The sequence below is a fragment of the Nelumbo nucifera genome, chromosome 6 (genome assembly GCF_055504915.1).
Source record: "Nelumbo nucifera cultivar China Antique chromosome 6, China Antique-T2T, whole genome shotgun sequence".
Taxonomy (NCBI): domain Eukaryota; kingdom Viridiplantae; phylum Streptophyta; class Magnoliopsida; order Proteales; family Nelumbonaceae; genus Nelumbo; species Nelumbo nucifera.
In genome coordinates, this window is record NC_142654.1 from 32,565,844 (window position 1) to 32,619,942 (window position 54,099).

The 54,099-nt window shown below is 36.7% G+C and overlaps 3 protein-coding genes and 1 non-coding gene across 4 annotated transcripts; 3 read left to right on the forward strand and 1 right to left on the reverse strand.

The window, feature by feature from the left end:
- The first annotated feature begins 8,529 nt into the window (after positions 1-8,529).
- Positions 8,530-17,730, forward strand: LOC104606391 (uncharacterized). Its single transcript, XM_010271551.3, has 3 exons — positions 8,530-9,926; positions 14,933-15,191; positions 17,028-17,730. Exons 1-3 carry the CDS (start codon positions 8,725-8,727, stop codon positions 17,205-17,207), a joined length of 1,641 nt encoding a protein of 546 aa, XP_010269853.1. The 5' UTR covers positions 8,530-8,724; the 3' UTR covers positions 17,208-17,730.
- Positions 10,805-10,927, forward strand: LOC148790738 (U6atac minor spliceosomal RNA). The gene has a single exon (XR_016078193.1). It is a non-coding gene; the product is annotated as a U6atac minor spliceosomal RNA (small nuclear RNA).
- Positions 17,731-18,697: 967 nt separating the features above from the next.
- Positions 18,698-21,235, reverse strand: LOC104606392 (large ribosomal subunit protein eL43z). Its single transcript, XM_010271552.2, has 5 exons — positions 21,118-21,235; positions 19,820-19,859; positions 19,346-19,434; positions 19,170-19,252; positions 18,698-18,886 (listed from the first exon to the last, which is right to left on the reverse strand). The coding sequence occupies exons 1-5, from the start codon at positions 21,118-21,120 to the stop codon at positions 18,823-18,825; spliced, it is 279 nt and encodes a 92-aa protein (XP_010269854.1). The 5' UTR covers positions 21,121-21,235; the 3' UTR covers positions 18,698-18,822.
- Positions 21,236-45,784: 24,549 nt separating this feature from the next.
- On the forward strand, positions 45,785-51,878 carry LOC104606393 (metacaspase-1-like). Its single transcript, XM_010271553.3, has 5 exons — positions 45,785-46,453; positions 49,392-49,722; positions 49,897-50,017; positions 50,144-50,350; positions 51,604-51,878. Exons 1-5 carry the CDS (start codon positions 46,078-46,080, stop codon positions 51,661-51,663), a joined length of 1,095 nt encoding a protein of 364 aa, XP_010269855.1. The 5' UTR covers positions 45,785-46,077; the 3' UTR covers positions 51,664-51,878.
- The last annotated feature ends 2,221 nt before the right edge of the window (positions 51,879-54,099 follow it).

Below are 54,099 nucleotides of genomic sequence, written 5' to 3' on the forward strand. Positions count from 1 at the left end.
TGAATTTTTCAAATATAGAGAAAAATTTTTTACTATATTTATGATTGTCAGAAACTTCAGGAAGATTTTTGTATTTACCCTATAAAAAATTATCAAACCCAAATGAAAAGAAATAACAAGTTAGAGTAGCGGCCAAGTCCCCGTATTTCCATGGTTGCCACGTGTAAAATAAATTTCATTTCACGTGTAAGACATTCAGTGGTTGGTTCATCTGAGGCTTTTATTTTTGAACGGGTCTTCTGTTTTTCCCGCAAGCGAAGAGGCGAAGTGGGAAGAGCCGAAGAGGCGACGGGTCGAACGACATTGAACGAGGCCGACTGGGCGAGGCGCCCCAGGCCTTCTTAAATACCCTTGCTTTCTTATCCGAATTACGAGGTGTACCCTTAAGTTCATTTAAGATTCTCTTTTTACATTTTGAGGTATCTGATTTGTGCTTAATTACAACTATAAACCCACAACTGCTTGGCGTCACGTCCAAACCACCATCAAAAACTTTTACTTCGTTTACTTTTTGGGATGTTAATTGTTAATTTCCCCATTTCTCCAATTTTCGTGAGGTCCGTCGTAAATGGGGCTGGGGATTTGGATTTATGCTTAATTATTTGTATTTTTTTCATAAATTAATTAATACATTTGTGTTTATATTTTTTAAAGTATGTTTAAATATAATTAAATATGTATGAATATATTTTGATTTATTTTATTTTTAAATTTTTGGAATGAATTGAAAATAAAAATAAAATGAATTTAACAACTAATGTCATAAAAAATGATGGGGAGTGAAGATCCTCGTGGGAATAGGGATGGGAAATCCCTATCCCTATTGGCAACCCATCCCACCCTGCCATGTTGACATTCTTAGGGTTAGTTTGGTTCGCAGTCGAAATTGGAATTGGAATCGGAATCAAAATTCTCTAAAATTGGAATCGGAATGGTCCATTCCCATAATCTGTTTGCTTCAGACAGGAATGCGAATGGGAATTAAAACTTGTAGGAATGGGATTTCATTCCCAAGGGAGGGGCAGTGAATGGCTAGTCCCTCAAATGGGGGAATGGCGTTCTAGTAGGAATGGGAATGGGATTCCGATTCTGCCCAACCAAACAGTTGAAATCGGAATAGCCCATTCCGATTCCGATTCCAAACCCCTATTCCCGTGAACCAAATGGGGCCTTATTTATTTTCTCCTCTCTCCTTTTACATGTGCATTTCCAAATTACAAATTTGCATGTGCCACTCACTTAAGACTCTACCAATATCATATGAATTGCTAAAAAAATCCGAAGCAAGGTTTCTAAAACCGGATTGGACATAGAACCATTTTGAGGATCGGTTTCTAGATCAAATGGTTTGATCGTCCGGTTTTGAATGAATGGCCTGTTCTGACTTGCAAAAATAAAAAATAAAAACAACCAAAAACTGTTATTTGGGTCAACGATTTGATCATCCAAATCAATAAATCACTAATCAAATCAACGATTTTTTACTAAAAAGCAATTTTAAAGTGAAACAAAAGCAGATATTTGATCAATCCGACCATCCAATCTAATCCGGTTTTAAAAACCATTATCTGAAGTGTAGAGAACACTGATGTGGACCCCACTGTGTTCGTATGGCAGCATAGCATATGTTTTTTGTTAGTTATGTCAGTGTTAGTTGGTAGTTATTTCAGTTTGTTGTTACAGCTTGTTATTTCAACTTTTTTATTAGTTTATTTGTCATGTAAGCAATAAGGGCAATTCAGCCCTTTTACAATTAGTCAACATATATAAATATTAGAGTGGGTCGGAAAATCATTATGATTGACCCTCTCTCTCTTTTCTAAAACCCTTCGTGTGCTTCTTCTTTTCTCCTTCTCTTCTTATTTTCTTCTGAAATCTTTCTTTTTGCTTTCAAATTCAAGACTGATTGTAGTCTTGATCGACTACTTGGTATCAGAGCCAGGTTTAGGGTTTCTCATGTGCATCCGATCCATCCAACCACACGAGAGTTGCCTAGGGCTGAAAGATTAAGAGGATCCCTTTTTCAGATGATTCTTGGAGGTTATCAGAGACTATAGAAGTTGTCCAAAGGGTGGATTGTGTTCTTGATAATCAAGAAGAATCAGAGGAAGATAAAGAGTCCAAGATCAATTTCTTTATCAAGACTGAAGGTGGCGATCAGAATTTTTGTTCAAAACCTAAAACTGGTTGTAGAGAAGGAAGTCTTATGTTAGTCTAATTAGATTGACTACATGAGAATTTCCTAGGTTTAGAAGCTTTTCAACAAAGAAGGAGGATCGGTTGATTCTTGGAGGTTACTGGTAGTGCGCGGCTACTACTAAGAAGATTGTAGAAGGCTGGGAGAGTTCCAGTAGTCAGGAAGAATTAGAAAAGGCTTTGGATCCCCAAGATTAGGGTTCTGCATCAAACAGAAGGTGGCGGCCAGAGATTTTCTTTCATAAAGTAAGTTTTTTTTGCTTGAGAATAACCTTGAAAGAATCATCTTGGTCTATTCTGAGAGGTGCAGCTGGAAAACCTTTTTTTCTTTCTAGGGTTTTGAGAGAAAACCCTAAAATTCAGAACTATCGTTGGTTTCAGATCAGATTTGAAATGGTTTCATACAGAATTATGTTTTTCCTTTTTTTTGGAAGACCCAGACCGGCTGTTATCAGTTGTTTAGGTGTTCTTTTTCTATTATAGTAGCTTCAAAAGTTTTTTATTGCTAATTCTTAACCAATAATGGAGTTCAAGAATTAGGGGGAAGGTGTTTTTAGGACTAGTAATTCTGGTAACATGTTTGAGAATGCCTTTCAGATTACAACTGTGAAGTTTGATGGATCCAACTACTTAGAATGGGCCCAATCAGCCATGATGGCCATTGGGGGTAGAGGAAAACTTAGCTACCTGTTGGGAGATGTGAAAAAACCATCTAAGGAGGACCAAATGTATACCAAATGGGTTCAGGAGAACTATTTGGTTATGACATGGCTGTGCAACTCTATGCAGCCACATATCAGCCGGAACTATTTGTGGGAAAAAACAACCAAGGAAATCCGGGATGTAATGAAAGAGACTTACTCCCAACCCCTTAATATTGCTAGGGCCTATGAATTGAAGTGTGAGGTTAATAACCTTAAGCAAGGAGAGAAACCAGTCTTCGTTTACTTCTCTACTTTGAAATCTTTGTGGCATAAAATTGACCACCTAGAAACACTTGAGTGGGAAAGTTAGAAGGATGCGCAGACTCATAGAAAGCAAGTTGAAACTAATAGGGTTTTTGAATTCCTAGCTGGTCTGAATCCTGACTATGATATTGTGAGACATCAAATACTAATAAGGGATAGTGTGACCTTATCTCAAGCCTACTCCTTGGTGCATAGTGAAGAGACTAGGAGAAAGGTTATGATGCAGCATCAGCCCTTTCCACCAGCCTTGGCAGTAGTTAAACCTAAGTCTGGGGGTGATACAGAAAGGGATATAAAGAAGGAATATAAGTGAGATCTAGTGTGTGAACATTGCAAGAAACCTAAGCATACTAAAGACACATGTTGGAAGCGACACCCTCATCTAGTCCTAGCAAAACTGAGGAACAAAAGGGATAATGCCCATATGGTTGTTAATACCGATTCTGCATCCTCATCGGGCACAAAAGGCACACCTTTAGACACCTTAGCAGCTATTCAGGCTGCCCTAACTTAGTTGGAAAAGGAAGTTGGGAATTCAGCTCAATCATCTCAGTCATCATCAGCTCCTCCACATCAGCCTTTGCTCATTCAGGTACTCGGGCCTCAGCTTACCATGCTTCAGCTCCAGGTAACACTGAACATTGTTGGGTAATAGACTCAGGTGCATCTAACCATATGACTAGCTTGCCATTACTGTTCACTACCTATCACTTATCTTCTGGTAGAGATAAAGTGTTCATTGCTGATGGTTCCCTTGTTCCCATTTCTGGCAAGGGAGACATCAAGTTGTCTAATACCATTTCCTTATCTTCAGTTCTGCATGTTCTTAAGTTTGATACTAACTTGCTTTCAGTCAGTAGTATTACAAAACATCAGAATTATTCAGTAACTTTTTTTCCTGACCGATGTATTTTTCAGGACTTGGAGACAAGGAAGGTGATTGGGACTGGCCGTGAGATGAATGGGATCTATCTGCTTGGAGAGAGTTCTCATTGGAAAGATCATGAAGATAGGAAGTCTTTTGTTTCTCAGTCTGTTAGTCCGGTTATGTTTTGACATAATCGGTTAGGTCATTTATCCTTTCGGTCTTTGAAGAGTTTGTTTCCAAATTTGTTTGAGTCTGTTCAGATGTCAAATTTGAGATGTGAGAGTTGTGAGCTTGCAAAGCATTGTAGAACATCTTCTTCCTTGAGTAATAAAAGAAGTAGTAATTCTTTTAATGTTGTGCATACCGATGTTTGGGGGCCGTATCACATCCCTTCTATGGGGGAGTACAGATATTTCTTGTTGTTTGTTGATGACTATACCCATTTTTCTTGGGTTTACCTTATGCGTTCTCGAGATGAGGTTCCTGCTCTGACCCAGATCTTTCATCAGATGATTTTAACCTAGTTTGGGGTCAAAATCAAAATTTTCAGATCCGATAATGCGAAAGAATACTTTACCAAGCCACTGGCCTCTTATCTACTTGATCATGGATTATTCACCAGAATACTTGTCCTTATACACCACAGCAGAATGGGGTTGCTGAGAGAAAGAATAGGAATATATTGGAGGTGGCTAGAAGCATTATGTTTAACTCCAATGTGGTTATCCGTTTCTGGGATGATGCTATTCTTACAGCAGTGTATCTCATTAATCGAGTTCCTTCACGGGTTCTTGACATGAAGCCTCCCTTTACCCTTCTATACACCGATAAAGAATTATTTATTGTTACCCTTAAAACCTTTGGTTGCATTTGCATTGTTCAGATTCTTGGACCTCATCGTTCCAAATTTGATCATAAGGCCTCCAAATGCATTTTTCTCGGTTATACACAAACTTAAAAGGGTTATTGCTGCTATGAACCTACTTCTGGGAGGAGATTTGTCTCGATGGATGTTACTTTCTTTGAGGAGGTACCCTATTACCTTAGGGTTTCTCCTCATGGGGAGAGTAGTGAGAGTGGGGTTAACTCATCAAAAGTTCCTTTACCTGTTCCATTGAGTGATGAGGGATGTAATGGGGAGGGTTGTTAGAGGTGACAGGATTTGAGAGTCTATCACAGGCGGTGAAGACAAGTTAATTTCGGTCATCAGTAGTCCAGGCCAGCCCCAGTTCCTTTTGCGGATCCAGATCTAGGTACCACAGTCCCTTTATTAGATCCAAGTCCCCCTGAGATACCCTCCACTGTTGCTACTTTACTTTCTTTGGATGACCTTGACCTCCACATTGCAGTCCGTAAAGGCAAACGGCGTTGCACCACATCCACAACTCACTGCATTTCCCAGTTTCTGTCATATGATCGCCTGTCCCCCTCTTACAAGTCCTTTCTCACATCCATTGCTGATATTCCTATTCCCAAAACAGTGCGGGAAGCCTTGTCAGTTCCTGAGTGGAAAGATGCAATGAATGTTGAAATTGATGCCCTTCTGAGGAATAATACTTGAGAGCTAGTTGACCAGCCTAAAGAAAAGAAACCGGTTGGATGTAGATGGGCATTTACTGTGAAACATAATGTTGATGGTTTCATTGAAAGGTATAAGGCACAGTTAGTTGCAAAGGGATTTACTTAGACTTATGGTATAGACTACTTGGAGACTTTTGCTCCAGTAGCAAAGATGACCACTATTCGAGTTCTGCTATCCCTTGCAGCCAGTTATTCTTGGCCCTTATTCCAGATGGATGTTAAAAATGCCTTCCTCAATGGAGACTTATAGGAAGAAGTCTACATGCAATTACCTCCTGGATTTTATGATGCAGAGACAGGTAAGAAGGTTTGTTGGTTGAATAAAGCCTTGTATGGACTAAAGCAGTCCCCTAGAGCTTGGTTTGATAGATTTAGACAAGCCCTTGAAAAATTCATCTATGTACAGGCCCAGTCAGACCATACATTGTTCATTAAAAGAGTGGACTCTTCCTTGACTTTGCTTGTTGTATATGTGGATGATATTATAGTGACAAGGAATGATAATAATGAGATTGAGTCTCTTAAACAACTCCTTCATCAAGAGTTTGAGGTGAAAGATCTAGGAGAGCTATGATACTTCTTGGGTATTGAGGTTGCTAAATCTAAACATGGGATTTTTATTTCTCAAAGGAAGTATGTTCTAGATCTATTAGCATAAACTGGAAAGTTGGGTGTTAAGCCTGCAGATACACCTATTGAACATAATCATAATATCAGTGCAAAGGGTGGAGAACCTCTTGAAGACAAAGCTATGTTCCAACGGTTAGTTGGAAAACTCCTCTATCTTTGTCTCACATGACCGGACATCAATTATGCAGTCAGCGTTGTCAGTCAATATATGCACTCTCCTAGAACTACTCACCTCCTTGCAGTTGAGAGAATATTAGCATACTTGAAGAGATGTCCAGGTAGAGGTATATTATTCAAGAATAATGATCACATGAAGATAAAGGTCTATACAGATGCTGATTGAGCTGGGAGTGTTGATGACAGAAGGTCTACCTCTGTATATTGTGTCTTTGTAGGAGGTAACATTGTCTCTTGGAGGAGTAAGAAACAAAGTGTTGTTTCCCGTTCTAGTGCTGAAGCTGAATATAAATCTATGGCTAATGGTGTGGCTGAAATCCTATGGCTGAAGTCATTATTTGAGGAATTGGGTATTGCTTATGAGAAGCCACTAATGTTGTATTGTGATAATCATGCTGTTATTAATATAGCTCATAATCTGGTACAACATGATAGAACTAAGCATATCGAAGTCGATCGACATTTTGTCAAAGAAAGGGTTTCGTCTCAAGAAGTGTATCTCTCGTATATCACCTCCAGCATGCAGCTCGTAGATCTTCTCACCAAGGTTGTTCCAAGGAAGAAATTAGAGGCAGACCTATACAAGTTGAGAATGACAAATATCTATTCCCAACTTGAGGGGGAGTGTAGAGAACTCTTATGTGGACCCCATTGTTGTGGTCTCCACTATGTTCGTATGGCAGCATAGCATATGTTTTTTGTTAGTTATTTCAGTTTGTTGTTATAGCTTGTTATTTCAGCTTTTTTATTAGTTTATTTGTCATGTAAGCAATAAGGGCAATTCAGCCCTTTTACAATTAGCCAACATATATAAATATTAAGAGTGGGTCGGCAGATCATTATGATTGACCCTCTCTCTCTTTTCTAAAACCCTTCGTGTGCTTCTTCTTTTCTCCCTCTCTTCTTCTTCTTTTCTTCTGAAATATTTCTTTTTATTTTCGAATTCAAGATTGATTGTAGTCTTCATCGACTACTCGAAGTAAACAAAAACTCTATTTGTATCACTATAAAAGGAGCAAAAGTTTTTTTCAAAATAAAATATATAAGCTATTATTTACTCCATTTATTTCAAGAGGCCTAAATGCCTAGTTGAGTGGGGTTGATTGTGGGTTGGGATGTGCTTCCAAGAAAACTCATTCAAACACAATCTAACACCACACATCTTACCATTAAATTGGGAACCATCATGTATGATATATGTCGTGTCAAATAATGTTGGAAGCATGTTGGAGTATTTTATTGGGAGCAATTTCAGACTCTGGATGTGGTTGATAACCTAAGTCAAGTAGGGGTGCAAGTTGTGCGGGTTGGACCGGGTTTATGGTCAACCCAAGCTCAGCCCTAAAATTTGGTTTTAAGGCCCAAGCCCGATTTTCCCAATCTTAATCCAGGCCACCCTATAATTTGATGCACTTGGGTTGGGATCGGGTTGATCAATGAATCCACTCTAAAATTATACATATATAAATGTATTTATGCAAATATATATACATATATTTATGTATGTATGTAAATATGTATGCAAAATATCTATATAAATGTTATATATACAAATATGTATGTATATATATATGTAAATATATATATGCAATATATATATATATATACATATATGTCTAAATGTATATAATTGGGCCAAGCTCGAATCAGATTCGAGCTACATAAGGACTAGGCCCAAGCCCAACCCAAAAAATAAAAAAGCCCAACTTCTTGAGGCCAAACCCAACTCATATAAAATTTTGGGTTGGGCTGATTTGGGCTCGGGCTGGGCCCGCCCAAGTTGCACCCCTAGAGTCAATATATTTGGGCATTCTCTTCTGTTTCTGCACTTGTTTCACTTTCCTTATTTCATATTTAACTTCTATTAGAAAGATGAACATGAAATTAAAATATTAGAAAGATAAAGGGTACATTCATGATTTTCCAGAAATCCGGCAATGGAGTGTCATTTTAGTAATTTAAAACGAAATTAAGGATATTTTCCAAGGCTAGTTTGGCCATTTCCCATCCCAAAAGCCAAAATCTGAAAATCAATTCTTCCGCACACCTATTTCCCTCTGCGAAAAACGTCGTCACACCAAAACCAGAAACGAACAAAGGAAACAAAACAGAAAATTATAGGCAGACACTGAAAGGTAAAAAAATCAACCCAAACTCTCAGAGGTGAGGAGAAGAGAACAAGGGAGAGGTGAGAGAATACGACAATCCCAACTCATTCAACAGTGGCTCCACAGAGATATAAGGAAGAAGAAGAAGAAGAACGAAAAGAAGCAGAAGAAGAAAAGGGGATTATTTTTTTATGTAATGCGTCATAAGAAATCCGAAGTTCAGATCGGAAAAGAAAGCAGCGGGGTCTCTTCCGATTTCAACCCAACACCGCCTTTCCCTTCTATTTACCAGAAGAACCTCCTTCAATCTCAAAACCACTCAATCTCTCAAACCCAGGACGCCATCCAAATCCAAATCCAAATCCCTCCTCCATCTTTTCCTGGCTACCCATCATCTGTATCGACATCAGCATCCCTTCCAGGACCACCACCACCAACATCGCTAACAGTAACGACACATCAAAATCAAACCCAAACACAGTTTGAAGATGAACCCACCTCCAATTCATCAACCAAAACTGTTCTCTCGGCCCCCCACAAGAGACCCATAATGAACCACACGCCTTCAACCCTCTCAAGTTCTCCCACCTTATCTTCTCTCCACCAATACCAGCACCACCATACTACTTCCTCGCCGTATCCTTCCAACTTGTCATCTTCATCGCCGGCTTCGTCTTTTCTATCTCCTTTTCACGTTTCGTCGAAAACCAAGGCCGCAGCCTTCCGGCTCCTTCGCCACGTCCGCCGCCTGCGCGTCCATCTTCGCCTCCTCCTCCTCTTCTCTTTCCCATCATTCTACTTCTTCCTATCCAACCCCCGCAGGTCCTTCCTCCTTGACTTCCTCTCTTTTCTTGCTTTCTGCGCTGTACTCCTCCTTTCCCTTAATCTAGCCCTCCCTCGGCTGCCATCAATCCGACTCCTCCTATCTCGCTCATTCCCTCTCAAGCTATCCTCCCCGGCCTCCCGCCGGTCCTCACCGGTCCTTTGGTCAATTGGGTCGAAGCCAAAATCTGAGAAACGGATCAATTCCGGATATTTCGTTCAGGTTTACAGTAACGGCGATGTCTATGAGGGTGAATTTCATAAGGGAAAGTGTTCAGGGAGTGGAGTTTACTACTATTACATGAGCGGGAGGTATGAGGGCGATTGGGTCGACGAGAAGTACGACGGGTATGGGGTGGAGACATGGGCAAGGGGGAGTCGATATCGTGGGCAGTACAGACAGGGTCTGAGGCATGGTCTTGGGGTATATAGGTTTTACACTGGAGACGTTTACGCTGGAGAGTGGTCAAACGGGCAGAGCCATGGATGCGGCGTTCATACCTGCGAGGATGGAAGTCGATATGTGGGGGAATTCAAGTGGGGTGTCAAGCATGGCCTTGGTCACTATCATTTTAGGTATTTTTGATACTGGACCTTGGGTCTCTCCACTAGTATTTAGTTTTTATCTTTGATTGACTGAATTTTTCTGGTTTTCAAACTGGTATGATGGAATAGTGAATAATTGCAATTTGATATTTTAGATATCTGATGCCGCATTGCTGTGTCTGCACATTCTTCTAGGCTATTAGGCGTGGATGGTTGAATTTGCAGTCATGGATTTATTAAATGTTTGGATTTCTGGCCCAAGCTTTCAAGTCTGTTAGGTTTATGAATTTAAAACTCAGTCCCATGTATTTGGAGTATGTTTGAGTTAGTTTGGATGACAAATTCTTTGATGTTATGGTTACAATTAAATGACCATTTAATTAATTCCTTGATGTTATCTTTAATGTCATCTCTAGTGGCTTATGAAAAAAAGGTTACAATTATTTTACTTAATAATGAGCATCTATGTTATAGGAAAAAAAGGCTACCCCCCTATTTCTGCATTTTCATTCTCTATTTGTCCCAACTTAAGCAATGAGAATAGGGGGATGCATACTAGTTTGAGTCACCAGGAGAGGGTAGCTTGCTACTTCTGGCTGGGGTCTCCATCTAAAAACTATGGCATAAATTTGGATTGAATAAGTCTATTGAATTGGAGCTCCATCTGTGTAAAAACATCCAAATAAGCAAGGGGTGGGGGTTTCAACCCTATGCTTATACAAACTATTTATTCTCTCTTAACTTAGTAGGTGCCAATACATCTAGTAGTTTTTCATTTCCCAGTCTGGATCAGAAAGGGGTAAATTCTTCTGGTTCTTGCTCCAGCAGTGGCTTTGTGGTCCCTCTGATTTATAATTTGAAGTTTTTAAAGTTGTGACTATATGCTAGGTTTCATATATAGACATATTGTGTTCATTGAAATGAGAGATGGTTGTTACTTTGACAAGGACAGGAATGACCTTCAGTCTTACCTTTTACCATGCATATGGTTGGGGATGCACACTTATGTGGATCTTTACCCAACAGGTTGCATATTGATCAGGTTATCATATGGTTAAGATTAAAGGCTTAATTTGTAGGGAAGATTTTTTAGCCATTTGTCCATTGGTTGAGCATCATTGGTTGAAGGCCCAAATATTGAGTTGTCCTAGTACTCATTCCCTCAGAAGTACAGGCTAAATTGAGAACATCAGAGTTGCCTTTTGGTCTAGGGGAAAGAAAGAGCTCATATTGGCTGTTATCCAGAATGGCTGGCTGTTTATCCCATTCTCAAACCCATAATAAGCCTATGTAGTTGAATATACAAACATATGGGCTTTGGAGAGACTTTAATAGCTGATAGAATGCAGCCAGAAGTTAGGAAAGAGATCTTTCCCTTTAAGGGGCCTAAAAGAGCATCTTTGTTATGAAACAAGTCCAGATTGGAGTGAAATGGAGGAATACAGCTCCAGATGGGAGGTAATAGAGGAGATGGATCCATCCATGTGTATCTACCATTTCGTCCTCTATCATTCTAAAATCTGCCTTAGGTAAACTTTTTGAAGCTCTCTTCCATGTCAACCTGCTCTCTGATTTCCTTTTAATTCTATTAATAGAGACATTGAGTACAATGGTGTGTAGGGCTGAATAACTGGGCCTTATGTCAGGCCTCAAATCTAGGGTGTGCCTTGGTTATCCACCCCACCCAAAAATTAAAAAAAAAAGGAAAGTAGAAGTAACCGGCATTGGAGAAGCAACCTAAGCATGCATCATTCATATGCAAGCTCCCAGTTTTGATGGATTATTGGCAGCTATGAAGATTTGATGGAAGAACTAATACCTAGTTTTTTGTTTTTTAATTATATGAAACAACCTCCAAGTTTGACTCCTCTTCCTCATTTTATTCCATTTTTATATCCTTCTTTTCTGTCTTCGATTTACTTTTACCATTAATGCCCACCCATATTTTGATATCTATTTTTGGTTAAATTCAGGAAATAATAATAATGTGATAAAACGAGTATGGAAAAACTGCTAATGCTGAGATGGATGAGTTGGACGACTAGAAAAGATAGGATTTGCAATGAACTTAGTAGTGAGAAATAATTTAACAATGGATATGATATTGAGCAGAAAGTAATGGCAGAACAGGATTCATGTAGCCAACCCCTTATGGATGGTATAAGGCTTAAAAGATGATGATGACCAAAAGTCAAAAACTTGAAATTCATCAAAAAAAGTCAAAAACTTGAAATTCATCAAAAAAAGTCAAATCCTTGAACTTATAATTAATAATCAAAATGAATACCAAGTAATGGGAAATCATGAACACTAAAGGTATTGCTTTCCATTGCTAGTTCAAGCAACACTCAAAGAGAGTTTGGTAGTGAACTAGTAATGTTTGAGGGGAGAGAAAAATGGGGTAAGAGGATATGCCTGATACCATTTAGAAGGTTGTTCTAGAGCATTAGATGTATGTGTATTGCAGATGCAAATGATAACAAATATTATATTTTCAACAGTTTTATCTGCAAGACATGGCAGGTGATTTCTACAGTATTGCTTCTCTTATGGGGAGGATGGTTTTGTTAGTGCTGGTTTTAGTTAGACTGAGTTTCTGATTTCTGTTATAAGCATTTAGGTCCTCAAAGTATTTTATGACTTGGAGGAAGAGTTGAATCAAGAAAATACCTCCCTATGCGGAAGATGTTGAGCGTACGTTAATCTCAGGAAGGACCATGCAGAAGGTTTGGGTGGACACACCAAGTGAGGCGTACGGTAATCTCGGGATTTTGGAAAGAGTCTAGTTGGTCGATTTGTGAACTCTCAACCTGATGCAGAAGCTGTTAGGGATTGGGCTGTGGCAGCTTGGTGCCCAAAAAGACTTTGTAGGTTAGAAAGTTGAGTGTTTGTTCTCTTCTATTTACTTTTGATAGAACGGAGGAGGCAAATCTTGTATTGGAACGAAAACAAAGTGAACTGCGATCTCCATATTTAGAATAGGAAGGCGATCTCCTTTGGTTGGTGCTATCAGAAACATAGGTCCAACGAGCTTGGTGTGGTTGGTGATTTTTGGCATTCCATTACATGCTTGGAGTTTTCATACGTTTAAGGCTGTGGGGGAGGCCTGTGGCAGGTTCAGATGTGTAAGTTGGGTGTTTTTTTTCTAGGTGTTAAGGGGTACTATGTTTTGCTTTGTAGGGTTTCAAGTGTTTTGGGTCTTGAGTTGTGTTCTCCTTTTGGATGATATCTTATCATCTTCTATTGTATCTCTTTTTCCTTTTTAATGAAATTTTCTCATTCAAAAAAAAAAACAAATAGGTATACTTCTCTGATATTTTTGTTGTAGAGAAAGGTGCAACAGAGAGGGGGATTTTGTCATCCTGTATATCATATGGGTGCTTGGATCTGGTGTATCATCTTTGAAATTTGCAGATATATCTGGGTTTTGAATTTTGGATTGGTTGAGTGTTGGTTATTTTCTTTCCTCCATAGGTGACATCTAATCACTGGAGATTGTTTTTGTTCCTTTTTTTTCTTTAATAAATTTGATTTTTATTAAACAAGAAAATCCTCATCTCACTGAAGTTTTCGGAATCCATGTAGGATGTTATTTTGGGACTTGAACCTTTAGGAAGCAATTTATACCAGGGGGGAAATGCAAAATTTGGGGTCCTATCTACATCATCATCTAAGCCTTATCCCAACTATATGGGGTCAGTTATATGAATCCTGTTTCACGGCTTTCACCATTCCATTCTTCACATGCAGCCCTAGCTAGGTTATCTGCCACTGAATTAGCTGAACGTGGTACCTATCTGAACATGATAGCTTGAATTTCCAAGGTTCAATGAATGTTATCCTATCCCATCTTCAATAAAATTAAATTTGGTGGTATTCTCACATAAGGGTTTCTTGACCCAATCAATTTTGACTCTGTAAGGAGCTGATCTTGCTATAATAATATCCCATCCTCTCAACATCGCATAACACATATAAAGACTAGCAAAGATCTCCAATCTATGGAATAGTCAATAACCAGAAATATAAGCAATTCCTCAAATGCCCATTATAATTTTTCTTTGTTTTGGATTAGAATTTCTCTTCTCCCATACACTCCACAAAACAGCATGTTGGAGATTATATACCTAATTACCTACCTAGATAGCTGCACATGCCTAGTATACCATTGTCCAATACCTGATGACACCAGATATTGCATGGACACTTCTAGGGTACCTCATAGCCTTAAGAGCTTTCCCCCAGGATCTTTACTGCTCTGTCAAGGAGAAGTTATGCACTGCCCTGAATATACAACAATGGCATCTTTGCCTTCATATACAGTTCTTGTGTAAGAAGTTTGATCCAATATTTCCAGTATAATCGTGGAAGTAGGGAAGCAAGTAATTAAGTCCAATTAACCAACAGTGATTGAGTTCAACATTTTCTCTTTTTGCCCTTTCTTAATTCCTCAAGGTTTTCAAGGTATAGTATGAATAATTCCTCAAAAAATAATGTGACAGTTCTTCCTTCTGCCTAGAGTGGCTTTCATAGAGATTATCTTCCTTCTGCATAGATATTATCTTCAATTTTCAGTATAAGATCTCAAGAGCTGTATGGTAGGATTGTCCTCATCTGAAGGTTATTTTACTACACCTGGATCATTCTACCAATTCTTTATCCATTTCTGTACCATAGCTTAAGCTTGAATTAGGTGAGAGACTGCCTATCCAAGCATATGATTTCTTAACAGAAGTGGTCAAGTGCAATTGAATTATTCTTTTCTTTTTGTTGATGGAGAGTGAGAATATTTTATTTTGTTGGATTAGTTTGGTTGTCTACCACATCCTTGTGCCAAATATGGAAAAACGGAATTGTATCTTTATCTACAGTTGCCAGATAATGAGTCCTATTATGTGGCTACACTTAAGAAAGATTAGGATACAAAGATTAATCTGATTAGATCTGTTTGCAGGTGGTTACTGGTATGCAGATTTATATCATATTTTAAATAAATTTAATGATAAAAAAATTAATCTGATTTGTATCAAATGTAGAAATGGGGACACCTATGCTGGAGAATATTTTGCAGACAAGATGCATGGCTTTGGAGTATATCGTTTTGCAAATGGTCATCGATATGAAGGAGCGTGGCATGAGGGAAGAAGGCAAGGGCTTGGGATGTACACATTCAGAAATGGAGAGACACAGTCTGGTCATTGGCAAAATGGTATCCTAGATATTCCAAGCACACAGAACACCCACCCTGGATCTCCAATTGCCGTTAACAATTCTAAAGTGCTGAATGCTGTCCAGGTAACTTCACTTTCCTGCACTCATCACCTGGGAAGGGTTTGTGCAAGTTTTGACAAGCATAATCGTCAAATTCATTTGCAGTCAACCCAGCAATGAGGCATTTTCTGGCCTCCTTGTGTGGTTAGGTGACACCTAGGCAATAGTAAAATAATGTGCTTCAATCCTTAGCCTTTAATAAAACCAAATGTGCTTGGAAAAGCAAATTGAACAGTGGATATGTCTTAATTATTTTATTTCATAACAAAATTTTATATTTACTTCCATATATATTTGTTTAATATTAATTCTATGCTTTTGAAATTTTACTTTTTAGTTTGTTTCATGGCTATAGCCTTCTTTGCCCAAATAAAGTAACCCATTTACTTAATTTGCATATTTCCTAGTTTATTTGTGTCTATATAACAAGCTGAATGATTTATAATTGCTTCTTACATTTTCTAATATAATTTATTTATTTCATAGACAACTTATAGATTTTTACTTTTTATTACATGTATAGTCTTTTTAATATGTTTTTTTATTTTATATTACAATTATGACATTTTTTACATATAAATAAAAAAAAAAATCAATACTAGCAAAGGGGGGTTGTGTTGGAGCAGAGGTGCCTGAGCTGAAGCAAGTATACCAGGGCTTGGTTGGGGGTGCAGGAGCAAAGACCCAGCCCAAACACTATGCAAAATTTGTCCATACAAAGGTATTTTTGTTGATTGTAATTAGATTAGGGCATCAAAAAGAAACCACAGTAAATATTTTTCGTCATATACAATTTGTTTATTAGAACTAAATGGCCTGTAAGTAATGAGTGGATATTATTCATGTTTTTATTATATTGATATTTTACTTTGTTTTTTATGAATGATATTTTACTTTATTTATTGTTTATTAAAGAAAATCATAACTATTATGTTTTGAAAATCGGTGGGTCCCACTATCTTGTGTCATGGGTGAACACATTGAGAAATAGAGTAGAGATGCTATTCTAACATCTACATTTAGTGAGAAAAATAGATTTTTTAGGGTAAAAAAGATTATGGTAGATTTTTGAGTTTGGAAAGTGTTATAATTAATTTATAATAATTTTTCTTATTTTTCAATTTCAATTTTTTTATATGAGGTGTACGGCTCTCAAGAACTGAGGTGGTGGCTTCTTAGGACATGAGAAAGGTGCCTGAGTCTGGGTTCTTTGGCTCCGCTTCACCTTAAGGCCTCAAGGCTTCGTGAAATTTAATAATTCAGTTTTTAAGCAATAACCTTGAATTATCTGCATAAAGTGCAACTTACTAGTCAATCTAATTAGTCAGTCAGAGTCATCCTTCAATTGTCATTTAAACCATCAACCTTGGTGTACTGCCTCTTTGGGTGTGGTAATGGTGGTCTAGAATTTCTTAGTCATTGCATATTTGCATTCACCTAGCATGCAACCAAAGATCATCTTACCATCTCAAATATTGGATGATCCCATGCATCGGATAGTGGCCATTGCAGAGTGCAATTGGTCAATTAGTGCCAGTGCACTTTTTACATTTAGGTACTGGCATACTGCCATTGAATGATCCAACCCAGAAGGGTACTTACATGGTTGATCACATTTTCTACAAAACTAGGAAAATTTAAAGCTGTGTTTGGTTTGAAAGAAAAGGTAGGGAAACCTATACAATCCTTATATAGGTTTCCCTACCTTTCCCTGCTCTCTCTTTGAAAGCAAACACAGCCTAAAACTTGGACCATAAAGGAGCAAGTGAAGATACTAAATGGGAAACTTTAATTGAGAAAATTTGATAGAACCATTGAAAGAAAAGTGGAATTTTCTGATTTGGTCATTCCCATTACCAGGAAGCTAGGCGAGCAGCAGAGAAGGCATACAATGTGGCCAGAGTTGATGAGAGGGTGAACAAGGCTGTTGCTGCAGCTAATAAGGCAGCCAATGCAGCGAGAGTTGCTGCTGTAAAGGCTGTCCAGAAGCGAATGCATCACAACAATAACAAAGATGACGTACCAATTCCAATTGTGTGACAACGGGTCATTCATCATCAGCATCTTGTATTAACCGCAGATGGGTCGAAGGCGAAGGAGGATTAGTGGTTGAATTGCATCAAGTTGAATTTTGCCCCCCTACAGCTTGTTCTGTATTGTTATTTTCTTGTTTGCATTTTGCTATTTACTTGTTGAAATCAAGAGGATAGCAATTGCGAGGTGCCTGCTTGGAACCACATTTCTGTTGAAACAAAGTGGCTGATTGAGGAGGAGGTTGTCTCTGTGTCTCCCTTTTAGCTTTCAGTGTAACATGTACATAGGAATGAGAGATGATGCACTAATGAACTGAAGGATGGCACTACCACGACCAAGGTGCTCGATTATCTTGGTGATTTCTAATTGTCTTTGCTTTGCTTCTCTATTGTAAAGGGGTAGTTAGGTTACTTGTCATCTATATGGCGGTGCTTTGGTTAAACCTTAGCGAGGCCATTGTGTTGTATCTTGCATGTGAACTATTGATGGCTGTCATAAAAGAGTATCACGGGAGTTAATACCATAACAACTCTCTCTCTCTCTCTCTCACTGAGGTTAGATGCTTAGACCTGACCAGGATAAACGGAAACATCCCATGGTCAGCGAGCATTGTAAATCCTGCATCCTTCACTCATGATTAATCAGATTTATTGCAACGCAAAGGCAAAATAAAATACAAGGAATTCATACCCGGTTGCAACTTGCAGGACAGATGCTTGATCAGCCTCATCTCCCAAAAAACCTCGATGAATATTGAATTTGAAATGGGTGGGCTGTTCTTAGTTGAGTTGAGTTGAGTTGCAGGTGGGCAACTGCAGCCATGGGCCATTGCGTCTTCCGCGATTTTTGACTGGTATTATGCGTCTTAAAAATGCATACGTGATCCCTGCTCCATGCCATACCCGGCTACCCCATCTTTTTCTTTTTTCTCTGGGGCCTGGGGTTTTCTATTGTTTCGTTTCTATCCCAGGTGCTGGATTGATAATGGACGATTAGAGAAAGCCTCAGACCTCTAAAGCTTAGTATCTTCCATAATAATCTGCAATATATATTAATTAGGATGCGATTCAACCAAGGGCCACTTGCACAAGGTCAAGGCGCGCCAGTATAATGTGATTCTGTTAAGTGTTAATATTCAAACAAGGTTCAAAATATCGGTACACCTGATACGCTGGTGGGGGCATATCGGGCATTTTGATACTTGTTTTTTTACCTTTTTTTATTTTTTTTTTTAAACTGGTTCAGGAGAACCAATCTAGGACCCCTCCATCCCCTGAACCGGTCAGACCCCTAATACACCCACTGTAGGGGCGTATCAGAAGCCCAGATCGATACATAATGATACTTTGAACCTTGCATTCAAATACGAGCAGAGCAGATCACTATACTCCTAAAAGTGGGTATGGCGTCTCCACAGTTGTTGCAATTGGCCTATGGAACAAGGAACGAGAAAATCTCCGGCAGAACAATGTTCACAAATTGGCCATGCCAACCAATACTGGTAACTAATATTCCATAAATCAAATAAAGAAGTTTGCTACAAAAAGTTAAATACTTTTGCATTTAAGATGCAAAATACAAAAAGGAATAAAAATAGACTATAAAATTATCAAAAAGAGGTTCAACCCTCAGTTTGTTCCCTCAGCCTGCGAATGGTGCTCCTCACGGTCACGGCACTGGCAGTGCTGTATTAACAGTTCAACAAACTGCAGTAAGTATCTCAAAGGATGTGCAGAGAGAGAGAGAGAGAGAGAGAGAGTTGGTTTACAAGGATCAGGATTTGCTCCTCGCAGAGCACACCTCACACCCCATCCCACCGTGTATTGGGAACATCTTCCCATAAATAACAATACAAAGTACGGGAGATGTTCCCAATGTGAGGCTGACATGCATTGTGAGGAGCAGATCCAGACTCAGTTTATAAAGGAGTATGATAATTGATAATTATGATAATCCTTAGTTCCTTACTTCAAAGTATAAGCACCACCAGCTTTAACTTTGCCACAGTCTTTGCAACCCCAAATTCCAACAGCCTTCCTCTTCACTGCATACTGCAATATTTCACCCACTACAATAAGTACTTGCATCACATCAACTGAAACAGAAAGCCACCAAATACATATTCGGCATGAAAAGCATTTTACCTTCCCACAAAATTCACAGAAGTATTTGCTATGCTGGCTAACCTCCATCTTTTTAATCTGCTTCCGAAGACTGGCCCCATAACGGGTACCTGAAGTGAGTTGCATACGAGCCTCAGTTTAATTATAGTATTACACTTGACAAATTGAGCCATCCGGACCATATTTGTTGCCTACAAACCAAGCATACCTAAATGCATCTTGGTAGGGTCATAGCCCAACTTGATTTAGGGGATCTAGGAAGCAGACTCAAAAACAAAATTCCATGACCATTAACTCTTTATTTTCAGTTAGCAAAATGAGCAACCAGGAGGTTAAATCAGCTTGGAATTTGTCAGTACCGCCATTTTCAAGAGGCAACCAACAATGAATAATTAAACAATACCTTACGGACCTACTGGGTGTAGGCAACCAACAATGAATGAGGTACAAACTTCAAAAGAAAATATAGGATTAACATGTTTTTTGTGTGCTTACCATACTTCCCAACAATGCCTGCTTTCTTTGTTCGCTTAGTCTGCACCATAGAATAACAGTCACTAGAAAAACTAAATCTAATTCAAAAATCTCAATACTGCGAATGACTTACAAAATAGAATTTAAATGAAGTTGAATGTTAAGTTTAGTTGCAGAACTCATGCACACAATAACACAGGTAGCCCTCACCAAGGAAATCTTAGACATTTTCCAGGGTGAGACTTTTGCATTCCCCATATAATTAAATGTTTTTCTCAATCATTTTTTTTTTCAAATAGAATTAAATGTTTTTCCAGGGTGAGACTTTTGCATTTCCCATACTTCCCAACAATAAGCAAGAACGGTAAGTATTTTGAGAAGCCTCAGAAACTGTTTAACAAAAGTGGTCATGTAATGTCCTAGAGTCAGAAAATGTCTATGTACCATCAGATACACATGGAAAACACATGACTTAAACTAAAGTAAAGAAAACAATATGGACAAGACATCAGATACACATGACTTAAACTAAAGTGTCTAACACAACACGGTGACCATTTTGAAATGTCTATGTACCATAGCCGAGTAGCCACTAAGATTGGAAAACCATATGCTTCAAAGGACCCCAATAACCTCTAAGATTTAAAAACCATCATTCCACTGCTATGGCAAGCATAAAGTAAAAAGGAAAACACAGATGCCCAAATACGAGAACCCAGTAACAATTAACAACCATAGACAAGTCAACAAGTTGAACAATCTCATGAGACTACAGAAGCACCCATAAGTATCAGGTCTCGTTGCCATTGCATTTACAGGTTATCATATATTACAACTAAAAAGAACATAACCCATACGCGCCCTTCTTGTCCTTTTTTCTTTTTCTGGTTTTCCGGTTACAGAGAAACGATTAACTGGTAGCATTCCCCAGTAAAAGCTTTGGGTATTTTCCAACGACAATATGGTTTGAAAATTTTAGAATGGCGGAACAGGATTCAAGACTCCGAGCCCATATAATTGGGGCAAATCTTCATTGAGTAGAGTTGAAAAAATGAATTGAAAGGGACACAGAAGAACAACTTGTGATTATTTTCTCTCACTTTTTCCTTTATCAATTACAGAAGGCGTTCAAGACGGATTGATACCACTCTAGAAAATCTATCTAGTCCTCTTTATATCATCAAGTACAGCACTAGCTTTCTGACTTAAAAAGAACGGAAAACGAGTAACAGAGATAAAGGATCTGAGAAATCTAAAAGTAGCCATTGATCTAGAAATGAGATAACCCACAGATTAACAAACAGAAAGAGATTGTGTACCATTGTGGCTCGCCTGAAGTGGAGGGCAACTGCGATAGACCGGACACGGCAGAGGCTTGAGGAGGCGGAAACCCTATTTTGTTGTTAGCTTTTATAGCACATGTAAATACGGAGGGCGTCGCGCAGCGTTTGCGTATTGGGGCCGTCACGCCCGAGTTTGAATCGCCTACGGTTGTACTAATTAGCGGGGACCGTGCATAATCTGAAAGATTTAATAATTTTATTTAGTATTAATTAATATTAAATTATTAATCAAAATTTATTAATTAACTAAAAATATTCAAAGTTATTGTTAATATTTAAAATTTTAATAATTGTATTTTTCATTTAATATTGATTTACAAAAAATAATTATTGTTAATTTAATATGAATAAATATTTTTAATAAATCTAGTTTTATTAATAATTTGTAGTAATTTTAATAATTATTATTATTTTTAAATGAAATTTTGATTAACTTTGAATAAATACAAATAATTACAAAAGCTCACATTTTTATTAATTTCATTAATAATTAACAATTATTAATGCCTACCCCATAGTCAAGACACTCTACCCCATCCCTGCCTCATCTCTAGTGTCAGGTGGTTAAGGGCAAGGCATCCCACTCCTCATCAAGGATGGGGAATCCTCGAATTTCCCTACCCTGCCCCTACTATTGGGCGGGTTCGAGTAGAGGTGTAAATCGGGTTGTGTTGGGCCGGCACGATACGACTTGCATGAGGCCTGCACAAAGTGCGTGCCGTGCCGTGTTGGCCCACGGGCGTCCCGGGTCATGCCTCCCTCCCCTAGGATAATTGAGGGGTCAATTCGGCACAACCCACGGCCCAAGCCCGCAGGAGCCCATGTCGTGCCATGGGCAGGGTTGGTCCATGGGCCGAGACTTAGGCCAGGCCAAGTCGTGGACCGGGCCAAGCTATGATTTTTTATGTATATAATTGTTTATATATACAATTAGACCTATTCATGGGTCGAGTAGCCCGACAACCCGGCCCGACCTAACTCGTTATTTTCAAGCTTGGACAAAATTTTAGAACCATGGGCTCGAGCTCGTGCTTTCTCAAATAAGCATGATCCGGGCTCATTACATATATAAAAAAGTACTTATGTTATATATATAATAAATATAATATATATATATATATATGCTTCTTAAATTATTAATAAATATCAATTTACTATTAGGAAATATAAATTAATTACTTTATTAATTTATTAATTTATTAAATTATTACTAAATATTAGTTTATAAAAGTATACTGAAAATATGACATTTTGTGTACAGATCAGGCTTTGGGCTTGCACAATTTTTATTGATAAAGAGGCCCGTATTAATTATAAAACTATGATTTTTTACAAATTAAATTTTTTATTTAATTCTTGTCTAGTATAAAAAAATATATAACATTTTTATATATTAATATAAAATTTGTTATTTAAATATAATAATATTTAAACCATATATGCATATAACTTCCAAGTTGAGCTTATTAAGGGTTGTTTAGCTTGGGCCCTATCCACTAAATCCATCATTGGACTCCAAAAGTTTGAAACCCAATTAAATTTCAAATCTAAATATCCATAATAATGTTTGGGCATAGTGCATATCTCTAGACCTAACTCAAAAGAAAATAGTTGATTGAGCCTACAAATTTATAGATCTAACCGGGTTAGGTTAAGTTATAAATGATTTATTACTTTTTATTATTAATTATTAAAATATTGTTAGTTATTAAGATATTACAATTCATATTATCATATTGTTAGTTATTGTAATTTCTGGAAATTATCATATTTTTAGAAATATTGCTAATTTCGTGGCTAAAACTAACTAAATGTAATTTTTTAGTAATTAAATATAACTTTTTGGTAATAAAATGTAATTTTCTAATATTTATAACTTAAATTATAATTACTATTAGTTATAATTTAAAAATAATTATTGTCAATTATATTACTATTAATAATTAAAATACATTATTATACAGTATTTTTTGCAATAAAATACAATTAATTTAATTTTTTAATTATTTTTAGTATTTTAATTAAGCTTTATATTTTTCAGAATTTTCGGTTTTTTAATCAGTTTTTTGTGTTTTTTCATTATTTTTCAATAATTTTCAGTATTTTCAGCATTTATTTTTGCATATTAGTCACTAAAAAATTAATTTGCATTTGCTTTCAGTAAAAATAAATTAAATAACTAAATAAATACCATAGCTAATAAAAAATACAACTACTTGTCAATATGTTTTAATAATTTCAGGCTTGGGTATTTTCTTAATAATTTTTTGGTATTTTTAATAATAAAATATTATTAATTATACTTTTAAATAATTTTCAGTAAATACCCTTATTAATATAAAATATTGTTAATTTTCGATATTTTTTAATTATTTTTAGTATTTTAATTATGTTTAGTTTTTCAGAATTTTCTAGATTTTTAATTAATTGTTGGTATTTTTTCATTATTATTCAGTAATTTTTGTAATAAAATATTGTTAATAAAACAAGTTCTACATTTTAAAATTTCATTAAGTTTTATCATTTTTAATGAGTTCATTATGCACAGTAAAGGTCTCAACTCATAAAAATTATTAATTAATTAAAAATACATTAATACAAAGTTATCTCATAATATTATTAAAACTATCAATTAATATTTTTATACTTAAATTTTTTATTTTTAATTAATTATTAGTATTTTTCATTATTATTCAGTAATTTTTGCAATAAAATACTGTTAATAAAATGGTTTCTGCATTTTTATCATTTTTAATGAGCTCATTATGCACAACAAAGGTCTCAACTCATAAGTTATCTAATAATATTATTAAAACTATCCATTAATATTTTTATATTTAAATTTTTTATTTTTATTAACATTTATTAAGTTTGATTTTTAAGTGGAATTGAAACACATTTTTAATATTTATGAAGTTTTGTTAATATTTATTTTTATAGTAGATTTTTAAATTAATAATTTTTTATTGTTTAATATCAACCTATTTATATTATTACTATTCTCTCTCTCTCTCTCTCTCTCTCTTAAATATAATAATAACATGCATTAAAATAAGCGGTCTTAGAAAACCAAAAGGTCTCTCGCTAATAATGTGTAGCTTTATTAATCTAATCAAGAGAAGCAATGATTACTATTTTATATTTTTTAAACAAAAGAGAATAAGAAAAAATGGAGAAAATAGATAAATAGTTTCTCTCAAAGGAGAGACATGCTGACATGGACCATCCAATTTATTATTATTATTATTATTATTATTATTATTGATGGTTGACCACGAATTCGTGACACATTACCAAAAACAAGAATTGGGATGTGCTCCTTATTGAGCCCGCCTCACAGCCACATCTCCCCATGAATAAAAAATACAATGGTGCTTAGTAGCATGAGTGTTTTTTGGACCAATTTTCAATAAAAAATGCCCACGCCTACTTACCCATTTTTTCATAATTAAATATCATTTTTGCATATGTTTGGTTTTGTGGGAGTTTTTTGAGAGGCATTTTGATAAATGGTGCTATGTCATTGCCATGCCAACATTTATCCCATCATACCAATTCATACACATCGATATTGATAAAAGTTAACATTGATTTATGTGTGAACCAATCGTTGGGGGAAGCTTCATTTTAATGCTTCTCCCAACGGTCAAACGTTTATTCATTATTTTGTTGATATGGTTCCTAATGGTGCCTAGTTGTTAATAAATGGTTTATCACCCACTTTTCTCGGTTTTGATGCCAAAGCAAGTATAAATGTTTATTTGATATATGCCCATGGAACCAAACACATATTTTATGTTTGGTAGTGTTTATGCCACGTAGGCAATATGCAATGCTTTCCAAGCGGAAATGCTATTTGGTAAGGTGATTTCTATCACCGTTTTTCATATATATGCACCCATTACATGCTTTTCACATGATAGCTAGGATACACATAAGCGATACATCACATAATCGTAACAGCTCGCCGATTTGATGTTTCATACATTGGAAAGAATGCGATTTACGACGTGTGCCCATTTTTCACTACTTTTTCAAAAATCGCCAGAACCAAACAACATGGAAGGCGTTGAAAAGTGGAATCGCCAACGTGGCTCTGACGTGACACCTTTTTTTTCAAATAAACAACATCAATACCAAATAGGCCCTACAAGGGAATGGCACCCATATGTGGTTGTGAGCTCCGGAAAGCTCATGGTCGGCTCAAAGAAATGGAGTTGCCACCCATTTTTAGAGGAAATGGATCATCATTTTCAAATATGAAAAATCAATTTATTCGCTTTGATAGTGATTCCGTTCTACATGGGAATAGCACCAAATCAAAAGATTCTAAATTTGGAAGGATTGGGGAGAGGAAAGGTGTTAGGCACCTCTCTCTCCAAGCTACTATAGCAACCTAATACGGGAGTTGCTCAGGCTCAATTTCTAGTGAAACACCACTGAAAATAGTTGCTCAGAGCTCCTAAAATCAAGCGAAAACGCTCCCTACTTCACCCAAATTTTATTTAAAGTGATGTTATCGGGTTTTAGGTATTCATTTCCCTAAGACCCTCACCTCTCTACCTCTTTTTCTCAATCTAGAGGAAACTAGGAATGCAAGCTTCCCATGGTTAATAGACTTTAAGCAACCTAAAACTAAATTGAGAACAAAGATTACAAATTCAGGTTCAAATGCAAAAATGAGAGACTTACCTCTCGTGTACAACATTGACAGGAGTTTTCCAATAGTCGAATTGAACAAAAGAGTGGTTGGATAAACTCAAAATAGGTTTGAAACTATTCATTGCTTAGAGTTTTCATGCAAATTTCAAATCTGAAACATAGTAAAACGAATTTGGAATTTCGGGTTCAAATGCTTGGGGGTTTTCCCATGAACAGGGCACCTACGGGAATTAGGAATGCTTTGTCTTGGATCTCTCCTTTGTTTTTTCTCTCTTTCTCCCTCCCCTCCCCCCCCCCCCCCCCCTTGAGCTCGAATTAGATTAGTATTTATAGTGAAAGAGAGGGGGACAAGTCTGAATTCATTCAGCTATAGTACCTGGGATTCAACAAAAGTTTTTCACGTAAATAGGCAAACATTATTTAAAGAAACATATGCCCAGTCAAGCTTTCCTATTTAATGAAACATTTTTTTTTTTCGATTTAGGAGTGGTTTTCATGAGTTTTGTACATCCAATGGGAGTTTGGGGTGTGCCTATCATGACAGTCTCGTATTTGGGGTTGATAGTGGCAAAAATATAAATTTGATGAACTTTTAAATACAGTTTTGTCATTTCTTAGCTTTAGGTGGGGTATCTTTGGGTTTTTGGTCTTTTTGGGTCTATTACGCTCAATTTCATTGGTCCAGGTGTTTGAACAGGTCAAGAATGAGTCTGACATTAGTCATCACACTTTTCAGGTTTCAGGTTGGGACAAATGAGGTTGCAATTCGATCCGGTGCATCAAAATGACATCTTCCTAGTTTAATGGTCAAACGGGTGAATTAGGTCATAAAGTTTGACATGCTAGGTTTTTCCGGGTCTTTGAATACAATGGTGAGGTCTGATTGGCTAAAAGGGCCAGGATGATGGAGATCTATGGATGACAAGTTTGGATCAACAAGATTTGCTGAAATAGAATCTTTATTTAATGAAGAGTTAAACAGGAGAATTTTATGTTGAAATTTGGTGGGTAAGCATTTTTGAACATTCTGAATTTGATGGATCTTTGATTAGAGGTGTAGATTGACATATTTAGTCTGGGTCATTGGTTTATTAGTTAACGAGACGAATCAAAATGGAATCTCACATTTTTAATAGTCAAATAGAGGAATTTGGTCGTGAAATTTGTCATGTTGGGGTTTTTTTTGGGTTTTCGAACATAATGATGGGGTTTGATTAGTCAAATGAATTTAGGATGATAGATAATAAGATATTATCGATGAGATTACTTTAATGGTGGGTCAAATTAAAATTTGAATATGAATATTGTCATAAATGTAGTAATTAAATATTAATTAAGAGAGAAAATGAGTTATTAAGAGAGGTAATAATTATAGGGGATTAGAAGTTATTTAGGACAACTTTCCTTAAATGTAAGAGTTATTAAAGAGATAGAATTATTAAATATGCTTATTTATGAGAGAGAGAGAGAGAGAGAGAATCTAATATTACAATGTGTATCGACTAATACATTCAAAATACCGGTCCGTATCGATCTAATATAGACAAACATAAACGAAACTACCAAATTTGTAGCGTTCCATGTATCAGAATGTTGCTGGAATAATACATATCGGCTAATATGTTGCGATTTTTTAAACATTGGCTGTTAGAAAAAGGGAATTGGCGTGATGAACGATGGATGTGTAACTAATTGATAGTTTTCTAAAACTAAAGGTGATGTCTGATCGAATGTCGGTGTTGAAATGTTGGTTTCAAGGCTTTTACCTATCTGTGGATTATGTCAAAAGAGAGAATTTTAGTTTCGTAAAGTCTTAACTTGATCTTGTTGTAATTTGGGGTTTAAAAGGAGGGTACAAAGATGAAGGGTGATGGAGTGAGCAAAAATTGGGTGTTGGCAGCGGCTAAGACATGCTGTGAATCGGTGTAAGACACGCTCTATGAGGAGCAGATCCAGAGTCGGAAAAGATGAGCTTTGTATATGTGGGGCCATTATTAGGATGACATGGCATATCATTATTGATCGCCATCTCCCATAGAGGATTTTGACTCAACATCGAATGCACCTACATATAAATTGTAATTGTAAATCCAATTCAATGGTTCATCATTCATCATTGATCTCGATAGAATTTTGTCCAATTCAAAAGCTTTTGTCAGTACAGTATTGGAGATGGTTGTGAATCCCGATTCATGGGAAGAATTTCGTAATGGGGCAATATGGCTCCTACCACGTTGGAGGGCATATGCCCCACCACCTCTTTGATTATTATTTATTAGATCCAAACCTTAAACTCTTAAAATCTTAACTCTAAATCTAAATTAGGATGCTCACAATTGGGTTAATCGAACTATGAGCATTGTTTTTAAATCGGACCAACATTAATTTGAACCAAAACGAGCAATTCATCGGTTAATTGGTGAACCGGTCTTTGATTATTTTTAGTTTATTTTTTACATTGTAATTTTTATTAAAAGACCCCTTTCCAAAATAGCCAAAAAAGGAATTGTATTGTCAAATTACAAAAAGAAAAACAACCAATCCACCATTAAATAATGTATAGGTCCATTCCGTTTCTCCTTCCAAAACAATTAAAAAAAAAAATCAGCATGTGCATGATACAATTAACACTACTATTTCAATTAACATCGTTAAATCATAACAAAAGGGATGAAATGTCCCTTTTACCTATAGGTTAATTAAACGCAAAAAATAAATAAAATTACTTTGTTAACCTTAATTTAACACGTATGTGTAGTTTAGTTAAGATGAACAGAGCTCTCGACAGTAGAGAAGGAGCACCATCACAATTGTCTGCAAGGGTTGCCGCTGCAACTTCCGATTGGCGGTGCGACGGTGAGAAATCCCTCTCGACATTGAACACAGACGATGAGAAATCCCTCTCCTCCAGTCTCTTCTTCCCCATATCCTCCTCATTATCTCCCTCCTGTTCACCCATTTTCATTTATTTTCCCCCTTCCTCAATGAAATCACCCATTACATTGTTCGTCTTCAACCCCCTGAACTCAAACCAATAGTGGAGTGGTGGTAAAACCTCTTCCCGAGCTTTCTTCTTTCATTTTTTTTCTTCCTTTCTCCTTCTCCCTCATAGTATTTCGTCAGCTTTTCTCTCCTCACTCATTCTCTCTCTCTCTTCCTTATTGCACTGAGTTGAGTCGACAGTAGCAACAATGTTAGAGGAAGCAGTTTCTTACAAGAAGACAGGGACAGTCTTCGATGAACCTGTATGATTGAGAAATAGATGGAGAAGGTGAGCAAGAAGGTCATTGTCAGGCGGAAGTCTACCTTGTATTTGGACCCAAAGCTACTGAAGAATGAAGGTGGTGGTTTCATTAGGACCACAACAAAAGCATTAAAGATCTACGGTGGTATAAAGATGGTGAAGCAACCAATCTTTCCAGGGGAATGGTTTGGCGCGTTTCTCAATTCTCTATTCACCATAAGCAATGTGAAGAAGGCAAAAATCTCATCTTCAGCTAGTGGTGGCGGTGGTTATATCTCGTATGGAAGATACATGTTCGGAGAGGATTTCGAAATCAACACAAGCGTTGTCATTCTCGAGAGCTATCCCCTGTCGAAACACCTGGCCACCTGTGCAATCACCGCTATAGCTTCCTCGGCAACATCAATCGAGCCGTCCTTCTTCTTCTTTCTCAGTCTACCCTCCTCTGTTCCACCCGCCGCTGCAACTCACAGTGGCGATAGTTTTTCTTCCTCCCCTATCTTCTCCCCCTTTCTGTCTTGCATTTTCTCCTTCTCTCTCCCTCGACTACCATTCTCTCTCTCTCTCTCTCTCTGTAACCCATCATGCGACCTCATCGATAGAACTAGTGTCCTCACCTGGGATAGCAAACCCAAACCGATGTGATCTGCGAGCTTCATCTCATCTCCAAGCACAACCTGAATAGCATTCCTTGGTGTCGTTCTTTACCTCACCAAACCCGCTATTCCTCATTCATCTTCTTGCATGCTATGACTACTACAGGTTTGACAGGGAAGGGAGATAGTGGACGGCAGAGGAGATGGTAGTGATGCTGAATGTGGGGTTGGCTTGTGTTGTGGAATAGGTTGGTTGCATGGTGGAGCAGGCGAAGAAGAGGCCTACAATGTCAGAGGTCAACAGAACCTATTTCCGAACCTGCCTATGTATCCCTGTTTTCTAATCCGTCTAACTTTTCCTATCAATTTTCAAAAACCGTCCCATCCCAAGAACTATGAATTAAACCAGAACAAAGAAGACATCATGAAGAGATAAAAACAGAGGGAACATCCATCTCCATCTTGCTGCGTTACCCATGGCTATCAGTCGATATCACCACTCGTCAATCTCGTCCATGTTTGGGATCAATGTCTAGTCCTGCAGGTTCATGAGAGCTTCGCCGGAATCTTTATTTACCGATCTGATCCCCCTTTTTCTTCTTATGTTCTCATTTTCTTGCTGAATTCCACGGGAAACTCTGTTTACTGATCCAATAGTCCCCCTTTTTCATCTCTCTCTCTCTCTTAGTCATATTCCCTTGGTCTCCTTTTTTCGACTTCCAACTTACAAACATGCATCAATTTTCAAACACCTTCCTTTCTCTATGTCCAGACTTTTAGTAAAGGGACTGGTTTTGGGGGAGAGCAGGTTTTGAGAATAAGCATATGGTTGCATGATATATGTTACTGATCACTTTGGTTGGTTTTAGAGGTACATATGACGATGCTATATATGGATGTTTTAGTTCGAGTAGGCTCCACTTGAATCAAAATCCACAAGATTTTCAGATTGGGTAGCTTTTTCTCTTTTGGGGTTTTGTGTTAGGGCTAGCTCATCAAACCATGCCCATATATGATAATCAGAGCTCGTTCAGGGTGGTGGTGATCGTGTGAAAGAAAAGGGCACCCTTTATGTTGGGGTCCAATTCTTTGTTACTGTTTCACTAATGACTATCCTCTTATATTAGTTTTATTTCTTTTTTTCTCTTTGTTTGCTTTCCAAGTGATCATAAAAACCAAAATACCTAATAAAAGAAAAAAGAAAAAAGAAACATACCAAGCAAGCTCCTTATTAGCCAATATAGTTGGGTATAATTAATGTGAATATATTATAGTGTGGAAGTAAAGATAGAAGAAGAATCATAGAACCAATAAATAAACATCCCTCTCGGTCCGCCCGAGGGCAGTTAAGCCTCAAGCTGGACACGGCCGGTTATATATACCCTACAAGTAGCTAGTACAACACTAAACTGGCAGTCGTCGACGCTGCATACTAACAACTGATGGTGAGGCTCTTGTGAAACTGCTACCGAGTATCAACAGCGCTCTCCGGACTGCTTCCATGGCCCTGCATCTTACCTGTTCATACAGCCGTTTGAGTGGCAAGATGGTCGTAAGCACCAGGGGACACCCACACAATGGATAGGCTAACCACCCGAGTTTTTTGTGAAGAGGAATCCAAATAACCAAAACCAAAGATGTAGTTCTCGACAAGTTGCCGGTGAATTCCAACCTGTTCTGCATCTCGACGCTCAGGTTGGGGAATTGTCGGAGGGCAATGGATGTGCAGAAGCGAAGAAGCAGAGCAAGGAGGAAAAGAGGAAGTTGATCGAAAGGATCCTGACCTTTTGCTTGGTACATGGACGTGATGAATGCTACCATGGCCGACCATGATAATTCGAAGCAGAGCTCGCTTTTACTTTGGTGTTGAACCATGCAGTTAAGAACATGAAGATGGATGCTGAGATTATCAGTCCCTCCGCGGAGGTGGGTGGGCAAATTGCTCTGCCCAAAGGAACCCCTTCTCGGCATGGATTGCATACTGTGCTGAGATTACTGGTGCCTCCTGACTCCTGAGCAACTTCTACATTATAAACTGTGCCGCACGTGCGTACCTGGAAAGTCGAAAAATGAATCGTGCATTAGCCTGCAAACGAACAACTTTTTCCGCTAATAGGAAGTTTCACTATTTGCGGGATGTATATTTGTTTCGTGTTTTATTTCTATCTAGTTCAAGCCCATAAGTTCGAGCCCAAATCTCTTACACTCATTTGGGTGTGGGAGCACTTCGAATCACAAATGAACACATCCCACCCACATGTGTGGAGTAAAACCAAACGGTAAAACTCCCGTTAGATTAATATTTTACTTTTTTAACTTCAATAAAAGGTAAAAGTGAACAAAAAAGGAGTGGAAACAAAACTCTATAGACCTTGGACTCCAAACAAACTCATGATGAAACCCTAAATTTATACACCATTAACGATCGTAGAAGACCCTATTTGCGAGTTGCATCCTCCAATTTTTACATATTTGCGGGATTTAATCTTTCTTTAAATATGGGTTTTCTTTTTCCATTTTCAATCAAGAGAAGGATTTAGAGGCTTCATTCAAGACAAGTTTGAGCTTTTTTCTAGTTTGTAGTTAAACTAGTGCTACACATGTTCAATCAAGAGGAGATGAAAGAATTTTTTTCTTCATATTACACATCCCTGCTTGATGGAAAAAGTAGAGGTTAAACAAAACCCCCCATGAAATAGCAATTATTAGAGGTCAAACATTAGAAACATTGTAGTTTGTAGCAACTACTCCAAATCCTTTTGCTATGAACATGTGTTTCTTTAATATATTTCCAACATTAAAAAAAATCGTGGTACAAGGTTCTCCAACTTTTTTTTGTGGGGACTCTATAACTTGATGTATCTTATTAGTATAGTCCTTGTTGTATATTACTTCTTATTCTTCTTTTATCTTTCAGCCCTATATGGGCATTCTTGTAATTATACATATCTTTTAATATATAAGAGACTCTTTAAGGTGGGGGTCATTCATTCTGGACACCTCTATGATTATTCTTGTTCTTCTCTCTATTTAGACAAGAGTGTTGACATGGTATCAGAGGAGGTTGCTCTCTGATCTATTTTTTTTTCTCTCTCTCTCTCTCTCATGAAACTTACTGGAAGCAATAATCCTGTCATGTTAGGGCTGTTTTGGTCAACCCTTCTGTTTAGTCTTCTTTGCATAACCAACAAGAGAGATTTCGTTAGATCTCTCTTGTGAGACATTGGTTCGAGGCCAAACTTCAGATCTAGTGTTGCCTAGACCTGATCTACTCTTCATACAAACATCACCTGATTTGGTGAAGTTTTCGAAGGAGTTTTGATCTTCTTCTTGAGACAACAACACTGTACACTTTCTTTTTTTGGTCTGCAATAGCTTTGGACTTTGGATCTAGTGTCGCCTAGACCTAATCTATTCTACCTATAAACAACATCTAATTTGGTGAAGTTTTTTAAGGAGTTTTGATCTTCTTCTTGGGGTTGCAACACTGTACATTTTCCTTTTTTGGACTGCAACAGCTTTGGACTTCAGATCTAGTGTCACCTAGACTTGATCTATTCTACCCACAAACAACATCTGATTTGGTGAAGTTTTCAAAGGAGTTTTGATCTTCTTGGGGCTATAACATTGTATAGTATCCTTTTTTGTACTGTAACTTTTTTTTTTGGACTTCTAGCTTTCTACATCAGCCTGCAATCTTAGTCCTTTCTCTCCAGATTGAAGGGTCCTCTCAAGCTCTTCTTAATCCTACACTCAATTTGGAGATTTCTAGGGATTGTTTTGATTAGCACAAGATATCTCCTTATTCTTGGAAAAGATGCCTGTTGTGTTGATAAATCACAATTTTCTCTTAATCGATTGACTCAATCAACCTATAACCCTAGATTTGGTGTTGTCCTAGGGTTTTCTTACTTCCCATTTATTTGATTCAGACTTCATATTCATATTTGAAGGGTTTGACTTAATAGCCTTAAAACTTGTCTTTTTTGGACTGTTATCCTAAGTTCTTGATTGCACAATTGGGTTGTCTCTGATATCCTTATGCCTGGACTATTATTTTCTTGTTGAAATGGCCTCCAATATAGAGGATATTATTCCTATAAAGCTAGAAGGATCAACCTATGGAATTGACACTGTTGTTGTAGCACATGGGAGTAAGAAATCTACTACTGGTGGTGATTCTCTAGCATCTATGGTTGAGGAAAACATTTGACAACTAATAACTTCTACTATTTCTTTAGCTCTTTTTGCTATTGGATTACCTGGTGAGTTTTCCGATTATTGTGCTTCTTCTTCTCATACTTGGATCATTGACTCCGGAGCACATGACCGGAGCCTACCCTAACCAACCATGTAACCTTACTAAAACCCATCACAAACATATTGTTATTTCCAATGGCAAAAAGTTAAACATCATTGGTATTAGTGATCTGTCTCTTAACCTTTCACCCATTGCACCTTTCCCTCTTTCCAAGACCCTTCTTGTTCCTAATTTCACTATAAACTTGATTTCTATTGGCCAATTAATTGATGAAAGTAACATTCTCATCTTCTCTCAGGATGGATGTTTAATTCAGGACTGAAACACTATAAAGGTGAAAGGAAAGGGGCATAGGTTGGGCCGTTTATTTGCATTAGAGTTTGAGAAGCCTCAAACAGTAGCATCATCAATTTATTTTAGTTCGTCCACTTCTAGTTTCTTTTTGAGTCATTGAAATAATGTTTGGGACTTGTGGCATAAACATTTGAGTCATTTACATTCTGAAAAATTAAAATTTTTGTTTGATTCAGGACTTATTAAGAATAGATTTCCTTGCACACTATTGATACATCTTGTGTTTTTGTTGCTTAAGTAAGAGTTGTACCTTACCATTTCCTCACATATCTAAGCATGCTACATCTCCCATCGAGCTTATACAAAGTGATGTCTGGACTGCTTTTGTCTCTTGTCAGCTTGGATACAAATATTTGGTGTCGTTCATTGATGATTGTACTAGGTACACATGGATATACTTCTTTAATATGTTTCCAACATTTAAGTTGTTTCATGCTATGGTGTGGGTTTAGTTTTAATCACAAGTGTGTATTCTCCATTTGGATTTAGCGAGAGAATACACTGATGGAGATTTTTATCCTATTTAATAGACCATGGAATACAAGTTCAACAAAGTTGTCCAGATACTCCTTAGCAGAATGGTGTGGCCGAGTGCAAAAATGGACATATCCTTGGTAAAGGACATTATTGCAAGAGTTTCATACTCCACCTTTCTTTTAGGTAGAGGTAGCCAATACAGCTATGTTTTTAATCAACTATATCCCTTCCTCAGTTCTTGGTAATATATCTCCCTTTTAGAAGTTATTTGGTCATTGCATAGATTTATCTATGCTTCGTGTTTTTTGATGTGTGTGCTTTGTTCATCTTCCCTTTCATGAACGTTCTAAATTATCTGCATAGTCTGTCATGTGTGCCTTTGTGGATTATAGTCCTATCCACAAAGGATTTCTTATGATCCCTCTATCCATCACATTCGTATATCACATAGTGTTGTTTTCCTTGAGCACATTATAATTTTTGCTAGAATTGCTAGATTGTCTATACCATATGTTTCTATTTTGCCAAACTTTGATTCATAGGATGCTCTACCTCTTTCTGCTGTGAAGGACTTTCTCATATTCTTTCACAAGCAGTTACATGCTCCAACCCTTGTGCCTATGGCTCTCCTTCCTCATACTTTAGACACTCTTCATACTTGTGTTCCTCTTTGTCGTTCCACTCGTATATCTAGGCTTCTTGACCATTACGGTTTTCCTTCACACCAGGAAGGTAATAATAGCCCTTATTGGAAGAAGCCATGGATGTAGAGATTCATGCTTTACATGAGAAAGACACTTGGGATCTTGTGCCTATTCCTCCAGATGCATCCATTGTTGGGAGTCGTTGGGTTTACAACATTAAGCTAAAGTATGATGGATCTCTTGATCGATACAAGGCACATTCAACTACCTAGGGATATAGTCAGGAGTATGGTATTGATTATGAAGAAACATTTGTTCTTATTGCAAAGATCACCACAATCTGTGTTCTTTTAGCAGTGTCTGCTACTCAATCTTGGACCATATGCCAACTTGATGTGAAGAATGCCTTTCTCCATGGTCAGTTAAAGGAGACGGTCTGTATGAAGCCTCCTCCTGGATACTGTAGTGATCCTTCTTTAATATGTTGCCTCAAAAAATATCTATATGGTCTAAAACAAACTCGCCAAGCATGGTTTAAATACATTCGTGATGTTGTAGTTGCTGCTAGATATAGCCAGAGTTCTTCTGATCACTCTTTATTTGTTAAGTGACAACTTCAGGGTATTACCGTTCTCCTACTATATGTTGATGACATGTTGTTGACTGGGAATGATGCTAAAGGCATTCATGAAGTAAAACTATTACTTCATAATTCCTTTCACTTGATGGACTTGGGCCCTCTTACATATTTCCTGGGACTAGAAGTACATCATAGTGATCGAGGGTATTTTGTTTGTTAGCAAAAGTATGCCTTTGACCTTGTTAAACATGATGGTCTTAGTGATGAAAAGCATGCTGATACACTTATGAAGCTAAATCTTAAGCTATTTAAATCTGAAAGTCCATTACTTCCTGATGCTACCTTATATCGCTAGCTTGTAGTGTCCCTCATTTATTTCACTATGACTTGGCCTGATATTTCTCATGCTGTTCAAGTTGTTAGTTAATTTGTTTCTACTCCTCGTCAGCTTCATATGACTACTGTTCATCGCATCATTGGATATGTTAAAAGCACAACTTCCCAATGACTGCTCTTCTCCTCATCCTCTCTTATTCAGTTAAGAGAATGTGCTAATGCGGATTGGGCTGGTTGTCCAGACACTTTAGGTCCACTTCTGGGTGGTGTGTTTTTATAGGTGATTCACTCATCTCTTGGAAGTGTAAGAAACAACAAACAGTTTCCAAGTCTTCCACTAAAATAGAATATAGGGCCATATCTTCAGTTTATAGTGATATTGTTTGGTTACAGTCTCTCTTCCATGCTATCAAGATTGCATCTAACCCTATCTTCCATGAGAGGACCAAGCACATCAAGGTGGACTACCACTTTATCTGAGATGTCTTCACTTATTGGGTCTATATCACTTCCTCATGTAGCCTCGGACATGTAGATTGTTGATATATTCACCAAAGCTATAACTAGATTTCAGCATCTCTTTCTTATAGACAAACTGATGCTTATGTCTAGGCATCAGTTCAAAGGGGGTGGAGACTCTATAACTTGATATCTCTTATTAGTATAGTTCTTGTTGTACATTATTTCTTATTCTTTTTTGTCTCTTTCAGCCCTATATGTGCATTCTTGTAATTGTACATATATTTTAATATATAAGAGATTCTTTGAGGTGGGGGTCATTCATTCTTGACATCTCTAAGATTATTCTTGTTTTTCTCTCTATTCAGACAAGAGTGCTAACATTTTTCACTATCGAACTAGGGGAATCATCAACCAAAACTATCAACTAGAAATGGTTAATTTTAAGGTTCGTTCTTATGAGGAACGGACCTAGTTTATAAACCACTAGATCCTTTAGAAGAGATGGGGAACACTTCATATATGAGACTAATAATTTGAAAATACTTCAACCATATTAACATCCCACAATACCCAATCTTCTGTAGCAATACTACAAGTGATGTCATAAGTCATTGAGTTCATCCATGGTGGAGTAAAACTTCATTTGCACACAAGTAATTCCTGCCATGGTTTCTCAACTTCACCTCAACCTATCCCTTATAGTGTTACACTTACATGGTTTGCAATGGTTGTTTTGGTTCATTAGTACAAAGCTAACAGTGGAGGAGGAATGGAGAAGAGGGAAGAAAAAAGAGAGGATGAAAAGGGCAAAAGGAAGAAGAAGAAGAAAGAAAGAAAGAAAAAGATAAGAAGAGGTTGAGAGAGAAGAGAAGAACAGTGGGTGTTGTGAAGCCTACTAATGCTCTCTGGTTGTCGAGCTAGAGAAGAAGATGAATAGACTCATTTTTTCACCTTATTTTAGTTTCAAATAATGTTTTATTAAAAGACAACAGAGCAAAGTCACCATTTGATTTTTTCTGCATATGAGTTGGGGTGCCCATTCGAACTTACAACGTGTTCTAATTTGGTTGGAAGTGTACCCCTGCACATACCAAACCGAGTGCAAGAAATCCAAGCTCCTTAATTTCAATGTACTAAGATTCATGAATAACAAATCTTGTACATTACAAGCAATTCACGTTTATATGCTAGTTAAAGATGACAAAGCACTTTAATTGTCAAAACTCTAGGGAAGTTGCATACCTGATACATATATAGAAGCAATCATGTAATGTAAGATTGAAGCTCCACTACTAAAAATAATATTAGTAATATTTTTTATATATGCAAAACTATAATGGTAAATGTGTATCATAACCAAATAGATATGATATCCTCCCTCTCCCCCTCTACCCAATTGAAACCATTTGCAAATAGGTAAACACCATGGTCATAATCTGGTTTAGTATAAGAGGCTCTTTTTTATTGATAAAGCAATGGATTGCCAACCCTCCTCTTATATGGAGGAATGGGAAAGAGAAATTGAGAAGAAAAGGGAGATGGTAAGGGAGAGAGAAAAGAAACAGAAACATGAAATGGAAATGGCAAGAAATGAGCACATTGAAAGGAGTATTGCAATACTTGATTCAATATTCCAAATACAAGGATTATTTGCTATGTACTACTTCAAGGCCACCTAGTATCTTCAAGATGAAAAGCCGATGAACACTTTCCTTGCAATGAATCTAGAGTTTAGAGTTTTTTGGCTACATGGCCTTATGAGAGATGGATCCCTATGTCCATAGATTATCATTTCTTGTTGATTTTTTTTTTTTTAATGTTTTTGGCTATGTTGTTGGTGTTGCTACATGATGCTTAACTTGGTTGCTTGTCAAACACTATTAGCTATGTTTTTTTTTTTTGTTTTTTTTTTCATTGTCTATGTGTTGATGATGCCAATTTTTTTGCTTGACATTAATAATTGACTTGATACTTAGCTGAATGACAACTTTAGAAGTTTAAGCAATTGATGTTGTTCTTACATCGTTTTAATATTGTTAGTGACATAATTATTATCACTATAATTACCATTGTTTATTTTAACTAGTGTTCATATTCATATTGTGTGAAACTTATTCTTTTTACAACACCAAATAGCTCCCACCCAAAGTACACGAATTAGGATAAACACAAATCCAATAGATAGGGGTGAGCAAAAAAAAAACCTGAAAAACCAACCAAAAACGAACCGGTTTGAAGAATTTGAATAATTTGCTTGTAATTGTTTTATGAGTTTAATGAAAGGCATTATATTGTCTATGCTTATATTGTTATTATTTTGTGTATCTGAGTGTTTAGGGATTGAATACAATTAAAGATTTGGTTGGAACCCACAATTCCTATTGTTCTATGTTTGGTTAGCACCCACAACTCCAATTGTTCTAGGTCTGGTTGGCACCTGTAAATCCAATTGTTGTAAGTTTTTGTTGACACTTGGAAGTCCAACTAGTTATAAGGGTTTTGCTCACACTATAAAGTCTACTTAGTTTTAGTGGAAACTCTCAAGTGGTATGCTTGAGGAGAGGGCATAGGCCTCTATAAATCTTGTGTGTACTTTTATTGTTTACGATTATTGTTTATTTCTATAAATACTCACTTCATAGCATTTTTGTTTATCACACAAGTACTTAACACTATTTTGTTCTTTGTTTATCTTTGTTTAGCACAATAAGTTTTTGAAAGGGTTTTAAGGAGGAAAAACTTGTAAAACCTAACTAATCCTCCTCTTGGGTTAAGTTACTTGGGCTATCATGGTCCTCATTCAAATGGAAATTCATTAAAAAAACATGGATGATCTCCCCATTCAAGTAAGGTTGTCAATGGACCAGTTTTGGACTAGACCTCGTCTAGTCCAAAATCAATTTGGATGGATTGGATGGACCAACAAGACATATTGGATTGGACCAATCTGGTCCAAATATTTATTAGATTAGATTGGACCTGGTCCGTCCATAATAAATTTATATTGGATTCAATTGGATTAAGACAATATTTGGTCCATTGATCTAAGATAAGAATATATGTGTTAATGACCAGGTTTGGGTTGAAACCAATCTAAATTAAAATGAAATTGGATAGATTGGATGGACGAACATTGAATTGAACCGGTTCAAAATGGTCCAAAATATTCATTGGATTTTATTGGACCTAGTCCATTTGTAATGGGCTAACATTGAACTGGATCAAATTGGACCAAATTCAGTTCAATTGACACCCCTACATTCAAGTAAGCCTCATGTTTCCATTAATCTTTAAAAGAAAACTAATTTTCACCATTCGTTATTACTAATCTACTCACATGTATTACCCCTCATTTAAAAATCAATGATATATCTCCTACCCTCATTCAAATGGAAACTTAGTAACAAAACATGGACACTCTCTCCATTCAAGTCAGCCTCATGTAGGGGTGAGCATTCGGTTTATTCGATTAAAAACCAAATTGAATAAACCAAATTTGTAAAATATAAAAGTGAACCAAAATTGAATTATTAAAAAAAACCGAAACCAATTTTTTCGATTCAGTTTTCGGTTTTTTGGTTAAAACTGAATTTTATTAATATTATACTAATACATATTATATATTATATATATTATATATATTAATATATTTATGTATATTATAATATATGTATATGTTAATGAATTTTATATATTTTAATATTTTATGTAATATATATTATATACATATTATAATATATTATGTATTACATATTAATAATGTAGATTACAATATGTATATAATAAATTTTGGTTAATTCAGTTTTTTCGATTAACCAAATTTCCAATCATGAAAATCAGAACTAAAACCGAAATTTTCTAAAACCGAATTAACCAAACCAAAGAAATAAAAATCATAAAACTGAACGAAACAAACCAAAACAAAAAAATTTGGTTCGGTTTTTCAGTTTTAACCGAACAATGCTCACTCCTAGCCTCATGTTTCAATTAATTCTTGGAAGAAAGTCCATTTTCACTATTCATTATTACTAATACATTCAAGATAGCTTAATTGTTGCATATAACTTTGATAACCTTCAAAGCTGTCATGTGGACAACCATGTATGGTCATGTACACAACATTAGGTTTGCCCTCATGCCATGTGTGGGTATCAACACTAATGTGTTCACTTGTGATTGGTACATGGTCATGATACATCCTTATATCTCACATATGTGTATAACATGCAAAATATTGATGTGTTTACTCATTATTGGTTATATAGTCATGACACATTCTTATATCTCACTATTCCAAAGTGATAGGTGTCAAATTAGATATTCATCTTCATATTGTTCTTGGTAAAAACCTAGATACTCTTCAAGAACAAAAATAATGTTCTAAACCAACCAATCCATCATTATGTTGGGCCTAAATTTGTAATGAATTAGGCTAAGAATTTTATGGAATTTAATCAAGGGGATGGTATGTCAATGGACTCGGAAAGTTGATATCTAATTCAACTTTGAATCTAGTTATCTCGAATTTGGATGCTAGAACTTCCATCCAATTAATAATCGAATCAAATATGCATTTAACCACATCTAATCCAAGTTCAACAAAAAATAAGTTAAAAATAGTTAAATATAATGAGATGGTTGTGGATTAAATCTAAATCTAACCTAAAATTTGACATGTCATATCTAATGTGGATGCATCTAGATCCGATCCAACTCTAACCCTTTATTTTTCCCTCAAGTTAAGTGAAGGCTCGTCCACACGTCCAATTTCCAATTTTAAAATCCCTTTGGACTCCAAGATTGAGACTAACTCGGCATTAGCTTTATTAGCTTCCACAACCATGGAGTTGGATTAGAGTTCTCAAAATAAAAAAGACCACCCAAATCAGTGAAATCAAATCAAAAAGTCAAGTTAACCTAACTGATCAATTTGGTTTTAATTTGATTTTTTTGAAAAAACTGAAGGTACTAATTTGATTTCAATTAACCAATATGAAAGACCGGTAGTTAACTGAATTTAAAAAACTTATAGAAATTTGCTACACAGCTTTAGGCTAAAGCCATGAATTAGAGCCCTCGATATATTGATGTGGGCTCAAATTTGATTGTTTACCAATTACAATATATGTCCATGTTCATATCCAATGTCAACTCCCAAGAGGATGGAAGGATGGAAATTTTTATGCAAATTAAAAGCTTAATAAGCACTACGTATTGTCCTTTGTAATCAACCTCACTCCCACTCTCTCCAATGTCCAAAACTATCATGTTGGATCCTATTAATAATAGGGATAACCTAATACTAATAGGCGTCCAAATTGTGTGTGAAGACCATAGATCATGTGGATCTCTAATGCCCATTTCTCTTCCCCTTCCTCTTTTCTCTCCTCGATGACCAATGTAGCTACACTACACAACATTTTCACCACCCAAGATGGCATGTCTAATCAAATTCTACAATAGCTTTGATCATTAGAAGTGCAAGGGCAACTAAGCAAGGGGGTGTACTGAGTCTATTCCATAACAATTAACAATAAAAATAACTAAGTGACCTTTTCCATTAAGAGGCTAATCATTCATTGATCTTTTCCAGTGTAAGAGAGTATGTTAACAATTAAACTCTGAACCTCACTTCTTATGGGATTGATATCAAACAATAGTCCCATTTTTTTGTTTCACAAGAATAGGGGGTCTTTAATCATAATCAAAATGGATTATTTTAATTCTAACTTATTGGTTGGGCAGAATTAGAATCTCATTCCTTTTCCTAGTGGAATGGTATTCCCTTATTCAACGAATGACCATTCCCTCCCCCTCAATTGAAAATGAAGTCCCATTCTAATTGATTCCAATTCTCATTCTAATTCATGTCTAAACTAATTAGACTATAGGAATAAACCACTTTGATTTCAATTTCGACTTTGATTCCGATTCCAACCATGAACCAAATAGACGATGTATGTCGGGGTGAAAATGGAAGAATGGAAGAGGAAGGTGTTGAGTTTTAAACTCATCAGAAAATAAATCCATTGGGTGTTTGATTGATTAATTACATAAGGACACCCAACTTACACTTTGAAAACTGGTTTTAAAGTTTACATCAAAATATTTGTTTTAATGTGTTTTCTCCTCTTTCAAGCCTTGTCCCACATTGAAGGATTACCTAACTTAACATGAGATTTTAAGGAGCATAGAGACTTGCTATTGCACAACACACGCACACACGTGTATGTGGCTCAATGAGACGCTTTAGAAGTGCACTTTGCATGGTTCATGAGAAGTGACTATTTTTAATGCAATGACACTTAGTACGATGAGATGATTTGTGATGGCACATTATGAAATCACATTGCGAAATCGTAAATTACAAATTGCAATTCATGTCATTTGTAAATTCGCAAAATCCCAAATTGTGACTAACGATTTGAGAAAGCCACATCTGACTTGAATGACTCTTTAACTAATCATGAATAGTCACAAAGTTTGAAATCGTGACTGTATAAAGAGTCTCTTTGAACCAACACATTCCTCTTTGAGGTGACTCTCTAGAACTTATATAAAAGGTGTAAAAGAAGCCAAAAAAACACATAAGTTTCCAATCACTTATCATTGAAAATACACTTGTCTCTCCCAATCAAATCTACTAATTGCTCACAGAGATTCTTCAATTTTGTTGGTTGCAATTTCTCACCCAATGCTATATTATATCATAGGAATGAATTTGTTGTAACCCAAAAGCAAATTCAGTAAAACTGAGTACGGGCAAACAATGTTCTAAAGACAACATCTTTAGATACACCTCAAAACTCCTCCAATTTTTTTAACCCCACCTATGAACAAAAGGCAGGAGAAAAGAGGCTTATTATGTGTGAGTCGGGATCTCTTAGGCACACATGATGATCACACTAATTAATCACTTAGAAAAATTTTAGACCCCTCTACCTAAAATATACAACCAATCTACCCTAAAAAAAACAAACTTTTGATACAATTTAAGTGTTCATTGAACGTAGTTTTAGTGGTGCTCCTACTAATCTGAACTCATTATGTGTTATGTACTTATGTTTGTCAATTGTATCAATCGATTGAGAGGTCCACACACACTCTTTACACCTGTCACTCTTTCATTGGGTTTCTAAAAATTATCTTAGGTTAGATTACCAGCAGATATTTCATCAAGTGCGTGAGTTGATCAAATACGAGACTAGATGGGCTACATATCTACATGTTACAACGCGGATTGCACTTTTATCCGTGTTGTAACACATAGATGGTTTAAGTGACGTGCAAAAAAGTAACGGGTAGGAGTTATATTCCCGTTACTTATTTTCTCAACATTTTTTCAACAAAAAAAAAAAACTTTGAACTTACCTGTCGAGCTTTGGCGTTGAGAGCTATTACAACTTCACAAAAGTACAAGTGGGATATTAGGTATCCTAATAAAGAAATTTATACGGTATTAATGAGACTATATTAGCTAATATAACACCAACTTGACAAAAGGTGATATGTTATTACACCAACTCGATATAATTTTGTAATCCACTTATGACTCAAATCTTAGGCTCCTTATCTAAAGCTTCAACTTGTAAACTCATACGGTATTAATCTTAGGTACTGTAATAAACTCATACGGTATTAATCAGGCTGTATTTCTCAATGTAAAGCCAAGTTAAAAAAAGTTATTACACCAACTCGATATAATTTTGTAATCCACTACCTAAATTGTTTAGGGTTGGTTTGGTTCATAGATGGAATTGGTTTTGGAATTGGATCTGGAATGGCCTATTCCTATGGTCTGTTTAGACCTATCAAATGGGTCGTGCTGGGCCGGTCGACCTATGTGCAGCTTGCGCAAAGTGCAGGCCATGTCGTGGGCAGCACGAAATTATATATATATTAATATATTATATGATTTTTTATGTATACAATTGTTTGTATATACAATAATTAAATAAAATAGTATAATAAAATTGAAAACAAAATTATATATATATATATATATTAATATATTATATACTATATATTATTATATAATTATCATATATAATATATACATATATATATATATATATATTTATATATATATGGGTCGTATTGGGTTGTACTGCACGCGGGCCATGGGCAGCACGACTCGCTCAGTCATGCCGACCCATGGACCTAAAACCCCAGGCCCAGCATGGCCCACGTATTGTCGTGCCGAGTCACAGGCGGCACTAACCAATTTACAACTCTAGGTCCGTTTGCTTTAGAATAGGAATTGGAGTCCTGCTTGCTGGCACGACCAATTCCATCATGTCGTGCCCAGCACAACCCGTGCATTATCGTGCCGAGTTGTAGGCGGCATGACCCGATTTACAACTCTAGGTCTGTTTGGTTTAGATAGGAATTAGAATCCCACGTGCTAGCACGACTCGCTCAGTCGTGCTATGTCGTGCCAGCCCAAGGACTTGAAACCGCAGGCCTAACATGGCCCATTCTATCATGCCGTGCTTGGCACGGCTCACGTATTGTCAGGCAAAGTTACAGGCGACACAACCCAATTTACAACTTTAAATCTGTTTGATTTAGATAGGAATTAGAATCAACTAAGATGAAATTTCATTCCCAAGAGAGAAGGGAATTTCCTCGTATGAAAACGAGAAAGGATTGACAATCTGTTGAAGTCATTGTAGATATGGAGTAAATAAAATATAAAAAGAAAAGAAAAACATTGGATTAAAGACATGAAATACAATGAGTATAAGTTTTTTTGATAGAATGGATTTTTGGCTGATTAGTCTCTTACCTTACTTTTTATTCTTTCTAAAATGCAAATGTTTTTCCCTTTTCGCGTTTTTTGAGCAGCTCGTCAACGATAAAGCTTGATGGATAAGCTTAATTTTTATTTTTTGTTAAAAATATTAAAAATTAATTTATAAAAAAATTAATACCAAACTTTAAAATACGACAACAGTATGATCATCAAACTTTAAAATACGACAATCTAATATCCGAATTAGATTATCAGTCGAGCCAAAATAATTCGAAAGACGGGAGTCTAAAGCGGACCCGCGTTGTAGCAGTATAACCCATCCGGACTCATGAAATACAACTGCATCGACCGCGTAAAGTGCTTTTCGACGTAACCCGCCAATTGAAAGGAAGAGGAGAAGAAGAAGATCCCTCTCTGTCTCAGATACAAATTTCCTTTCTCCACCGACAACTCTTCGATAGATCCAAAGCGATCGATTATCGGTTATCGCCTCTCTCTCTCTCTCTCTCTCTCTCTCTCTCTCTCTCTCTCTCTCTGGTTCTTTTGTCTGTCTTCACTTTCCACGATGTATAACATGATCGTCAACTGTTCCAACTGCCGGACACCACTGCAGCTCCCGCCGGGCGCCAAATCTATAAGATGCGCCATATGCCATGCCGTCACCAACATCGCCGACCCTCGTCAAGCTCCTCCCCCTCCTTCCCATTCCCACAATTACCACCCTGCCCCTTACCAACCTCCGCCACAGCCTTCGCCGTACAACCACGCGCCACCGGGTCCCCCTCCGTCTCCCCATGGTCGCAAGAAGGCGGTGATTTGTGGCATATCGTATCGCTACTCCCGGCACGAGCTCAAGGGCTGCATCAACGACGCCAAGTGCATGCGTTACCTCCTCATCAACAAATTCAAGTTCCCCGAATCCTCCATCCTCATGCTCACTGGTACGATGCATTTCAATAATACAACTCTGCTGATGATTTGCGTCTCTTAGAATTGTTATCTTGTCTTAATTCTGTCGAATTAGGTTCGTGTTTGATCTGAATTATTTCCTGTTTTTAATTATTACGTTGGTGTGTACTTAGGGTTTTTCTTTTTGCCGATTTATGTCTGCCTTTTCAATTTCTAGTTCTATCTATGTTATGGAGATAACTGCACCTGTTTATCCAAGGCACCTTGCGCATGGCCTTCTTCCTCTTCTCATTGTTTACAAGTCTCAACGAGTTACTGCTGAAACCTGGGCTAGGATATTCCAGTAGTCGTCATATCTCAACTCTTTCTTGCTTATATTTGTTGGTTTAAGCACACCGAGCAACGCGCAAGAGATGTAAATTTTATTTTTCTTGAACTAAATAGTAATACATTTCGGTGCTTTTTTTTACATGCTTGAAAAATTAATTTAGCCATCACGCGGAGACTGTCATCACAGAAGCAAATAGCAAGCAATTCTAAAGAACGACCAATTGGGTGACACCTTGGTTGTGCACTAGATCAACCTACTGCAAGTTTCTTCTTGTCCATCCATCTAAGAAAAACATGGGGTAGAATGTAAAATCGAAATCTTGATTATTAAAATCTTACCAAGTAGGTTATTGGTGAAAGATAGTTTAGTCATGGCTTGAGACCTATTGCCGTACCTCAACATCCACTGAACTTCTGATTATTCCAGAAGTGAATCCGATCAGTAACCTTTTTGCCGAGGAAGTCCTTACTGCCATTCGATCACATTTCTCTGAAGAATATAAATTGATTTTGAAGATTCATATGTGGAGGATTTTTATTGTTCTTTCTACCAGGGACACTTCAATTTTGTAAGAATTAATGGATTTATAACATAGGAGTTGATTATGGAACCCAAACATTCCAATGGAAATTCTAGTCTTAATGTTAAAAGGTAAAACCCCTGTTGAAGGAAAGGTTAAAGGCCTATGAGTTGGCATCCTTTTGTGTAAAATTATTCGATCAGAAGAGAGTCTGGATTATCATATGTGGGTTAGGTCTTGAAGCATCTGGCCTAGCTAATGGATATTCAGAACTGCTTGAATCATTCTATTGATCATTGAAATCAATGATGGTTTAGTAAAGTATCTGAAGCTGTTGGTGCAGTTAGTTTGGGGGGCTATTCCAAGTTTCATTGTAGGACGTCTGGAAGGAGAGGAACTATATGAGTCATTTGGACGAAATATGTGCAGCTTCAGTGCAGTGTTCAAGAAAGTTAGCCTGTGTCTTAAATAAATAAATAAGTTGCAAGAGACTCAGGAAAGATTGTATGTTTCTTAGTCCATTGTCTTAGCAATTGTGGTTGAAGGAAATTGATTAAGTTTCTCTTCTAAGATAACAAATTAACATTGATGGGGCTGTTGGTTGGAGCTAGTTGTTTTCTTTTTCTTTTGGGGTTAGGGATGATGGTAGTAGTAGATCAGTTGCTGATATGGTGATAGGAATGCTATTTGCCTTGGTGCATATGTTTGATCTAGGGGTTATTTCTAATGTGCCTAGTGTCACACAGTGTTCTCTATACTGTTTTTTTTTTTTTTTTTCTCTTTTATTTGTTTTCTCTGAAAGATGGTAAAGTGAGTTTATTACTATGCAAAAGTAGGGAGGGTAAGAAACCCTCATCACGTAAATAAAAAGTGTGCCTTGCACAGAACATGTACATTCAGATCCTATACAAGAGAAAACTCAAAAAATGATGGATAGCCAATGATCATTAAAGGAATTAGCTGGCACTCCCACAAAAAAGGCACAGACAACCAGCCCAACTTTTCAAAGCCCGTTCCACCTTGCCAAAAGCTGCTCCCACCGACTCACTCAAAAATTCTGTGATTCTGTTCTTTCCACATTGCCCAACAGATTGCAAAGGGGAGACAGCTCCAAAGGAATCTTCCATTGGCTGAAAAGGAGCCTGTCCTCCAAGATGATAACAAGTCAGCAACGGAGAACGGTAAGAGCCACTGAATCTGAAACAGCCTGAAGAAATGGCACAACACCTGAGAGTGTAAGGGCAATGAATTAAAGATGGTGGACAGATTCTGATGCTGAACACACAGGCTGCATGTGTCTTCTAAACCCAAACCTCGTTTCAGCAAGACATCCACAGTCTGAACCTTTTCCTTTGCTGCTAATTAGATAAAGAATATCACCTTGGGAGGAACCTGAGCCTCCAAATCCAAGACCAAGCCACACTTAACACTTGGCCTGTCAAAGCTTTATAACAAGACTTATAGAGAAGTGACCATTCTTTTCACACACTCTGGCATCCCTAGAACTGGGGTTGACTTGAACCTCCTGTAACCTGCCAAACATTTTCTTTAGTTTTTTTTTTTTTTTTTGAATGATAAAATGCACTATCACTAAATATCTATGATATGTTATTGAGAAGATTGTATGGATTGCATATAAAATATTTTAATCTCATTCACAAAAATCAAATTGCATATAATATGAAATTAGAACTAAAATGATAAAAGAAAGGATCCATTGAATATCAACAAAAATGTAATGAAAATTGAAATTCTTTGAGGCACAGACTCAACAAATTAGGTTGCGTAAAATTTGAATTCCTGTGTATGTGTGCACGTGTGTGTGTGTGGGAGTGGGGGGTTGAGAAAGAGATGGAAATGGAAACAGAGGTTGAAATCTAGTTTTGAAGACTGGTTAACATAATTCTGATTTTTTTTTAATTGGTGTTGTAACTCTATTTGCTCGAATTTTCTTTTGAGGTGGACTTGAGGGGGATACATTTTTTTTTGGGTGGGGGGGTGTTTCCTTTTGCTTTATCTATCTCTTCATCTACTGCCTGGGGCACTTTTTTGACTACTTTGATTCCTGATACTATTTCCCACTTATAGTCTTAATCCTGTTGTGGAAGTTGATCTGCAGAAGAAGAAACTGATCCATATAGGATTCCAACTAAACAGAACATGAGGATGGCACTGTATTGGCTTGTACAAGGTTGTCAACCAGGAGATTCTCTAGTATTTCACTATTCTGGTCATGGTTCACGGCAGAGGAACTATAATGGGGATGAGGTTGATGGATATGATGAAACCCTATGTCCATTGGATTTTGAAACACAAGGAATGATTGTTGATGATGAGATCAATGCAACAATTGTCAGACCTCTTCCACATGGGGTTAAGTTGCATGCAATAATAGATGCTTGCCATAGTGGAACTGTACTAGACTTACCATTTCTCTGCAGAATGGACAGGTTAGTATTCCTTTGCTTGTTAATCTGTGCTGGCTGGTAATATAATATAAACACCAGAAAACAAGGCCTGTGAATGCCACTTCAAAATTTTGAGCTGAAACTCCAATTTTTTACATGATCCTATTTATTTAATGTCTTCAACCTTGGTAACACATGTTTTCGTCGTTAATGTAGGACTGGGCGATATGGGTGGGAGGACCATCGTCCTCGATCTGGTGTATGGAAGGGAACAAGTGGTGGGGAAGCCATTTCCTTCAGTGGCTGTGATGATGATCAAACATCTGCGGATACCTCTGTAAAGTCTAGGCTCTCTAATTAGATAGCTTTAAGATAATGCATTTTATAAATAGGCTTTATAAAAAAATTGACATCAACTGGAAACAGAAAATTAACAATTCAAGCTAATGCTTTTTATGAACAGGCTTTATCAAAAATCACATCAACTGGTGCAATGACTTTCTGTTTTATTCAAGCTATTGAACGGGAACATGGGACTACATATGGAAGCATACTCACTTCAATGAGGGCTACCATTCGTAATACAGGAAATGACCTAGGTGGTGGTGTGGTGACATCTGTCATATCCATGCTCCTAACAGGAGGTAGTCTCGGTGGTGGGTTAAGACAGGTATCCAATCTCACCCATTAATTTTGGAAACTAGCAAAAATGTGTATTTGCGCATGCACTGTGCATTGAATACTTGCATGTCGTGCTCATATACATATGACACAAAGAGACACGTGCATAGATTTTCTTGACCGGTTTTTCTTCACAGATGGATTTTTTGTGAGTACTGTGGTGGCTGTACAAATGGGTGCACATGTTGTTCACCTCACTGCTTACCTGTCTCCCGTTTTCCCCAAGCATGTGGCCATGGTTGTCAAGCCACTAATTGAGGCTAGGCAACAGCGGAATGCCTTATCACCTAGGCAATGTTTTTTATATAAGAATCTGGCTTAACTTTAGCTTGTTTCCTTCTTTATGAATCAGCTGATTTCCCTGGTTGGTGTAGCAACTAGGAAACATTAAAAAGTGATCTAACATGAAAGAACCACACATTAAAAGTAGAATTGAAGCATCACATATCCTATGAAAAACTAGGAAATTCAAGGGGGAGACAGAGAGTATCTGTATCTTTAATATCATCATCTAAGTCTTGTCCATATGGGGTCAGCTACATGAATCCTGCTCCTCCATTCCAATCTGTTCAACAACATTCCAATATTAAATTATGGACCCTTAAATAATTTCTCACTACTTCAGCCCAAGTGTCCTTTTTTATCTGCCCCTAATTTTTTTTAGCTCCTTGAATTTGTAACAAATCACTTCTTCTCACTATTGCTGTAGATGGTTTCCTCCACATATGCCCTAGTTTACTTTTTGCCATTTTATAATCAATTGGAGCTACTCATAGGTTTCTTCAAATAAGTTCATTTTTTATCCTATCCTTTCTAGTTTTCCCACTCATCCATCTCAACATTCACATCTCTTCTATGTGTATGTTAAATCAAAGAATGGGAGAAAACAAGCATATAAAAGGACAGGATCTTCTGTAGTTTGGTGAAACATCATATGAAGCATAAGATGGTGTTAATACCCAATACAACAACAAAACTGAGGAAAATCAGGATTATTTTAGTCTAGAGACTCTAGACAGGATCTTGCTTAATAATCATGTAAGTTAAATAGAAATCTGACTTTCACAAGTTTGTACATGTGCTTATTTAAGTAGTATATAATAAAGCCATTGAGTGCATGTGCATGCATATAGTTGTACTTGTGAAATATATATTTATATTCCTTTTATTCAACAAACATGAATGCATACGAGTGTTATGATAATGTATCTGATCTTATGCCTTTGTTTTACTTTGTTACAGGAGCCACAGTTGACTGCCTGCGAAATGTTTGATGTGTATTCGAAGCCTTTTGCCCTATAGTTAATTTGTAATCACTGTCTCTCATATTATCTTGAGTGATTTTGTATAGTTTCAAAATGTCCATTCGTGGTAGTTTACCTGCCTGCGTCATTTTGTGTGCATATTATTGCAGAATATATTTAAACCTTTTGTTCTATTGTTACCATAATCATATTACTTTTACTGGAAAACTGAGAAGTGATAGCTAAATCCATTTGACTGAAACACGGCTCAAAGAAGCTGAGTGTAGACTGTTTTGGCTGGCACCTCAAGTATCGTGCGCAGAAGTCTGTCTTCTATAAATGCAATAGATGAATAATTCTGATTTCATTTTGTTTAAGTAAATAGGCTTGTTCTCACTAGTTAAAACCAAGAAAAGGTAAAATAGCAGTTAGATTAAAGAAGAAAAAGGAAAAGGAACTAGACAAGTAGACATACTCTTCTTGGTATCCTTGCTCTTTAAACCCAATTGTAGCTTACTAGGTGCAATTTTACTATGGAATATATCAGTCCAGGTTGTGCCTTAATGCTAGTTTTTCTATGGAAACCTTCAAAGCAAATCTTCTGGGGCAAGAGTCGAATTTGATATTTAGATAGTTACGAGATTACAAAACGAAGCTATTCGTACTTATTTGTCTCTTCATTGACAATATAATATAGAGATAAATTGAATTTGCACCCAGAAAACAGTTCATGCAATAGAATGTCTATCTTCTAAGAATTCGCTAATACCACTGACTTTACGCTTTACCATACAATTTCTTCCCCCCCCCCCAAAAAAAAAAAAAAAAAAGAGCTGAGTAAACAGTAATTTTCCTTTGGATTATTTTGCAAATTTCTCCTCTCCAACCTTTTGATTTGAGGCTCCTGTTACTCTGCTATTTAGACCGAAGCCCATTGTTGGAATCCATGCCTTCCATCCTCAAGAGTCAAGACCCCTCTTTTAGGCAAAAAATCCCCTTGGAAAATGCAAATAAAACTTGTTTGATAGACTTCCTACGGCTTCACCTACATTAACATTAGATTTGATCGGGAAGAAGAAAGCAGTAGGTGAATTAAATTATTTTACAAGGGAAAGGATGGGCACACTAGACGTGTTATTGAAGGTTAAATAATTTTTTTTTTCTGTAAAAGTACCGTGTTTATCTTAGCTAATCACTGAATTTATTATATCAAACCATTGGGATTAAGTTGACCCTTTCATTTCAGCCGAAAAGTTCAACTTTTCTACGTTACATCTCTCTGTTTAATTAAATATATCTAAATTCCTGGACCCCATCGCAGCGGTTTTTTTTTTTTCTTTGAAAAGCAACACAGACTCACGGAGTCACAGATCAATTGCAGGCTTCAATGAGGCAGGGATAGCTTAGTACCCGTATGGACTTAGTTCTCGTTTGTAACAGCAATTCTGGGTTTAGAGGTGCCAGGCCACCTGTGGATCAGATTCTGCATCATCATCAGCCATTGTCCATTGAGCTTCCCGAGTCCGCTGGGGCTTGTCGAGGTTTCATCTTGGAATCTGATAATCAAGTTTTGATTAGGAGTGGTTCCACCTGCTCCCCAAGTTGGCTGGTTGACTTGATGCTATGGAAATTGATAGGCATTGTGGCTTCTTCTTATCTGTGCCTGTTTAGCTTATTGTCTCTTCTCTTTGTCTTTGTCTTTGAATGATGTCTTCTGTCGTCAAGCACACACGACAATTACTTCTCATTATCTTTCTATTCCCATATTTTTACTGTCTTACTTTTCTAGTTTTCTCAGGTAAATAACTAAATAAAGAACTTTTAATAGTTAAAAAAGGAGAGCAAAATGAATTTTAAATTGTCATAAATGAACCGGGTTCACACTCTTCACACATCAATAGAATGACTATTCAGCCCACCTCAGAATTCTTAGTCCCACTGTACAGGTGAGATGAATCCTGATTGTAGATTGATGTCAAATTCACGGGTAGGATGTCATTTATAAGGGGCTACTAATAGACTAGGGAGGCTGTAATTTCAAAATTCTGCAGTGTACTCCAAAAAAAAAGTGAAAGAATTAATTGATATAAGGTGTGCAATTATCGAATTAATTGGATTTCTTTTATAAAATTTAAATTTTAATATTTATAAAATTGCTGGTTCCTCTCAAACCCCCTTTCACTTTGACTTTACTGGCTTTGATGATTCTTAAACCCAATTACAATAAAACCAAGATGATGCTAGTCCAATAGTTTAAGAGCTTCAGGTTCTAAAGCGTCAAAGAAAAGAAAACAACAATTGCTGAAAATATTTTACATTTAAAGAATCATCACGAAAGGGATTGAGAGCAGTTTTTGGTAAGTGCAAAAGTGATTTTAGTTATTAAAGTAATAGCGGCAGTGCAATTAAAGAAAAGTATGTGCTAAAACATATTCCACAAGCTCAAAATGAATTAATCCAAACCCAAATTAGCTTTGGGTTTGGATCATTTTCT

What these genes read in the sequence shown, in the direction of transcription:
- LOC104606392 (XM_010271552.2), bottom strand. An exon ending in TCTGTGAATTTTGTGGGAAG is followed by an intron (nt 19,253 to 19,345) that starts GTAAAATGCTTT and finishes GAAATATTGCAG; the next exon opens with TATGCAGTGAAGAGGAAGGC. An exon ending in GGTGGTGCTTATACTTTGAA is followed by an intron (nt 18,887 to 19,169) that starts GTAAGGAACTAA and finishes CTGTTAATACAG; the next exon opens with CACTGCCAGTGCCGTGACCG.
- LOC104606393 (XM_010271553.3), top strand. Translation starts at nt 46,078, where the DNA reads ATGTATAACATGATCGTCAACTGTTCCAACTGCCGGACACCACTGCAG. An exon ending in CTCCATCCTCATGCTCACTG is followed by an intron (nt 46,454 to 49,391) that starts GTACGATGCATT and finishes GTTGATCTGCAG; the next exon opens with AAGAAGAAACTGATCCATAT. An exon ending in AAACATCTGCGGATACCTCT is followed by an intron (nt 50,018 to 50,143) that starts GTAAAGTCTAGG and finishes TTTTATGAACAG; the next exon opens with GCTTTATCAAAAATCACATC.
- LOC104606391 (XM_010271551.3), top strand. Translation starts at nt 8,725, where the DNA reads ATGCGTCATAAGAAATCCGAAGTTCAGATCGGAAAAGAAAGCAGCGGG. An exon ending in CTTGGTCACTATCATTTTAG is followed by an intron (nt 9,927 to 14,932) that starts GTATTTTTGATA and finishes TATCAAATGTAG; the next exon opens with AAATGGGGACACCTATGCTG. An exon ending in AAGTGCTGAATGCTGTCCAG is followed by an intron (nt 15,192 to 17,027) that starts GTAACTTCACTT and finishes TCCCATTACCAG; the next exon opens with GAAGCTAGGCGAGCAGCAGA.